At 51.0% G+C, this 60,948-nt stretch overlaps 4 protein-coding genes across 4 annotated transcripts; 2 read left to right on the forward strand and 2 right to left on the reverse strand.

Annotated features, from left to right (window-relative positions):
- Positions 1 to 21,152: 21,152 nt before the first annotated feature.
- Positions 21,153 to 24,813, reverse strand: LOC106865656 (nuclear pore complex protein NUP62-like). The gene is made up of 6 exons (XM_014896237.1): positions 24,721 to 24,813; positions 24,170 to 24,540; positions 23,509 to 23,687; positions 22,754 to 23,256; positions 22,007 to 22,615; positions 21,153 to 21,221 (listed from the first exon to the last, which is right to left on the reverse strand). The coding sequence occupies exons 1-6, from the start codon at positions 24,811 to 24,813 to the stop codon at positions 21,153 to 21,155; spliced, it is 1,824 nt and encodes a 607-aa protein (XP_014751723.1).
- Positions 24,814 to 48,118: 23,305 nt separating this feature from the next.
- LOC104582165 lies at positions 48,119 to 48,832 on the forward strand. The gene has a single exon (XM_010231523.1). It carries the CDS (start codon positions 48,119 to 48,121, stop codon positions 48,830 to 48,832), a length of 714 nt encoding a protein of 237 aa, XP_010229825.1.
- A 3,024-nt stretch (positions 48,833 to 51,856) lies between these two features.
- LOC100843416 (CBL-interacting protein kinase 25) lies at positions 51,857 to 53,706 on the forward strand. The gene has a single exon (XM_010229325.3). It carries the CDS (start codon positions 51,952 to 51,954, stop codon positions 53,401 to 53,403), a length of 1,452 nt encoding a protein of 483 aa, XP_010227627.1. The 5' UTR covers positions 51,857 to 51,951; the 3' UTR covers positions 53,404 to 53,706.
- Positions 53,707 to 58,843: 5,137 nt separating this feature from the next.
- Positions 58,844 to 60,608, reverse strand: LOC100828172 (peroxidase P7). The gene is made up of 2 exons (XM_003563737.3): positions 59,876 to 60,608; positions 58,844 to 59,783 (listed from the first exon to the last, which is right to left on the reverse strand). Exons 1-2 carry the CDS (start codon positions 60,095 to 60,097, stop codon positions 59,037 to 59,039), a joined length of 969 nt encoding a protein of 322 aa, XP_003563785.1. The 5' UTR covers positions 60,098 to 60,608; the 3' UTR covers positions 58,844 to 59,036.
- Between the last annotated feature and the right edge of the window lie 340 nt (positions 60,609 to 60,948).

Raw genomic sequence — 60,948 nt, forward strand, 5'->3', positions numbered from 1 at the left:
TAGCTGTCGCCGTCTTCGGCCGGGGGGTCGACGGGGGGATCAGTCTCTGGCTTCATCTGCATCCACTCGATGACATCGTCGACGAACTCGCGCACTGCTTGGGTGTGCGTGGGCTCGTCCTCGCTGTCGGACCAAGCGTCCAGCAGGGACTCGAAGGGAAATTCCGGGTCCCGGAGATGAATCTACGGGAGGATTGTCCCGGCAACCTCTCGAGCGCAGTTGGCGACTTCGTTGGCGCCATACTTGACGATCCAGACATCGAGCGCCCCGAGCTTCCTCACCAAGTCGGAGAAGAAAGGGATCAGAGTCATGACGTCCGTGATGTCCACCTCCCCCGCCTGCAGCTCGAACTTGGGCAGCAGGTCGCACAGCGACTGGGCGATCTTTGTCAGCTTCTCCGTCTCGAGCTGCCGCTGCCCGATCAGCGTGCCGTGATGGAGTCGGGCATCTTGCGCGGCCTTCTTGGCCTTGCTGATGCGCCCCTCTAGCTTCGCGAGCTCTAAGGCCTGGGTCGCGTTGGCCTCGCCGGCCTTGGCGAGCTCTTCCCGGACGGCGGCCAACTCATCCTCAAGCCCGGCCGCTCTGCCCTTGGCGGAGTTGAGCTCGGCCTCATGCTGAGCCGCCGCTCTCGCCGCATCCTCGGCAGCCTTGACCCGCACCTCCAGCATGACGCGGAGGCCTTGGATTTCGCCGCTGTAGTTGGCGATCAGCTCGCTCTTCTCGTCCAGCCGTGCCTAGGCCGTCGCGAGCACCTCGGCATGCTCCTTCCGGGATGCTTCTAGAGTTGCCGCCATCGTGTCGAGCCTTCCTTGGAGCTCCGTGCGCTGGACCTCCAGTTGCCGACGGAGCTCGGTCTCCGGGACTACCGGCTCCCGAGCAGCCTCCAAGGCTTGCCGGGCCAGCCGCGCCTCCTCTTCGGCGAGGCGCGCCTCCTCGTGCAGCCGGGAGAGTTCGCGCCGCTCTCTCTCCACGGCCTCCCGCACCTCGCCAAGTTGATTCTTGGCGGCGGTGTGGCGCTCCCTCACCTAGTTGTAGGAGGTGACGAAGGCGAACTGCTAGTCCCGGACGGCGTCCAGGAACCGGTGCCCCCGCTCGAAGACGCTCGGATCCCAGGTAAGAGGGTTCCCAGCGACTCCGGCGAGGGTGCCGAGGTCGGTGCCGGGGAGAGCCCCCGAGGATGATGAAGCCCCTGCTGCCGAAGTGGAGCTAGGCGCGGGGTCGCCAACTTGCTCCCGGGGGTCTTGCCATCCTTCCCCGACAACTTCCCCCGCGCCTAGGCTCCGGGACACCGGGGTTGGAGAGGGCTCCCTGCTTCCGGTGGGGGTTGCCCCCTATTGGACGACGGGTGAGCCCGAGCCGGCCACGTCCGCGGCTTAGGGCGCATCGCCAGGTGCCGCCACGGCGGCTGTGGTCTCCACTGTGGCCGCAGTGTCCGTCGCAGCGGGCCCGGACGTGGGAGCCGGTTCCGCCTCCACCTCCGCCCCAGTCAACCACGGCCGCACTTAATCTGGGCGCGGGCGCACTTGTGCCTGCAACCATGAAGAAGCATGAGGGTCGGCGATGGCTGGTGCTATCGAAGGCGAACAAGAGCGATCGGGGCGGTTACCTTGTGCGGCCGTCGGGCTTGCCGGGGCAGCCTCCCCTACCTCGCCTGCGCCAGCGGGAGCGTCCAAGGGTCTTGCTGCAGGCAAGCTGCCGCTCGCTGCAGAAAAAGAAGGTATGTTCGTGAGTTTGGCTAACAGGAATTGCAGTTGCAGAGAATTAACGAAGACATACCCGGTGCCGGTCCTATCTCCGTTGGGGCTGGGTCGCCAAGGGACGCGCCCGCGCCGCTGCGGGCCCCTGCGGCAGCGGGATCGGTGGCGCCGCCGGTGTCAGCGCTCATCCTCTTGCTTGGCGTGCCGGGCAGGGAATCGCTCCGCGCCCTTTTGCTGGCGCCCGCCGGCGAGGAGGACTTCGGAGGGTTGCACCGGAGTGCGAACCCCGGAAGACCCCCCGAGCGGGCGGCGCTGTGGGCGCCCGCGTTGTCGTCGTGACCCGGAGAGCTCCGGGTGTCGATGGCAGTGCCGTCGCGGCGCCGGGCGCCAAGCTCGCGGAGGTCCCCACTACCGGGGCGAAGGCCGTCGCCGGGGCGCCGGTGACCCCCGCGGGTGCGGGCGTTGCCGGGGTACCGGCGGGCACCCCGGGACCGGGTCCCGCCGCGGAGCAGGCGGCCGCCGCTGAGGCACTTGCGGCCCCTATTGCCGCGGCTGCCGTCGAGGTACCGACGGGCGCCCCAGGAGCGGCGGCCGCCGCCAGGTTGGGGGCCGCTGCCGGGGCGGACGTCGCTGTTGAGGAGGTGGCTGCGGCCGCCGCGAACGCCCTCGACCTTCTCACGATCAGGGGCGCGCTGTCGCTGCTTTTCTCGTCGTCGTCCTCCACGGCGACGACTTCCGGGGACGCAGCCACCTGGCCCGCCTCGTCGTCCAGCGACCGGAGGGAGGGCCAGCTGGCTCGGACCCGCCCTCGCTCTCCTCGAGCACCTGCTTCCCGCGGGGTGCTTGCGGGGGAGCGTGCGGGACCCGGGTGGGGGTGTCGTCCATCAGCCCCCACTCGTTGCAGGGCGGGAAGGCGCCGACGATGTCGCTGAGTGCCCTGACGCCGGCATGGAGAGCAGAGACCCCCGGCGGGAACTCCCTCGACTGGAAGATCTCGCCGGAGATCCCCCGCACCCATGTCCTGAGGGACTCCAAGTCCATGCCATCCGCCTGGAGGCGTGTCCTGTCCCCGGAGCCCGTGTACATCCACGCGGGCCGGGAACGTAGCTGCAGCGGGGCTATGCGCTAATGGACGAAGGTGCGCGCCACGTCGACATCGGTGAGCCCCGCTAGCCACAGCGCCTTGATCTTCTCCACGATGGGGAGGAGGTCGGCGTCGCGGTGGTACCTATCCTGCCAGCCGTTCTGGGGTACCGGCAACTCCGTCGGCGGCTGGATGAACTCCTGGGGTCCTCCACCCGGACCCAGCACCAATCGTCCCGCCATTCTTTTTCAATCTTCTTCCCCGACCGGACGATGAACTCCGACTTCATCTGGTCGCGGGCGCGGAAGACCACCCCTGACGACATCGCCTTCGCGTTGTCGATGCGCGGGTAGAAGTAATGGCGGAAGAGCCCCACCGACGGCATCACCCCCATGAACGCCTCGCAGAGGAACTGGAAGGTGGCGAGGAGGAAGAGCAAGGTGGGGTGGAACTGCGCCACCTGCAACTGATAAGATTCCATCAGTGCATGGAGGAAGAGAGAGAAGGGCGGAACCATGCCGCAGAGGAGGAAACGCGCGAACACCCGGAAATCGTTGCCCTGGTGCTCGATGCCCGCCGGGAAGATTTGCGTCTCCCCGTGCTCGTTGAAGCTTCAGGCGACGGCGTGCCGGAGCTTCCCCAGCTCCTCGCCGTTATAGCCGGGGCGGAAGAAGGCGACTGTGGCGCGCATCTCCCGCCTCTTCTGGTCCCTGGCGGCGGCCGCTTTGATTGCCACCTCGGTCTTGCTGGTCGCGGGCCTCTTCGAGGTTTGGACCTCCTTCCCCTTCCTGGTGGTGGGGGGCGCCATGGGAAGCGAGGGCGGGAGCTGGCAGGAGCGCAGGGACACGAAATGCGGAAGAGGATGGAGGCGAAAGGGCAAAGTGTTGTTCTGTTGGCAACAGTGGAGGCTTTATGACGCCCGGTCGTTTGGTAACGGCCGGTTCCGTACCCTACGGGTGCGCGGGGATAACTCCTAATCACTGGGAGTAATGCGCGGGATGGCCTTAACTACCCTATTTGGGGGGGGAGTTAGGGCGGAAATCTCGCGCCCACTGCTCCACTTTTAGCGGCACCGTACATGGGGCAGCGAAGGGACGCTGGCCCGCAACTGATCAGGGCCCACGCGTCGGTTAAGGGTGTAGCCCAGCAACCGACTAGGGGGAGACCCTTCCGGGAAAAGGTGATGCCGGCCCACGCCCGGGGGCTACTGTCGCACCAGTGATACCCGGGGTACCACCGCTGCGCGACGCGTGGGCCCCTCTCCCGGGTTCTCGGGAAGGTCTCATCCCGGGGAGCGTCAATGAGCTCCCCGGCAAGCTACCTGCCCGAAAGGGGCTAGCCGGGCTTCGGGGAATACTCCCGCTTGGGAACCTCCCGGGGAGTGGCTTCCCAGGAGGGGCTTCCCGGGCGCGTTGGGCCCGGGTGCTTCCCGGGGTCAACTTGCTGGGACTGAGGGCTCCCGGGCGCATGCCCCCACCTCAGGTCGTGGGGCCCAATGGACAGCGCCGCGCGGGCGCGGGACGCGCGGTCCCACCAGGGCAAGGAGTAAGGCGTGCGGCTCAGTAAACGAGCCGACCGACGGGTAGTTACCCATCTAATCCAAGGAACAGTGGTTGTCTAATCCTACCCTAGGGTCTTAGGCCCCTAGCAGCGGAGGTGGCACCCATGCATGCCACCAGCTCACCGGGGAGTGTTGCGTGCCCCCCCCCACCACGTTGGACACTTGTAGCCCATGCACCGTGGCACGTGTGGCATCCGCTTGTGTATAAAAGGAGGACCCATGCCAACGGTCAAGGGGGTTAGACGGTTGGCGGGTCAGACAGTTGGTAGGATAGTGAGTTGGTCAGTTGGTTCCAGTAGACAGCCAGGAGAGAGTAGTAAGGAGCACTTAGACATTGAGAGGAAGCCCGGGAACTGGCCCGGGCAAACTTGCAAACGTTTGATCCGCAATCAATATCAGTTCAGACAGGCAGGACGTAGGGTTTTACACCTCCGGGTGGCCCGAACCTGGGTAAAAAACGGGTGTGCATTTGTTCTTGTACTAGCGCGCACTCTTAGCACTTTGTCTCACCAGCCCCGTAGGGCCTCATCGGCCGTGCTGGCGATAACCGGGTCTCTGCCCCAGACGCCCCTACCGAACCTAAAAGGGGGACATGGCTGCACGCCCCCGGTGTCGGAGCACCGACCGACGACATCTGGCGCGCTAGGTAGGGGGCGCGGGAGTGGACAACGCCGGAGATCGCCAGCAGCAGAAGTTCCCATCGGCATCGGCTTCACTCTTCTTCATCGACGAGCCTAGTCACCATGCCCCCCAAGCGGGCTGGTGACTCCCGCATTGACCCGCGTGAGGCCCCAGCGGCGCACACGCGGTCGCACAACGTGCGACCCGAGTCGGGAGCTCAAGAGAATCCCGAGCCCTCGAGGGTGCAGCAAACGCAGCTCCCTCCGCCGCCTCCTCAACCGTCGACCGACAATCGGCTGAGGGGACCGGCTGCCCCCAGTGCCGGGGGCAGTCCGGCGAGCACGCATGGTGTCGCCCGGGCCAGCCAACGGGTTGAGTCGCGGCCCGAGGATGCCCCGCGGCAGCGACACCCGGAGCACGCCGCGTCACGGGCGACCCCTGGAGGTTCGCACCCTGCGCACCCAGAGGTGTCCGGGGCCAGGGCGGGAAGCAGCCGTTCAGGAAACCGGTTGCCCCCGTGCGAAACATTTCTGATCGATTAAAATATTCCAACGATGCTCTCAAATGGTCATGGCATCCAAATTGGAAACTTAGTGTGCTAATAAATCCTTCAAAAAGAAAATAGGATTTATTAAGATGCGAAGAATCATCCGGTGGAAATCATAAGATGCATATGGGTCCAAAATAGAATAACTTTGAACTTACATAAATGTCCCAAACATGTTGTATAATTTGGATAGTCATATTAATCCACTCTTTTGTTGAATATTCAAACATTCTGTGAAAAAATTTAAATAAGTCTTAAAAATTTGAAATCCTTCAGAAATTCACAACCCAAAATATTTCCAAAGCCAATGTTTTATTTAAAATAATTATTTTACTTAACATGCCAAAATGGAAAAATTCTGGGATGTTACAATCTATCCGAGATTTGGCAAGGCTAGAGGAGAAGGTTCACTCGTCTCTCACTTGGGATCCTTATGGCATGTGTCTCTCACATAGGGTAAGGTGTGGGATTCTTCTTTGACAAAGTACCTATAGGTGTAGTGGCTTCCTTGCTTGCAACTTCAGTAGATAAGTCCATTTATGACACTGCATAATCTTCTCTTACGTGTGGCTACGAATCTTTTTGGTACTATCTCCAATCTTAAGTTCTTTAAATTTCTGCTTCAGTCCTTTAGTCGAATCCTACTCTTTTTTTTTCCTTCTTCAAAGGTCTTCCAATCTTGGATAAATTTTTGACGACCATTGGAGGGGTCTATCTTGACACATCGTGTCGTGAGGAAATAATTTTCTTAATCCAAAACTCACACTTGCCGAACTTGGCATAGAGATGGTGTTCCTTGTGGTTTTCCAACACATTCCGAAGATGCGTCTTCTTGCTTCTATTTGATTCATCGTAGGCATTGAGCCGGACAATGATTTCTTCCTTCTCAGGGTTATACAGGATATACTGGGTTCATCATTCTTCAACTTGGTATTGAAGATCGCAACTAGAGAATTGTAATTCCAAGTGCACCTTGGCAGTGCATTGTCTCATCTCTTTGTAGGCTTGATGTATGATCGATACATCATGTTATCTTCCATGTGATTCCACAAGCTTGAGCATGGTCCTCACTTTGCTCGCAAACTTCTGATTTTCAGATAGGGAAGAATGGATCTAAGGGGAAAGAAAATGTCTACTACCCCAAAACCAAAAATTTTGTTATCCAAATAATTTTATTTGCAGCCGTCAATAAATCTGAAAAATGACAGCTCACAAATCGCGTTATCTAACGGGTAACTATACCAAGGGGTTATAATCCTATTAAGGTCATCTTGAGATGTTCCATTTCATCACAACTTTATCGGTCGATCACATCGGAAATCCTTGATGAGGCATCGCTCCACTGGTCTGCTTCATCTTCTAAGGTAAGAATAATTATTATTTTTAAAGGAGACGGATGTTTGAAAACTTCCGAAATGGGGGTAAGTCATGAAAGAGTAGATGAGTAGAGTATATGAGAGGTTTAATAGATATCTAGTTTTCCAAATAAGTTCTTACGTCTTGTTGAAGGTACCTCTAATTCTTTTGAAAAAGAAAGAGATATTGGAACTATTTTAAAATACGGTGAGAGTATGTAAGAATAGATGAGATGAGGGAATACTAGAGTCTTTGTAAATACTTATTTTTTTCAAATAAGTCCTTAAGGTCTATCCAAACTAGGGTCACGAATCTACAGGCAACACAATGCTCTGATACCATCTGAAGCGACCGCCCCCGTACAGGGTTCGATCTCTGTGCTTACTGTGCTAGTCCCTGGATCGACTCGCTAGCACACACAGTTTCAAGATGTAATATCAAGATACAAAGGTCAAAAGTATATTACATCGTATTGATCCCGAATTAAATAGTACCTTACATATTGCATAACCTCATGGGTTAGCTCAAGAGAAAATAAAATCTTGCAGCGGAAGGCAGAAGATACAGGAGTCCCATAACAACTCCACAGTCGAAACATGCTGGAATGTAAACTCGCAATCCTATCAAATCGTACCTCACTCTTCGCCTGGTTCACGTGCAACATTTAAATGTTGCAGCCACTAGGGGGTCAATACATTGAATGTATTGGCAAGTTCACCAAAGGGTTATAGCAGACCTAATAAGTATATGCAGTATTTGGCAAGGTGGGGGTTTGGCCAGTTGCATAAAAGCATCAATGTTTCATCCTAACATTTTTAAACAAATAGTTTTATCACTATTGGACACGGTGTAACATCCCAATTTTTTAAAAATCTTCATATGCATTGCATATCATGAGCATCGTGTCACCCTTGCATTTGATCACTTTCAAAACCATAAAATTTGCCCAGAAAACTCTTTTGCAAAAATGCTTTTAGTTGATTTTGGGCTTTGATCTTGCTCTTGAGTATTTGCATTTTAACCCATGAGGGTATTGCGATAAAAAGGGATCTAGTGCATATATAGAGCTATCTCATATTTTGGCATTTGAAAATATTTAAAAAAAAAATATTTGTTTCGATAGCCTAAGGGCCCTAAAAGCCATTTTATAGGCAAATGTATTTTTAAATATTTTATTTTGAGAAAATTCTTGTTCCAAAAGTTAGATCATATGAAAGTATGATTTTAAAATTTTTGTTGCATTTTATTTGGAGTGATTTCGAGCTTCGAATCAATTTTGAGGTTCAAAATCAGAAATTAAATAAAAGAAAAGGAAAAACCGGAGAAAACCGGTCACACCGGAGAAAACCGGTCAAACCGGAACGAACCGGACCGGCCCAGCCCGAACCGCCCGGTTTCTCTCACTGACCAGTGGGAACTTCCTCAACTGCCTCCGGATTCCATGCCACGCATGACTCCGAGTCACTCACGTTTCCGTTCCGATTTCTTCGCGCACGAACCTCCAAATCCGAAACCCCGCGCATCATATCAAAGCACTTGAACTCCTCTACCACTTCCCCCAAACCGCTCGCCCAATTTCGTTTCGGTTAGAGATTAATTTCTCGCCGGAGTTACTCTCTGCCGCCGCCGTTCCAGTGAGTCTCCACCCGCGCCGACCCCCTAATCTTCCTCCTCTCTTCGTTGCGCACGCAGTGACGCGAGCCGGCCGCGATTTGGAGCTCCGCGCCGCCGTCCGCTGTCTTCCCCGGCGCCGGCCGCCGCCCGCACTCCGCCCGCCGGCCGCGCCCCGTGCGCTGCCGATCCGCTTTCGGCCCCGCCGCCCCCGCGCCGCCCGCCCTTGCTAGCCGCCCCGTGCCGCTCTGCCCCGCGCCGCCGTTGTCCGGTGAGGTAGCGCCGCCCAGAGGAACCCTAGGTTCCGGCCAACCAGGTTCTGCCACGTGGCAGAGATTTTTAAGTTTTTTTTTGTTTTTTTTTATTTCGGCCGAAATTGTTAATGCATTTTTGCAGAAAAGCCCCTGTAACTTCAAAGCCTCATATCTTTCAAACCGTTTGTCCAAAAATTGTGATCCGCACCTTTCTGGAATCGTCACAACGTGAAGAATATTTTGGCATGGTTTAATTTCAGTTTTGAACAACTTAGAAAGAAGCTATTTACAGAATGGTTGAATATGGTTTAAATTTCAAATGAATTATTTTAAAATAGTTTTGAGCATGTTATCTTGCTGTAAAATTATTTAAACTTGTTCTCTGTCCATTAGGACCAGAAAAGAAATTATTTTGTGTATAATAATGGCGTACAAGTTTAAATATTGCTCTATGTTGCAAAAACCATACTAACTTTTGATTTAAACCCTATCCATGTTTCATGCATATTAATTACCACATTGATGTGGTATAATCTGTCCAAATCTTTTGAAAAACTTTTGAAAACAGAAACGAAACTTTGTACGTTAGAAGTAACCCTTGCGTGCATCATCATGGCATATGCATCATGGCATGGCTTTTGTATTGAATGTTGTGTTTATTGTGTGTATGTTTATTTTATTTTAGATCGTGTGGAGTGTAATCATTGTTGTTGCGAAGATTGCGAGAACTACCACAACCTTGGACAAGGCAAATTCACTTTGATCATTCTCCTAAATATTTTTACTATGCACTAGATGTTTTATTAGATGCATCAGGAATATTACTCGTACTTCTATGCTAGCTATAAATCCCAGGTAGTACAGTTTACTCTCGCCATCACCTTGCTACCAAAATTGCCATCGATTGTAGTTGAATGACAGGCTATGGTAGTATCGTGGGGGAAATAACTACATTATGATATTGTTATGCTTTTGGCGATATGAAATGTTTTCTTAGATGTAAGGCAAAACAATTAATTCAATGAACCGTCCTGGGTGGGCTGCTTTGAAGATTTTGAGGATTAGCGGCGTCAGGTCCATTTCTATGGGTCCCTCTGAGTCGAGTTCCTATGGATTCAGGAATGGATCGTCCATGGACGTCTCTCCCGTGGATTCGGGGAGCGCCTACGTTGCAAACGTGGAATGCCACCTGGGGTAACCGAGACTGGACTAGTTTCCTATTTAGAAGCTTCTAGTACAACCACAATGCTATATGGGCTCTGGCGAGACAAGAGTAAGTTGTATGAACCTAGACCCGAGGAATTGTACTGAGGTAGCCGTGTAGGGGGAGTGTGATTCTCTCGTGGTTTAGGAAATTACCTCTGAAAATCTCGTAATCGATGCCGTTGCTACTCTACTCTGAGGACAGCAAGGAATTAACACGTCGGTTTCTTGTGGGGATTGTGTACAAACTCTCGAGAGCGTCAAAACTAAGTACTCAGCCGTGTCTCCGGCAACGGACAATTTGAGTGACTAGATGTGGAGCTGTAAGGAAAGTCTCGCTCATTCTAATTTTCTTAAATAAAATGAATGGTTTGAACCGGGTAGGGGCACTTGATGAATCCACTTCAATGTGCTCTAGATTAATAGGAGCATGGGTGTGTCTACCCCGTGTCCAATAGTTAACATTATTATAACATTCCTTTGTAGTAGGGTAATTTATGTTCTGCTTCCACGCAAATAGCCTTGAACCCCACTTTGCCACATTATGCATATACTTGGTAGGCTCTGATATAACTCCTAGTGAATCTTGCCAATACATTGAATGTATTGACCCTAGTGGCTGCATCGTTTAATGATGCAGAAAGTTCCGACGACGAGTAAGATGTACATTCTGCATGTTTGGGTTACGGGCTTACATTCCAACACGCTCTCACCGTGGTGTTGATGTGCCCTTGTATCTTTCACTTTCCGCTGCTAAACAGTTGTTTTATTTCCAGCTAACCCGTGAGGTTATGCGAGTTGTAAGTACCTTTTAAATTCTGGATGATTCGTTGTACTATTGAGACCTTTGTTCTATGATATTACATCTTGAAACTGTGTGTGCTAGTGAGTCGATCTAGGGACTAGAACTAAAGCACAGAGATCGAACCCGTATACGGGGGCGGTCGCTTCAGATGGTATCAGAGCAATGTGTTGCCTGTAGGAACGTGACCCTAGCTTGGATTAAGATAAGACTAAACCATGAGACCAAAGCTTAGGAGAAATTCTTATCCCTATCTGATCTTTATAAGTATTTTACTCCTTATCTATATTCTTCTAAATCATTGCATTTATATCTTACATATGCATGACATGTTTGTTGATTTATTTTACATATACATCAAATACTATGCTTTATACCACATATGCATGTTTATTTTATTATACCACAGATGCATATTTATTTTATTATACCCACTACCACTATAATCATGTTGTCATGTTATGCACATATCATCATGCATCCAATTTTGTCTATGCAATTCCACTTTTAATTATAATTCTTGTCATTTTATCCACCCTTCTACCTTTATCCTTTTATTCTACTTACACCCGACCATTTGATCATGTCACTAATACTTCCCTACCTTTCCTTCTTTGTTTTCTATAGATGGAAAGCCCACCACCACCCTTTGGCAATGTACCGCCATTTAGCCGTGTATACTACCCCTCCACCGACGGCGAGCAGTTGTTCAGTGCCCCTTTAGCGGCACTGTGTGCGTTCCTCGACCTGCCACCTCCCAGGTTCAGAGGCCGAGTCGAGCCCGCCGTGCCAGAAGGATGGCAGCCACGGTGGGAGATTGAGGCGGAGATCCGCGGGCGTGAGATCGCGCTAGTGACTCCGGATATCACCTTCATTGCCTGCTACCCCACTTTCGAGCAGGGCCTTCAGATCGCCATGCAGTGCGCCTTCGCGCAGGTGTGCCGGGACTATCGGCATGAGTTGCCCGAGGACTCCCCCTTCCGTCTCTTTGGAAGGCGGAACCACACGTGCCAGGCCGTGCCAGCAGCCGACGACCAGGAGGTGTCCGAGGTGGCCGCCCAGTTTGAGAGCATGGAGAAGAACACCGAGAATCTGGAGACCTGCCTCGGTGAGGAAATGATCAGGGCCGACCTAGCCGAGGAGCATGCCGGTAATCTACTGGGGGAGAATGCCCAGCTACAGGAGGACAAGACCGTGTTGGAGAACGCTGTCCTCAACATGGGAGGAGCCATAGAGCAACTGATGTATGAGAGGAACCAAGCCCGTTACTACTGCGAGCAGTTTAAGGCTTTCATCGAAGCCGCCGCTGCCGCTGCCGCACCAGCTGTCGCACCGGCACCTGTTCAGACCCCACCTCCACCGCAGGATCAGGAGGTGGAACCTCAGGAGGGAGTGCCAACTGAGGAGGAGGAGCCCCAGGAGGTCCACAAGATGGACACACCTGCCACCCGCACCCGTTCTAGGGCGAAGAATTCCGGGAACACCAACTTCCTTTCACTTCCTTAGTATCAGCTTAGAGCCCGCCAGACTATTTATTATATTATTCGTTATCGGGTTAGTCATTGACCATGCCGTCATTTTGGTATGGCAATGTAGATTCATGTGTTTACTTGCAACTCTTTACTTGTGTTTTAGGCTGTTATGCCTTGAGAACTATTGTTTTGGATGTTAAAATCCTAGTGAATGCTTTCGCTTGTTTTATAGATGACTTGTTCATGATTGAATTGTCATGCTTGTGTTATAATTGTGTTTGAACTGTTGTTTTGCCTGTGTTGTGGGGTTTAGTTTTCCCTTAGACCCTGTCTATCTATTTCTCATCTATGCTATCCTAAAAAGATGCCTCCAAGACGTGTCCCCAACAACAATAGCCATATCATCAACAACAGTGACAACCATGAGGGAGAGAACGACAATGCAGTGACCATGCAGACTCTGTTGGCAGCTCAGACTCAATTTTTCCAAATGGTAACCTGGCAGATAACCAACAACCAGAACATCAATCAGAATAACCAGTACCAGCATCAGCACCAGCGTCAAAGGATCAACAACAACAAGGGCAGTGGCCAGAACAATGGAGGCAACCCAGGGCACTGGCAGGGATCTGAGCCAAGTGCAATGCTTCAAGTGTCACAAGATGGGGCACTACTCCAATGATTGTCCGGAGAAGTTCAATGAGGCTGGAGCAAAGCCTAACCCATTCCAGAAGGGCAATGTGAACCACGTCAACGTGGAGGAAATCATGGAGGAGCAAGATATCATAATCGGCACCTTTCGCCTAAATTCTTTTGAAGCACTCGTACTGTTTGATACCGGTGCATCGCATTCTTTAATCTCAAGGAGTTTTCTACATAAGAATGGATTAACCACTAGTACCTTAGTGAACCCTATGAAGGTGAAGTCACCTGGGGGAGAGATGATAACGGCTCATGAATGCCGAATGCTGACACTAGGAATTGGAAAACATAGTTTCCCCACAGACCTAATAGTGTTAGGATCCAAAAGCTTGGATGTGATCCTAGGAATGGATTGGCTAGCCAAGTATGAAGGACTTATAGATTGTGTCAAGAGGACTATTACACTCACGACTTCGGAGAGAAGCGAATCCGCTTCAAGTCAACCTATGAGCTTAAGGTACCCAAGGTAAATTCTCTTAAGGGGGTTAGCCTAGAGGATGTACCGATAGTGAAGGAATATCCGGATGTATTTCTAGAGGAATTACCAGGCATGCCACCGGACCGAGATGTGGAATTTCTTATTGAGTTATTGCCCGGAAGTGGACCTATAGCCAAGAGACCGTTTAAGATGGCTGTAGATGAATTGAAGGAGCTGAAGAAGCAACTTGCTGAATAGTTGGCCAAAGGATTTATTCGTCCTAGCTCATCACCATGGGGAGCACCTGATCTATTTGTGGAAAAGAAAGACAAGAGCCAAAGGATGTGCATAGACTATCGCTCACTAAATGAGGTGCCGATAAAGAACAAGTACCCACTACCCATAATCAATGATCTATTCGATCAATTGAAAGGAGCCTGTGTTTTCTCAAAGATCGACCTTCGATCAGGTTATTTCCAGTTAAAGATCCGAGAAGTGGATATACCTAAGACAGCATTTACCAATAGGTATGGCATGTATGAGTACACAGTGATGCCTTTTGGATTAACCAATGCCCCGGCATACTTCATGAATATGATGAACACGGTATTCATGGAATATTTGGATAAGTTTGTCGTAGTATTCATCGACGACATTTTGATCTACTCGAAGAGCAAAGAAGAACATGAAGAACATTTGCGTCTGATCATGGAAAAGCTTAGAGAGCACAAGCTTTATGCAAAATTCAGCAAGTGTGAATTTTGGTTGTCTGAAGTTGGTTTCTTGGGACACATTGTGTCAGGAAATGGAATTGCCGTTGACCCCGCTAAAGTAGCAGCAGTGACTGAATGGGAAGTCCCTAAGAACGTCGGAGATGTTCGCAGCTTCCTACGACTTGGTGGATATTACAGGAGGTTTATAGAGAATTTCTCTAAGATAGCCAAACCTATGACTGAGCTTTTAAAGAAAGAGAAGAAGCTTGAATGGATTGATAAGTGTGAAGAAAGTTTTCAAGATTTGAAGAAGAGGCTAGTATCAACACCCATCCTTGTTTTGCCCGACTTATTGGAAGATTTTCAAGTGTACTGTGACGCTTCGCGTTTAGGATTGGGCTGTGTTTTGATGCAAGGAGGAAGAGTCGTAGCATACGCCTCAAGACAACTTAAGAATCATGAGAGAAATTACCCCACTCATGATTTGGAACTAGCATCAGTAGTGCACGCACTCAAGACTTGAAGACACTATCTCATGGGAAAGCAATGTGAGTTATTCACCGATCATCAAAGCTTGAAGTACATATTCACACAGAAGGATTTGAACTTGAGACAAAGAAGATGATTAGAGTTAATCAAGGATTATAATCTGAATCTTCAATACTATCCAGGCAAGGCTAACGTAGTAGCTGACGCTCTAAGCCGCAAGGGCTATGTTAATGGACTTACAGCTGGAGAGTTACCTGATGAATTGTGTGAGCAATTCAAGGATCTCAGATTGGAGTTAGTCCTGGAAGGTTACTTAGCCAACATGGAAGTACAACCTACTCTGCTGGACAGAATCAGAAAAGCCTAGAAAGAAGACTCAGAAATCAGAACGATAAAGGATAATATGGCTATTGAGAAGGCAGAAGGATTCGTTGAGGACGATCAAGGTACCGTATGGTTTGAGAAGCGTATTTGTGTACCACAAGACCCCGAGATCAGAAAGCTGATATTACAAGAAGCTCATGATTCACCGTACTCAATCCACCCCGGTAATACAAAGATGTACATGGACTTGAAAGAAAAGTTCTGGTGGACAGGATTGAAGCGAGACATTGCTGAGTATATCGCTCTGTGTGATGTTTGTAGCAGAGTCAAGGCTGAACATCAGAAGCCAGGCTGGATTACTACGACCATTGCCAGTGCCAGACTGGAAATGGGATAAGGTAGGCATGGACTTCATCACTGGTTTGCCAAGGACAAGATCGGGATATGATTCAATATGGGTAGTAGTTCACCGTTTGACCAAAGTTGCCCATTTCATACCTGTGAAGACTACTTATACAAGTGCACAGTTGGCCAAACGATACATCTCTAGGATCGTATGCCTACATGGAGTTCGTAAAGAGATCGTTTCAGACAGAGGTACCCAATTTACCTCAAGATTTTGGGGGCAATTGCACGAATCTCTAGGCACGAGACTAGAGTTTAGCACAGCGTTCATCCACAGACAAATGGACAAACAGAAAGAGTGAACCAAATTCTTGAAGATATGTTAAGAGCTTGCGCTCTGGACTTTGGTTCTAGCTGGGATGAGAATCTACCGTATGCAGAGTTCTCATACAACAATGGTTTTCAAGCGAGTATTGGAATGGCACCATTCGAACCTTTGTATGGCAAGAAATGCAGGACACCATTGCTATGGGATGGTGTAGGAGACCGCAATCTATTCGGACCTGACATGATAAAGGACGTTGAAGAGAAGGTCAGGCTGATTCGAAACAGACTTAAGATAGCTCAATCCAGGCAAAAGAGTTATGCAGATTCCAAACGAAGGGATGTCATCAACGAGATTGGTGACAGAGCGTATCTAAGAGTTTCCCCGATACGCGGAGTTAAGAGATTTGGGATTAAAGAAAAATTAGCGCCACGCTATATTGGACCCTACAAGGTTTTAGCACGCCAAGGAGAGGTAGCTTACAAGTTGGAGTTACCTAAAAAGTTGACAAGTGTCCATGACGTTTTCCATGTGTCATAGTTAAAGAAGTGCCACCCGGAAATGGCCGATACGCCACTAAGGGATACAGTTTCACTTGACGAAGTGGAGATTCAAAGCGACCTCACATATGAAGAGAAACCAACCAGGATCTTGGAAACAGCGGAAAGACATACCCGTTCCAAGACAATCAAGTTTTGTAAGGTTCAACGGAATCAGCACACTGAAGAAGAAGCTACGTGGGAACGCGAGGATGATCTTTGAGAAGACCACCCACACCTTTTTGCTAACCAATAGGAATCTCGAGGACGAGATTCATCTTAAAGGGGTTAGTTCTATAACACCCCAATTTTTTAAAACTCTTCATATGCATTGCATATCATGAGCATCGTGTCACCCTTGCATTTGATCACTTTCAAAACAATAAAATTTGCCCAGAAAACTCTTTTGCAAAAATGCTTTTATTTGATTTTGGGCTTTGATCTTGCTCTTGAGTATTTTCATTTTAACCCATGAGGGTATGCGATAAAAAGGGATCTAGCGCATATATAGAGCTATCTCATATTTTGGCTTTTGAAAGTTTTTTTAAAAAAAAATATTTGTTTCGATAGCCTAAGAGCCCTAAAAGCCATTTTATAGGCAAATGTATTTTTAAATATTTTATTTTGAGGAAATTCTTGTTCCAAAAGTTAGATCATATGAAAATATGATTTTACAAATTTTGCTGCATTTTGGAGTGATTTGGAGCTTCGAATCAATTTTGAGGTTCAAAATTAGAAATTAAATAAAAGAAAAGGAAACACCGGAGAAAACCGGTCACACCGGACCGAACCGGTCAAATCAGACTGAACCGGACCGGCCCAGCCCGAACCGCCTGGTTTCTCTCACTGACCGGTGGGACCCGCGCGTCATCTTCTTCCTCAACTGCCTCCGGATTCCATGCCACGCACAACTCCGAGTTGCTCACGTTTCCGTTCCGATTTCTTCGCGCACGAACCTCCAAATCCAAAACCCCGCGCGTCATATCGAAGCCCTCGAACTCCTCTACCACTTCCCCCAAACCGCTCGCCCAATGTCGCTTCGGTTAGAGATTAATTTCTCGCCGGAGCTACTCTCTGCCGCCGCCGTTTTCCGCGTCTCGCCGCCGAACCGATGAGTCTCCGCCCGCGCCGACCCCCTAATCTTCCTCCTCTCTTCCTTGCGCACGCAGTGACGCGAGCCGGCCGCGATTTGGAGCTCCGCGCCGCTGTCCGCCGTCTTCCCCGGCGCCGGCCGCGGCCCGCACTCCGCCGGCCGGCCGCGCGCCCCGCACCGCTCGGCCGCGACCCATGCGCCGCCGATCCGCCTTCGGCCCCGCCGCCCCGCGCCCGCGCCGCCCGCACCCCGAACTGCTCCGCCGCGCCGCCGCCGTCCGGTGAGGTAGCGCCGCCCAGAGGAACCCTAGGTTCCGACCAACCAGGTTCTGCCACGTGGCAGAGATTTTTAAGTTTTTTTTTGTTTTTTTTTATTTCGGCCGAAATGGTTAATGCATTTTTGCAGAAAAGCCCCTGTAACTTCAAAGCCTCATATCTTTCAAACCGTTTGTCCAAAAATTGTGATCCGCACCTTTCTGGAAATCGTCACAACGTGCAGAATATTTTGGGTTGGTTTAATTTCAGTTTTGAACAACTTAGAAAGAAGCTATTTATAGAATGGTTGAATATGGTTTAAATTTCAAATGAATTATTTCAAAATAGTTTTGAGCATGTTATCTTGCTGTAAAATTATTTAAACTTGTTCTCTGTCCATTAGGACCAGAAAAGAAATTATTTTGTGTATAATAATGGCGTACAAGTTTAAATATTGCTCTATGTTGCAAAAACCATACAAACTTTTGATTTAAACCCTATCCATGTTTCATGCATATTAATTACCACATTGATGTGGTATAATCTGTCCAAATCTTTTGAAAAACTTTTGAAAACAGAAACGAAACTTTGTACGTTAGAAGTAACCCTTGCGTGCATCATCATGGCATATGCATCATGGCATGGCTTTTGTATTAAATGTTGTGTTTATTGTGTGTATGTTTATTTTATTTTAGATCGTGTGGAGTGTAATCATTGTTGTTGCGAAGATTGCGAGAACTACCACAACCTTGGACAAGGCAAATTCACTTTGATCATTCTCCTAAATATTTTTACTATGCACTAGATGTTTTATTAGATGCATCAGGAATATTACTCGTACTTCTATTTTAGCTATAAATCCCAGGTAGTACAGTTTACTCTCGCCATCACCTTGCTACCAAAATTGCCATCGATTGTAGTTGAATGCTAGGCTAGTTGAATGCTAGGCTATGGTAGTATCGTGGGGCTATATGGGCTCTGGCGAGACAAGAGTAAGTTGTATGAACCTAGACCCGAGGAATTGTACTGAGGTAGCCGTGTAGGGGGAGCGTGATTCTCTCGTGGTTTAGGGAATTACCTCTGAAAATCTCGTAATCGATGCCGTTGCTACTCTCGTAATCTCGTAATCGCATTGATCAAATAGTAGATTCCACTGCCGGTTGCAATTTGTTGTGCTTTTTGGATGCTTTTTCTGGCTACCATCAGATCAAGAGGGCAGTCGAGGACGAGGAAAAAACAGCGTTCATCACCCCACTTGGCTGTTACTGCTACACACGCATGCCTTTCGGGTTGAAGGACGCGGGCTCAACATTCCAGCGTGCATTGCGCGAGTGTTTGGGACCCCAGCTAGGTCGGAACGTTGAGGCTTACATGGATGATATCGTCATCAAGTCAAAGCGCGGGGACTCGCTTATTGATGACTTGTGGGAGACATTTGATAATCTCCACAGGATCAAGCTCAAGTTGAACACTGAGAAATGCATTTTTGGTGTAGACTCGGGGCAACTTCTGGGCTTCTTGGTTTTGCACAGGGGGATTCAGGCCAACCCAAAGAAGATAGAAGTTATCAAGAAGATGGAGGCTCCCCGCAGGGTGAAGGAGGTCCATGCCGCTGATGTGGCGGCATACATGAGCAGGGAAACTCCTCCTTGGGCGGTGGACATCGCTCGCTAACTCAAGGGTGAAGCCCTCCCGGAAGACGACGTTGCCGCAGAGCGCGTAGCCCGGCAAGCCAAGATGTACACTCTGGTAGACGGGGATCTCTACCAGAGACGTGCAAATGGAGTGAAGCTCCTCTGTGTGCCCCAAGACAAAGGCATGCGCTTCTGGAGGAAATACACAGAGGCACGTGCTCGCACCATGTGGCCTCCCGGGCTCTAGCCGGCAAGGCCTTCCGGCACGGCTTCTACTGGCCTACAACGCTAGCCGATGACGAGCAGCTAGTCAAAACGTGTGAGGTGTGCCAGTTCCACGCGAAGAAGAGTAACCAGCTGGTGCAGGCCCTGCAAGTCATTCCATCCTCCTGGCTGTTTGCGGTCTGGGGGCTGGACATCATCGGCAAGTTGCCGAGAGTGGTTGGTGGCTACGAGTATTTGCTTCTGGCCATCGACAAGTTCTCCAAGTGGGTGGAGGAGGAGCCAGTAAGGAAGGTGACCGCTCAGGCGGCCATCAAATTCTTCAAGAGCAGTGTGTGCCGGTTCGGTGTGCCCAACGACATCATCACCGACAATGCCACGCAATTCACGAGCGAAGTGTTCCAAGCCTACTACGAGGGCATGGGCACCAAGATCCACTTCGCCTCTGTTGCTCACCCGGGGAGCAACGGACAGGCGGAGCGAGCCAACGTTGAGGTGTTGCGAGGGCTCAAGACGAGAACCTTTGACAAGATCAAAGGCCACGGGAAGCATTGGGTCGAAGAACTCCAGCCCGTGCTGTGGTCAATCAGGACCACACCTAGCCGGGCAACGGGCGAAACTCCTTTCGCCCTTGTCTACCGGCAGAAGAGGTGCTGCCCCTCGAGCTCAAGAATGGATCCCCTAGGGTACGCGCGTACGGCAACCATAGCCAACACGAGCAGAGGGTTGACGATCTGAACTTCATCAGAGAACTTCGATGCCGGGCTGCGATACGAGCTGCACGCTATCAGCAGGGGCTCTGCTATTATCATGACAGGCGGGTCCGTCCCCGGGAGCTCGAGGTCGGAGACCTTGTCCTGCGCCGGATACAAGGAACAAAGGCCGGGAACAAGCTCGCTCCGAAATGGGAAGGCCCCTTCCGGGTAGTGCAGGTGACCAGGCCGGGGGCTGTCCGGCTGGAAACCGAAGAAGGCTTGCCGGTGCAAAACAGTTGAAACCTTGAGCACTTGCGCAAGTTCTACCCGTGAAGCGGCGGAGCCTGACCCACGGGTGATGCTCCTGCAGCATGCCTCTCGAACTAGTGTAGCCGGGCAACCCCCGATTGTAATCTGCTAGTTTCTGTGAATAAAGATAAGTGTTTTCCTCTGAAATTCAAGTTGATTTGTTCATTGCGTGTTTTTTCTTCTGTCTCCTGCTCTAGGTGCACAAAGTCTCTATCCATCCTTGGCTACGAGCAGGGGGTTGTCGGAGCCTCGAAAACAAAAATCCCGTTGCCGGATCACTCTGGCACGGGATCGTGCCGTTGCCGGTTCCCCGCAACGCGCACCACGCAGCAGCTGCATCTTGGGAAAAGGAGAGTGCTCAAACCAAAATTTGGTATCGACCCTTCTGTGCCCGGGGGCTGAGAGGCAGGAGGGCTATCTGTGCTGTACCTTTTTTCGTGCATTTTGAAAAAATTTGCTGCATCTCGGGCTTGGTAAGGATCTAACGTGCAGGAAAAAAATGGGGGTCAGACACACTATAATGCTCGTGGAGTGCTCACGGACCATGTCATCTAGCGGGTGGCGACTGGTGCATGGCGACCGCTTCAAGGTTCTTACCGCAGGAGGGTGTCGCCACGTGCGCTGTGGTAGCCTGGCGCGCGCGGCGGCGGCATTCTTCACCACGCCTATAAAAGGGCATGATGACCACGGAGCAACTCAGAGCGGAGCTAAGAAGATGGCTGCAAGGGCGAGGGAGGCCGCAGTGACACGATGGTGGTGCATGCCATTAGCGCTCGGCGCCGATGGGTGCACAGCCACCGTGCCCATGCCGCATCCCTCCAACAGGCGGTTCCAAGGCGAGGGTTGCCGCAGAGACGCTGTGGGGGTGCATGCCATCACTGCTCAGCGCCAATGGGTGCACCGCCACAGCATCCTTGCCGCGCCCCTCCAGCAGGCGTTCCAAGCGCAGAACTGATACGATCAACATGAGAACAGACAGCTAAGTGCATTATCCTAGACGCCTAGCTTTCTAATACTCAACGCTAGCTTGTTGGCATGGGTCTGGTCTTGCGTGTGGCTGGAGTGTTAGAAGGACGCTTGCGGGGGGAGTGCGCTCCTCATGCGGCTTGCGGGTCCGTCCCGTGGGCGCGTGCTTGGGAGTAGCTAACCCGCAAGCGGAGTGGCTCACCGATGCTACTTGGCCCAGGTTGGCACTGCGGGTCCGTCCCGGGTCCCTGGTCCGGTTAAGTGGGTAGCGTGCGAGTCTCCGGCAACACAAAGCGCAACACATGGGGACAAGAAGATCCAGCCCGCAAGTCAGTTTCAGGAACAAGAACCAAGTAGAACCAGAAAACGAAATTCATAAAAGTAGCGAACGATTACATGGGCTAATAAAGTATTAATTGTTCAACGGAGCCAAGCGCAACACTTGCAGGATACAAAAAAGGAAAAAACAAAAGCTTGCAGGGGACTAAGACGGCTGGCTGCCGGGGGCTTCCGCTGAGGGCTCCGGCTCCGGATCTGGCTTCCTCTGCATCCGGTCCACCACTTCGTCGAAAAAACCGGCTTACCGCCCTGGTGTGGGAGGGGCCGTCCTCGTTGTCCGACCACGCGTCCAGCAGCGTCTCGAAGGGGAAGTCGGGGTGGTGGTAGTGCACTCGGGGCAGGATCGTCTCAGCGATCTCCCTGGCGCATGACGCTATCTCCCCGTCGCAGAATTTGGAGATCCACACGTCCAGCGCCCCGAGCTTCCCCACCATGTTGGAGTAGAACGGGATGAGGGTGCTGATATCCGTGCCGTCCACCTTCACGGCCAGCAGCTCGAACCTTGGCAGCAACTCACGCACGGCCTGGGCGATCTCGCGCAGCCTCTCGGTCTCCCTCCGCCGCTGCTCCGCCAGCTTGTCGTGGTTGCCGCATGCCAGCGCCACCGCGTACTTGGCCTTGCGGACGAGCTCCGCGAGCCGCGCGATCTCCTTGGCCTTGGCCACATTGTCCTCGCCCATCTTGATGAGCTCGCCCTGGGCGGTGGACAATTCCGACTCGAGATGGGTGCTCCGTTCCTTGGTGGAATTGAGCTCCTTCTCTCGCCGCGCCGACGCCGCTGCGCCATCCTCCGTAGCCTTGGCCTGCTCCTCCAGCTTCGTGCACAGCGCCTGGAGCTGGGTGGAGTAGCTACTGACCAGCTCGCTCTTCTCGTTGAGGCGAGCTTGGGTAGTAGCAAGCACCTCCTCGTGCTCCTTGTTGGCCTTCTCCCATGCCGTGGCCAGTGAGTCCAGTGCTTGCTGGTGTTCGGCGCGCTGGTCCTCCAGTTGCCGATGGAGCTCTGCCTCGGGGACGACTGGTGTTGCGGCCTCGTCCTTGGCCTGCCAAGCCAGGCGCGTCTCCTCCCATAGCCGGGAGAGGTCCTGCCGCTCCCTCTTGACATCTCGCCGCACCTCGCCGAGTTGGCCCTTCGCGAGCTCATGGCGCTCCCTCACCTTGTTGAATGAGGTGATGAACGCCAGTTGCTGCTCCTTGATGGAGTCGAGGAATTGGTGCCCCTGGTCGTAGATGCTCGGGTCCCATGTGATTGGGTCCAGAGTCGCCCCGGCAAGAATGCTGAGGTCTGGGCTGGAGGTAGCGGCGGACGACGACGAAACTCCTGCCGCAACGGTTTGGCCGGGAGGAGCATCGTCCCGTTGCCGGGGGGCCGCCTGCCACTCCCCTGCCACTTCCTTCTCCACCCCTGCGTCCGAAGGTTGCAGGTCTGGTGGAGGAACCGCGCTCCTGGCAGGAGTCGCCTCCTGTGGAGCAGCCACGGGATCCGTGTCTCCGGCCTGCGAGGCCGGGGACGCGCTGTCGGGCCCCGCTCCAGTAGCGACGGTGGGCGCCGCCACCGTTGTGTCTGGGGCGGCGGGGCTTGGCACGGGAACCACCTCTGGCTTGTCCCTCAACCCTGCGTTCTCGACGTCAGAGGTGAGGTCGATCGCCGCGTCGCCCGCCCTCGTTGTGGGCGCAATTGGTCCTGCGACAAAGAGCGGAATGAGTTCTTCAAGCTAAAATTGAGGTACCCAGCGGCGAACGCAAGGGAGCTCTGGACAGGTACCTTGCGGGGCCGCCGTGTTTACGGGGGGAGCCTGATCCCCCTCTGTCCCGGCTTCTGCTACCGGGCTGTCCGCTGCGGGCTGTATTTCGCCTGCGTGCCAAGGTGAGCGCGTGGTTATGGGTCAATGTGCAGAAAGAGCATGGACATTGGAGTCAGGGGAAGGGTCCGTACCTGCTGCGGGCTCCTCCTCCACTGGAATCAGGTCGGCGGCAGCCGTGGTGGCGGCGCCGCTGGCTTCCGTGCGAGCCTGACTGGCACTGGCAGTAGCCCGGGTGCGCGGCTTCTTGCTTGGCGCGGCGGGTGCAGTGTCCGTCCTCCCCCTCTTGCCGGCTCCAGCCGGGGTGCTGTCCCTACAGAGCGCCAACAAAGGAGTAATGAAACCAGAGCTGGTGCTAAACTTGTAGGAAGAAGGGGGGAGAGACGTCGGCTTACCTCGGGGGGTTGAGCTTGAGCGAGTACCCCAGAAGATTTCCCGCTTGGGCGGAGCCACGGACCCTCGTGGGGTTGCCGCAGCCCCGGTTGTCGTGGAAGCCGCCACGGCGCTTGCGGCCGCTGCGGAGGCCGCCGTTGCCGTGGGCGCCCTTGGTCTCCGCACCAGGGCCGCGTCGTCCTCATCCTCCTCCTCAGCCGCAGGGAGGGCCGTCTGGGCCCTGGCAACGTGGCCAGCCTCGTTGCCGGAGGACTCAATGCCAAGCCAGCTGAGTTCCGATCCCCCCCTCCCACTCTCCGCGGCCACTCGCTTCCCACGGGCTGCGGGTGGTCGAGGTTGCGATGCTCGAGTAGGGGAATCGGACATAAGCCCCCACTCATTGCAGGGCGGGTAGCTGCTAACGATGTTGTGCAGCCCCGCGACGCCGACGTGGAGGGATGGAGCCCCCGGAGCAGATCCGTGAATTGGGCATCCTCGCCGGTGATCCCCTTCACCCACGCCCGGATCGCATCCGGGATCGAGCCCGCGCTCTGGAGGCGCGTGTTCTCCCCTGGCCCTATGTACATCCACGCGGGGCGATACCGCAGCTGCAGCGGCGTGATGCGCCAGCTGATGTAGGTGCGCGCCACGTCAAGATCAGCGAGCCCCGCTAGTTGCAGGGCCTTGACCCTCTCGACGATGGGGAGGAGCTCTGCGTCGCGGCCGTAGCGGTCCCGCCCACTGTCGTCGCTCACCGGTAGCTCGGTGGGCGCGTAGATGAACTCATCGGGTTCCTCCACACGAACCCAGCACCAATCCGCGCGCCACTCCTTCTCGATCTTCTTCTCCGTCCGCACGATGAACTCCGACTTCATCTTGTCGCGGGCACGGAACACCACCCCCGATGACATCGCCTCCGATTGCTCGACGCGTGGGTAAAAGTAGTGGCGGAACAACGCCGCTGACAGTATCACCCCAACGAACCCCTCGCAGAGGAATTGGAAGGCGGCGAGGAGGAAGAGGGAAGTGGGGTGGAGAGGCGCAACCCGGAGCTGGTATGCTGCCATGAGTGCATGGAGGAAGAGGGAGTATGGAGGCACCAGCCCGGCAAGGATGAAGCGGGCGAACACCAAGAAGTCGATGTCCTGATGGTCGGCGCCGGCGGGAAGACGAGAGTCTCACCGTACTCGTTGAACCAGGAGGCGACGGCATGTCGGATCTTGTCAAGCCCCTCGCCGTTGTAGCCGGGCCTGAAAAAGGCCTGCGTGGCCCTCAACTCCTGTTTCTTCCAGTCCTTCTCCGAGAGAGGCTTCTTGGGAGCCTTCTCGCCTTTCTCGGCCACAGAACTCTTGGAGCCTTTCCCTCTCTTGGGGGCTGTGGGCGCCATGGGGAATGTGGGTAGAGACTAGCAGGAATGGGGATGAGAAAGAAGGGCTTGGGGCTAAGTGTTTGCTCCTCAGCACAGCGGTGGGGTTTTATAGCACCCCCGGCGCTAAGCAATGGTCGCATCCGCACCCTACGGGTGCGCTGGGCATAACTACCTTAAAGAGAGGGGATGCGGGACGTGGCCTTAACCACCCGTGATTAAGGGGAGGTTAGGGCGGAAATCTCGCCCCCACCACTCTGCCCGTAACGGCGGAGTCCTTGGAGTAACGCATAAACGGGCACCTGAAGCGGCTCGGAACCCACGTGTCGGTTAAGGGCGTAGCCCGGCAACCGACCAAGGATGAGTTCGCCCGGGAGCAGGCGTTGCCGGCCCACGCCCGGGGGCTACTGTCGCACCAGTGGCACCTGAGGTACCACCGCTGCCTAACGCGTGGGTCATTTCACGTGCTTCCTGGAAGGACAGCACCCTGGGTAGCACCGCTAGAGCTGCCCGTGAAGTCACCGGCCCTAGCCGGGCTGCGGGGGTTACCCCGGAAGGCGGCAAGGGAATCTTGGTCAGAACGCCCCCCGGGAAGGTCACTTGCCGGGAGGGTGTTCCCGGGCGCTGGCGCCTACGACAGGGCCGATGCCCAGCAGGCAGAGCGTCTACGCCACGTGGCCGCCCCGGCAGGCTACCTGTGCGCGGGACTCGTTAGGGCGAGGAGTGGCACAAGCAAGCATTAAATGCTCCGACAGAAGGGTGGTTCCTTGTCAAGTCAGCTCACAGTGAGTGTCTCTCAGTGAATCCAAGGCACATATCGCCCTGGGTACAGTGCTTTGAACCGTGCATGCATGCCAGCGCAGCAAGGGCAAGCTGCCTAAGGTCTAAGCTCGACACTTGTCACCCTTGCATCGAGGCACCTGTGGTATCCCCTTGAGTATAAAAGGAGGACCATCGCCAACGGTCAAGGGGTTCGATTGGGTTCGGTTCGGTTGGGTTCTTACTAGTTTTAGTCAGAAGTAGCAAGTAGCACTTAGCAAAAAGGAGAGAGCGCCCGGGGACCCCCCCCCCTCCCCCGGCAACCTGTAAACCCTAGTTCATCGGCTAATACAAACTCAGAAGCAGGACGTAGGGTTTTACACCTCAGGGTGGCAAGGTTTACCTAGGTTCAAGGCCCTCAGAACGTAAAACCCCTACGTCCTGCTTTTGGTGTATTGTATTGATCGAGATTATAGAGAAGCTATGAAGCTATGATGCGCAGATGGATCTGGCGTGTGTGTAGAGATTCCCCCTTCCCGACTCCCCCTCCTAGCCTTATATACCGGCGGCTAGGTCTCGGGCGTGATTATCGGGAAGGTTACAATCGGATCAGTTTATTCTGGTACAAAAAGATTATGCTCCTTGACTTGAGCCACACTTTGAGGGACTCGACCTGCATATACTTGATGGGCCTTCGAGTGGACCCCCTGTTGGGCTGTATCGGGTATATGAAGGTTGAGAACTCGAAGTGTTATTCTCTCGTCAGTTAGCCCCCGAGTCCCTATTCGAGGTAAAATGAATGGTTTGAACAGGGTAGGGGCACTTGATGCAATCCACTCAATGTGCTCTAGGTTAATAGGAGCATGGGTGTTTCTACCCCGTGTCCATTAGTTAACAATATTGTAACAATCACTTGTAGTAAGATAAACTATGTTTTGCTACCACGCCACAAAGCCTGAACCCCACTCTACCTCAATGGCATATACTTGGTAGGATCTGTTATAACTTCCAGGTGAACTTGCTATACATTCAAATGTATTGATCACGTAGTGGCTGCAATTAATAATGCAGGTGAATCTGACGAAGAGTGAGGTTCGTCGATGTTCTTTGGGTCATGTGCTTACATTCCAACACGCTCTCTCCTCTGGGAGTAGATGAGGCCCATTTGCTCTACCTTTCCGCTGCAGTTTTATGATACAATGTTATCATGGTTTTGAAACAGTATTTGTTTATGCTGGCCTAAGTGGTCATGCAAGTTTGTAAGTACAATTTAAGTTCTGGATGATACGATGTAATAAAGTACCTTTCACCTTTGTATCTTGGTATTACATCTTGAACTGTGTGTGCTAGTAAGTTGATCCAGGGACTAGCACAGATAAGCACAGAGATCGAACCCTAGTAAGGGGGCGGTCACTTCATGCACCGGGGCAAAAACTCTGTTAGCATACATCGGCACTCGAGTCCCCAGGCTCGAGCCTGGATAACTGGCGGTATTCAAGTCAAACTTGCTGGGGGTTTTATAGACTCGAAATCCAGTACTGTAAGGCGATCAACCAATGCATCCGTTGGGATCTTTTCTTCATGCAAGCGCATGGATAATCTGGAATCGCATGATGATGCTGATTTCCAGGCCCAATGAAAAACCATCGGGTCTTACCTTCACATTATGAACGTGGCTTCGGATTTATTTTGCAGTCTATGCGACCCGGATATTGCTGTCGAGTGCCCTTGAGTGAGATACATTTTGAGTTCCTGTACCGTCGGGTGGCAACCCCGAGTCTCCTAGAGCTTGACATGACGTCTCAGCCGATGCTTTGATTAAAGAAATGGTATGGGTAGTCGATGGGACGTACCTTATGCTTTATGCACGGACTGAATTGAGTACTGTGGATGTGGTCAATTTGATTTGACCATACGACGTGCGCTAGATTTTAGGCACAATAATAGCTGTCATGGGTTCCTGAACCGATGGGAGAAATGCTGGGGCCACGCGCCATACATGGATGCGATACACGTGGCACCGTCCTAAATCGTGCGATTCCGCTCCTTCCCGTTATCAATCGTCTTCTTCCTTCCTCATTTCACCCCATTGTATCCCAGATTTCACTGCATATTCCTTCTGCGCTCTGCTCCCTCACCCAAACCTAGCCTCCTGTTCGTCGCTCCTGCTTCCCACTTCCTCCACCACTGCCATCGCGCGATTCCCACCATGGGCAAGAAGAAGATCTCTACCGCCGCCGGTGCTAGTGCCGTTGCTGACGGCAAGAGGGCATCTCGCGATGCTCCCCCTGCCTTGGACAAGAAATCCAAGAAGGTTGTTGACGCCGCGCCCGGCGGTGACAAGAAGACCGAGGAGTGGAAGCGCTCTGGGATCATGGCGCGTCATTTCTCGGTGATGCGGAAGCACGGCTCATTCCTGGCGAGGATTCCGGCAAGGTCCGCGTCCCGGGCAATGAGGTAACTCCCCGTCCCAGGCCTGAGGAGCGAGTTGTTTTCTATGATTTCGTTGTCCGCGGCCTTTCTCTCCCCGTCCATTTTTCTTCCATGCGCTACTACTAGCGTACAGGCTTCAGATGCACGATCTGACGCCCAATAGCTGCATGCACATCACGTGTTTAATCACTCTCTGTGAATGCTACTTGGGCGTGAAACCGCACTGGGGTTTGTGGAAGAAGCTGTTCATCATCAAGCGGCAGGGCAAGGGCGACTGGATCTACAAGACCAGCGGCGCCAACATCCAAGTCCGCGGAGATGTCCAATACTTCTCCCTTCATCAAATCGAGTCGGTGCAGCAGTGGAGGAGTCGATGGTTTTACCTCCCAGACGAGCCAGTCGATGGCAAGGACTTCAGCCTGCCCAAGTTCTCTGCCTTTGCTCAAGTTAGAAAACTGAAGTCTTGGAATCATGAGCTAACAACTGAGGAGGATGTAGAGGCTACTGTTCTGTTCAGAGAAAGAAGTGAGTGGTCTGTAGCTCATCGCCCTTTTCATGAAGAGGCGGATTCAGCCGATCCAGGCCCGAGTCCACTCCATGTGGGAGTACTCAGGGCTGTCAGACTCCACACGAGTCTGTGCGCAGGATCTGTCGGACGAGGACCTTCTGACTCGAGTAAGGGTGGTCACTCGAAAAGAGATCACCTTGGAAGATCTAGAGTCGCCTCTGCCGCCTTACGGACCCGACCGATCGCGTGAAGAGGTGACTTTTCCTTACTCACTCACCATTTACTACTCTGCAACTTCCAAGTTAGTTTTTATTGAAAAGTGTTGTTGCAGGGCCACCAGCAGCTTATGAGCCAACCTCCATTGGACGAAGGGGTGCCAGTCGACGACGACGAACCGGTCGACTGCTCCAACTCCGACGCCCTTTACGAGGACGACGTGGATGAGGAGGAAGATGACCATCAGTCACGCAAGCGTGGTTGGTCAAGTGAAGCGGAGCAATCGACTGGAGACTCTCATCAGCACGAGGTGCCTGAGGAGACAATTCCGTCGAGTGCCATAGCCGCATCCGATGAACCGAGGCCCCAGTCACCGTCCCCGTCGGCTCCCCTAACCAAGAAAGCCAAGGTCACTGTCAAGCCGAAGCGACATCTTTGCATATTCGATGTGTCATTGAGTGGCTCTCCAGGTATGTTTAATTTAAAAACAGTTCCTTTGTCGGTTGAGAATTCTTCTTTCCGAGTTAACGAGTAGCCGAAATCCACGGTGATGGTGACGCCGTGGCCAAGAATTCTCGCGCCGTTTCTCCGGCCCGGAGTCCTTCAAAACCGAGTGTCTCATTGGCTCGGTTCGAGGTGCGAGATTCTTCACCGGCGAGGAACTCACCCACCAGGCTTCCCGAGATGGCACCGACTCCGACTATTGCGCAACCATCGACTTTGGCATCCCAGCTTCGTATTGGGGCTTTGGCCCTGGAAAACCATGTGAGTGTTCTCCCGATGGGAGTGTCGAGTGAAACAATTTGTCGTGCTAATAGCTTTCACTCGTGCTTCTATCAATTGCAGCCTTTCGTTGAAAGGTTGGTGGATCTTGGCAACCGCTACTTAATACTGGAGGAGGAAAAGCAGCAGCTGTGCCTGGAACTGACCCAAGCGAAAGAGGCCGCTGCTCACGCCCATGGTATGAGCTTTAACTGTACTTAATCCCTGTCCATACTGTCTGCACGGACTTGGTGCCTGTTAACCTTGCCTGTTTTTGCAGGGTTGACTGAACAGGCCAACCGACTACGCGACGTGGCGGTTGGTAATAGTCAAGAGTGGTGGTCGAAGTACAAGCAGTTGGTTGCTGATTCTGCCAAGGAATTGGCGGCTGCGTGCGCCGAGGTGGACGCGGCTGTCAAGCAGGCCAAGCTGGAAGCGCAGGAGAGCTTGGCACTCGAGAGGAAGGAGATTGCCTCTCGAGATGATGAGTTGAAGACGTGACTGTCGGCTGCTGTCGACGCGCTCTCCGGTGAGTTTAATCGTAACTGATTTTGTTTCCTTTCCCCTTTGATTTCTTCGATTGATATGATTTTGGTGCAGATTCCCTCGGCTCATTGTCCTCTCTCCGTGGCAAACACCAAGTCACTGAATTGAGTGGTGTGGTGGGCTCCGTTGGGGAGTTGTGCAATCATGCGGGTGACATGCTCACGAAGGTGACTTCCTCGCTGAGGTCATTATTTACGAATATGTATCCAGACGTCGAGGCGCCGAGCTCACTTGACGGCTTGCTGAGCTTCTTCGACGGAGAAGATCCACTCGAGGACTTCACTCGGGCGCAGACCCAGGCAGGTGCTGAGGCTGCCTTCATCCTCTCACTCGCGCATGGACTCGACCAAGTGCTGCTACAGAAGGTTGCTGATGGCGCTCCCACAACTCCTGACGGGCAAGTTGTCGAGTTGAAGCGCTTTGTTAAGCGGGGACGCAAGCTGGCGAAGAAGTTTACCACCGTCATCAAGCAACTGAATGCGGCGACTGTCCGGACCGCGCAGGAGGCTACAGATGAGGTGGGAGCTGGTCCTTTGTCGTGAAGTTCGTTCTTGCTTTACTGTAATAGTTTGTAGTATTGACTCCGCCATGATTTTGTTTAAGATGAATTCGTACTATGGTGCCTGAAATATCTTCTTTTGATGCAATATGAATGTCTCTTGGCCGTCTTTTGGAGATGTATTTTCTATTCTGTCTTGGTTGGCGCTGTAGAGCGATGACGACGAAATGCGCGAAACACCAGTTGTCCAAGCCATTCCCGTGCAGTCGCAGCCAGTGCCTGCTACCATGGCGACTCCGGCACCTTCCCCCGCCTCTCTTCTGGACCCGACGATATTGAGGGACCAACTGAAGGGTCTCGAGCAAAAGCTTCGGGTGGTTACAAAGGAGGTGGCCATGCAACGGACCAAAGCCAAAGCCGCCACTGACTGCGAGGAATTTCTTATGAAGGAGTTGTCGACGATGTGCGAGAAATTGGTGGGTAACCGAATTTCTTTCCTTTGATTGACTATCGCCTTTGCATCTGTGGTTGTTATTGATTCTGATGCTCCAGGTCTTCAACTTGACCCCCAATCGGAGACCGAGCGAGTGAACTCCCGACTGACCAGGCTGAACACGTCGAACAGATCATCCTTTTGGTATGACAGAGATAGGGTCCGAGCTTTGGCATTGATGCAAGACCGTGTTGACCAGATAGGGGGTTTCGCTGACTCCTGTCGATCGACGTTGGAGCATGTATACCAAGCCTTGTTTCCTCTGCGTCGACCGCCTACCAGACTTGAAGCTTTGATGCAAAAATTTCGTGGCGGCACGGGAATACAAGATTTTGCTCGGAGTTTGATGATCAGGGGCGCTCAACATGCTTTGGCGTTTGCCTTGGTGAAGCATCCCAGTTTGGATCTTGATCATGTCCATGAGCTGTCTGTGATGCCTGGGGAGACGATTGATATTCGACCCCAAATGGATCGAACTCTGCAACCGGCTCGATGGATCATCTTCCTTCGTGAAGAAGCGGAGCAAACGCGGCTTGAGGCGAACCGGGTCGCAAGTCAAGTTGCACCGTACGTAGGCACCTAGAGGAAAAGATATTGGGTGCGCAATCAGCGCTCCCGATGGGAGTAGCCCCCAAGTGTGTGTCCAACTGCTTGTAGTTGGGGACGGACTCGAAAGAAAAATTCAACTTGTATGTGGCCACCGTAATGGATCTGTTATATAAATCGATGTTCAAATGTTGTGCATTTCGTCCATATTCGCTGCGTGGGTTACCATCGAGTACACGGATAGCACCCCTGATGGCGATAGCCCCCGAGTGCACAGCCAACTGCATAGAGTTAGGAAAGAACTCGAACGGATCATGAGTTAGGAATTTTTCATCAGGTGTGCGGACAGCTCTCCCGATGGGAGTAGCCCCTGAGTGCGTGGCTAACTGCGTGGAGTTAGGCACGGACTCGAACAGATCTTGAGTTGGTAAAATTTCGTCGGGTGCGCGATCAGCGCTCCCAATGGGAGTAGCCCCCGAGTGCGTGGCTAACTGCGTGGAGTTAGGCACGGACTCGAACAGATCTTGAGTTGGTAAAGTTTCGTCGGATGCGCGATCAGCGCTCCCGATGGGAGTAGCCCCCGAGTCCATGGTCGACTATTTATAGTCGGGTTTGGACTCATTGATTGGCATATCCCGTGAGATCAGCGGCTTCATTGGTTTCGCCGAGATGAGTCGCTCTGATGAGATTGTGTATCTTCGCGATCGCGTGAGGGACGCTGAATGTCAGCTCTTGGCTCTTCGCGGGGAGGTTGCTGTGTGGAAGTCGAAGGCTCGCGCCGCTGCCACCCGAGAAGAATTTCTCCTAGGGGAGCTTGTTTCGATAAGCTCTGATCTGTGCGGTAAGCATTGTCCGTGGTGACTACACGTTCTGTATTGCTTTCCATCTTGAACAAGATGTTTTGTGTTTGCAGAAATTATCCCCGAGACCCATGAGGAGGTTGGACGTGTTCGTCATCATCTGAACACGCTTCAACGGGCAAGGCCGACCGTTCCTTCCTTCTGGTTTGATTCCGATAGGGGGTATGTATTGGCGCTTCTGCAGGATCGAGCTGCTCGAGCCAAAGCTTGTTTGAGCTCGTGCCGCCAGATTATGACTGACATTCATCGAGCTCTATTCCTGAATACGCCGGTTCTTGACGGTCTTCGGGGTTTGGTCCGTTTGTTCACAGATTCAGCTGTCATCAAGAGTTATATACATGAGCAGCTTGTAACTGGCGCCAGCATGGGCCTGGCTTTTGTTAGGTTTCGATATCCAGGCCTCGATCTGGGGGGACTGCATGTGGTGCCGTTTTTTGAAGATGGCGAGATTAACATGGAGTATTACTATGACGCCGTCGAGTGGCATGCTCGAGAACTGGTCAACCTTGTCGAGATGATATAGACTTCTGCTGCGTTGCTGATAGGTGTCGAACAGCTTGTGTTTCTTCTTCTTTTATCGTGTCCTGCAACCAAAACTTTGTTGGTTAAATATTTTGAATATGTACCTTTATCCACTGATCTCGTTTGCCGATGTTAAATATCTCGTGTCGTGACGAAGTGTGATAGACTTGCGCCTGAGTGCCGTCCGTTGATGAAGGTGTCGAGCCGTTGGTTTGGAGTTCTCTCCTGGACGGGTGTAATTATGATTTGTACGATGCTTGTTTTCGCGAGTGTTTTGCGCAGCCCCCGAGTTCGGATTGACTGTCGGGTGAGTGCCACCCGCGGAGTTTTACCTGCGATGCTGGAGTTGCCGTACTCGAGCGATATTATATAGATACATCCCTCAGTTCTTTGAATAGATGGAGGTGTTTAATGTAGTAATTCAGCTCATGTGCGAGGGAAAAACTAATCTTTATTCAATGGCGTACTGACAAAAAAAATATGACTGAATAAAAACTGAAGACGATAAAAAGATAAACCGATTCTGTTTGTAGAAAAAACTAAGCGTAGAAACGCCGTAGCTGTGCGGCATTCCACGGCGTGCCAAAATCGACGCTGGTGGCTGGATCCTTCAGGATGTAGGCACCGCCGGAGATCACTTTGGATATGATGTAGGTCCTTCCCAAGGTGATGCCAATTTGTGATGACCCTTCTGTTTCAGCCAAGGACTAGGTCGCCTTCAACGAATGAACGACGGCGTAGTCGACGGTCGTGATAATTGCAGAGACTCTATTGGTAGACTGCTGACCGAGCAAGGGCGATGTCGCGTGCCTCATCTGCTGCGTCGAGTGCATCTTCCATACCTTCTGTGCAATCTGGTCCAGCGTATGCTGCGACCCGAGGTGCGTTATACCTTACTTCGGATGGCAGCACTGCTTTTGCTCCGTACACCATGAAGAAAGGGGTGAACTGTGTCGAAGAATTGGGTGTAGTCCTCAAGCTCCAGAGTACCGAAGGGAGTTCTTCGACCCAAGGGTGTAATCAACCTTTTCCGCATGCCTTCGGTGAGCAGACCGTTGGCCTTTTCGACTTGGCCATTTGTCTGCGGGTGCGTGACTACAGCGTAGTTGATTCAGATCCCCATCTGCACGCAGAAGTCTTGAAAGTCGGCTGCTTTGAAGTTGCTTCCATGGTCTGTGATGATACTGTGAGAAACGCCAAAACGTAAAATGATATACCTGAAGAATTAAATAGCCGATGCAGATGTGGCACTTGCGATTGGCATGGCTTCGATCCACTTCGAAAATTTGTCAACCGCGACTAGTAGAAAGCGGTGTCCTCCATGACGCGACTTCCTCAACGGCCTAACATATCGAGTCCCCATTGCTCAAAAGGCCAGGCGACGGGAATTGTCTTGAGTTCGGATGCTGGGGCATGCGGCTTCATAGCGAACATCTGACATGCCTCGCATTTGCTGACGATAGCCTGGGCGTCGAGTAGCGCCGTGGGCCAGTAGAATCCAGCTCTGAAGGCTTTGGCGGCGATTGTCTTGCTTCCGGCGTGGTGCCCGCACGTACCCTGATGGATATCTAGAAGGATATCATGTCCTTCTTCTGGTGAGATACATCTCTGAAAAATACCGGAGACGCTGCGTTTGCACAATTCGCCGTTGATTACTGTGAAAGCTTTCGATCGCCGCATAACCCTTCTAGCTTCGGTTGTATCCTCTGGCAACTCCTGCCGGAGCATGTATGCGAGTAAAGGCTTCATCCATGTTGGTTCAATTGCCAGGACTTCGACTGCATCGGCTGCTGCTTGCTCATTTGCGGGGTTGTCAGGTGAAACTGCTGAATCGGCTGTGGGATCTGAATTGGGCGACTTTTTGACTGAAATTGCCGTGCTTCTTTGATGCTTCGCTGATGGATGATCTCCAAAAAAACGCTGGGCGGAACTGCTGCCCGTGTGGATCCCAGGTTGGCCAAATGATCAGCCTCTTCATTACTGGCTCGGCTGACATGCGCGAGCTCACAACCGTCAAAATTACCCTCCAGTGTGTTGTACATATCACGGTAGACGATCATGGTGTCTGATACTGGGTCACAGGTCTTCATTGTTTGCTGCACAACCAAGTTAGAGTCACCATAGATCATTAGGCGAGTGGCACCGCACGCTTTTGCCATCCGCATGCCCTGCAACAGAGCTTCGTACTCGGCTTCATTGTTGGAAGCATTGCGGAAGTGCATCTGAAAAACATAGCGCATCCTGTCTCCTTTTGGTGAGATCAATATTACTCCTGCCCCGACATCTTCTGCCTGTTTGGACCCATCAAAATACATGCTCCAGGCACTCGACAAATCGGGGGGGGGGGGGGGGCTTGGAGTATGCATCTCAGTCCACTCGGCGATGAAATCTGGCAGCACATGCGACTTGATTGCTTTTCGGCACTTGTATGTGATATTCCTGGGCGAAAGCTCGATTCCCCATTGGGCGACCCGTCCTGTTGCCTCTGGGTTATTGAGAATGTTGGCGAGTGGAGCTTCACTTACTACGACGATCGGGTGTTGCTGAAAATAATGTTCCAGCTTCCGAGCCATCACGAATACTCCGTATGCCAGTTTCTGATAATGTGGATAACGCTGCTTTGCGAGAGACAGTACCTCACTAACATAGTATATTGGCCTTTGGAATGGCTGCGCTTTCTCTTCTTCTGCTCTTTCTACTACCAAGGCCGTGCTGACCACTTGATTTGTGGCGGCGAGGTATAGCAAGAGAGGCTCATTCTCGAGTGGGGCTACAAGGACCGATGGAGTTGATAGCATGCATTTTAGATCGGCGAATGCGTTGCTGGCTTCGGGTGTCCACGTGAATCTGTCCCCCTTCTTGAGTAGCTGGTAGAATGGTAGGGCTTTTTCTCCCAATGTACTAATGAAACGGCTGAGGGCTGCCACTCGTCCTGTAAGCTGCTGTACTGCATGGATGTTTGTTGGTTCCTCCATTGTTACTATTGCTCTGATCTTGTCTGGATTGGCTTCGATTCCCTTTGCAGAAAGAAAGTAGCCCAGAAGCTGCCCTGCAGGTACTCCGTAGACTCATTTCGTCGGGTTAAGCTTGTCCGATACTTATCAAGATTCTGGAATGTCTCCTGAATATCCTCTAATAAAGTATCTTCAGTATTTGTCTTGATGACGATATCGCGATGTAGAATTGAACATTTCTGCCAAGCTGCGCCCCAAGACACTCTGCATGCAGCGTTGATACGTAGCGCCTGCGTTTTTCAGTCCGAAAGGCATAGTTGTGTAGCAGAAAACTCCATAAGGCGTTATGAATGTTGTCTTGTCTTCGTCCTCCTTGAATCGAATCTGATTGTATCCAGAATATGCATCAAGGAATGACAACCTGGCACATCCCGCAGTCGAATCGACAATCTGGTTAATTCGAGGCAGGGGAAAATGATCTTTCGGGCAGTGCTTGTTCAATGAGGTGAAGTCCACGCACATGCGCAAAACTTTCGTATTCTTCTTCGGGACAAGCACGGGGTTCGCCACCTGGGTAGCTTGTTTTATTTCTCGGATAAACTTTGCATCGAGCAAACGATTGATCTCCTCACCAATGGCCTTTCGCTTTTGTTCTGAAAAACACCGCATCGATTGCCTGATGGGTTTGGCATGCTCGTCCACATGCAAAGAGTGCTCGGCGAGTTCCCTGGGAATACCCGGCATATCGGATGCTACCCAGGCAAAAAAATTCCAATTCTCACGCAGGAACTCGATGAGCGCGCTTTCCAATGAGGGAGGAAGACTCGAGGACACCAGCACTGTTTTACTGGGATCCGTCGGGTGTACCTGATGCTCCGTCGTGTCGCTCTTCGTGCTGAACTCCATCTGTTGTGGCACTTTCTTCGTCATGGGAAGTACGTCGTTGTCCGTCGTTGTAACATCCCAAAATCTCAAACTTTTACATGTGCATTGGATCCATGAGCATCATGCCACAACTGCATATTTAAATTCAAAATTTGAATCTCAAAAGGCCTTAAAAGACTTTTTTTACACCCATTTAAGCTTTGGATTTTCAAACCAATAGGGTTTATGTAAAAAAAGGGGTTTATTGCATAAATAACCTATCCCATAATTTTTGGATAATTATTTGGAGTTGAAAAAGTATTTTATTTAAATAGATATATAGCCCTAAAGGCATTTATAGGGCAAATGTATTTTTATATATTTTATTTTGAGGGGAAACTACTCAAAAAAGTTGTATCATGGTAAAACATGATTTTAGAAATTTTCTGGAATTTATTTGGACCAATTTGGAGTTCAAAATCAAAAGATATCAAAGAAATGAGAAAAACAGAAAAAGAAAAGGCTAAAGAAAAAAAATAGAACGGACCGACCCACTGGGCCGGCCCGCTAAGGCACGAACCGACCGAACCGGCCGTCCGACCGCGCCCGACCGCACCCGAACCGGACCGGTCCGAACGCGCGCGCCCGCTACCGCTGACGCGTGGGACCCACGCGTCAGGGTCTTCTTCCCCGAAGGATAGCCCGCGCCGCCGCCGCAATCCCCGCGCCGCCTTCCTTCTTCGCCGCCGCGCTGTCTCCGCCACGGATTCCAACCTTCCCGACCGAGCTGCATGCGTCCCTATAAAGCTCTCGCCCTCCTCTTCTTTTTCCCTCTTCTCGCCCTCGCTCGCATGCGCCCACGCCGCCGGGATTTCTCGCCGTAACTCCGCCGCCCACGCCGCTGTCCCGAGCTCCCCGCCGACGAACCGGTACGGCATCAATGCCATCTTCCCCCCTATTCGCTTCCTCTCTCCCTCGCGGTCAAGATGACGCGCTCCTTTTTCTATTGCGTGCACTGCAGCTTCCCCGACGACCCGAGCCGAAGCTCTGCCGCCCGTCGTCGACCGCCGGCGTGCTCGCTTCGTCCTAGGCGAGGCGTCCGACCGCCCCGTGCCGCGCCGACCGCGCCGCGCTCACCCGTCGCGTCCCCGCGCCGCCCGCCTCGCCGGAACGCCCCCGCGCCGCCCCACCCATGCCGCGCCGCCGCCGGAGCCGTCGCCGGAACCCTAGACCTCGCCGGTGAGCTCCCATATTCAATCTCGTCCGTCCATTTCTTCTCAATGGTGTAGATTAGATCGGATTAATCCACTTAAACCGAACCGGAACGCGCCACGTTTCACAGCTTAAATAAAATGAAAATCTAATTTTAATCCTCCGGAATAATTAAATGGCCTTTTTGCAGAAAAGCCCATGTTATTTCAAATGATCATAACTTTAAATCTGTTTGGCCAAATTTGATGATCCACACCTTTCTGGAATCCTTAGGCAGTGTAGAATCTTTTGGCACTGTCCAATTTCAAATTTGAATATTTGAATCACATTCAAATTACAGAATAGGGTTTTATGCTATTTAAATCATAACTAATTATTTAGAAGTCCTTTTTGAATGAAACCAGTGCCGAATTTTATTTTTTATTGTCCTCTATCCAATGGGACAGAGAAATAAATATTTTGAATTAATTTATTTGGCTGATGCCAATAAAACCTTATTTTAGGGTTTAAACCCTAGCCATTGCAATTTGTTTAAACCCTAATTACATGTGCTTAATTATCAATGCCTTGGACCAGTAGATCACCCGAATAAAACCAACCCACTCATGTCACATGTTTTTCATTGCATCATAGCATACATTCTCTTGTCATGTTTGAATTGTGTGTTTATGTGTGTGTATATGTTTGTTGATTGTACAGTATTCTCGGAGAGCAAACCTTGCGATTGTGACGAGTGTTTGAACTCCAACTACTATCACGGCAAGTTCACTTTGATCATATCCTATTATTGTTTATTTTCAAATACTTATGCATTAGAGTTGTTTGTAGAAATGCATTGATAGGACTATTACTCGTATTGCTAGCTATGATTGGCCTACTAGTTATAGGGTTACCTTTGCCATGAATACTCCACCAATAGCCATCGTGATTAGTTTTGCTTAGCCATGCTATGTTAGTAAACGTGGGAGGGAATCTCAATCACTGTGAAATGATGTTGTGGAGTATTTTGGAAACTTGGCAAAAACAACCCTAATGAACCGTCCTGGGTGGGCTGCTTTGAGTATTTGGATGTCGTGACATTAGCTCCATTTCTATGGGTCCCTCTGAGTCGAGTTCCTGTGGATTCAGGAATGGATCGTCCATGGACGTCTCTCCCGTGGATTCGGGGAGCGCCTGCGTCACAATGTGGGATGCCACCCGGGATAACCAGAGACTGGACTAGTTTCCTGTTTAGTAGCTTCCAGTACAACCACATGGTATTATGGACTCTGCCAGGATGGATGTAAGACATATGATCCTGGATCCGAGGGATTGTGCAGATGTAGCCGTGTAGGTGGGAACGTAGGTCCCTCAGGTGGTCTGGGTGATTATGGTCTGAAAATTCCTGTAATCGATGCCGTTGCTACTCTACCCTGAGGACAGAAAGGGATTAACACGTCGATTTTTGTGGGGAAAATGTACAACCTCTCGAGAGTGTCAAACTAAGTACTTAGCCGTGTCCCCGGTTACGGACAATTATAAGCAACTAGATATTGGGGCTGTAAGGAAAGTCTCATTCATTCCAATTTCTTAAATAAAATGAATGGTTTGAACAGGGTAGGGGCACTTGATGCGATCCACTCAATGTGCTCTAGGTTAATAGGAGCATGGGTGTTTCTACCCCGTGTCCATTAGTTAAGAATATCGTAACATTCACTTGTAGTAAGATAAACTATGTTTTGCTACCACATCATAAAGCCTGAACCCCACTATACCTCAATTGCATATACTTGGTAGGATCTGTTATAACTTCCAGGTGAACTTGCCAATACATTCATATGTATTGACCACGTAGTGGCTGCAATTAATAATGCAGGTGAAACTGACGAACAGTGAGGTTCGTCGATATTCTTTGGGTCATGTGCTTACATTCCAACATGCTCTCTCCTCTGGGAGTAGATGAGGCCCATTTTCTCTACCTTTCTGCTGCAGTTTTATGATACAATGTTATCATGGTTTTGAACAATATTTGTTTTATGCTGGCCTAAGGGGTCATGCAAGTTTGTAAGTACAGTTATGTTCTAGATGATACGATGTAATAAAGTACTTTTGACCTTTGTATCTTGGTATTACATGTTGAAACTGTGTGTGCTAGTGAGTCGATCCAGGGACTAGCACAAATAAGCACAGAGATCTAACCCTTGTGAAGGGGGGGATTGCTTCATCGTTCCCTTCAAAGATGCGAGTTCTGTCTACATGTCGAATGTCTCAGCAAGTTTATGGAATTCTCTGTCACAATCCGATCTTGTAATGCTTCCTCGGACGGTGATGATGCCGTAGGGTCCAGGCATTTTCATCATGAGATATGCATAGTGGGGGATGGCCATAAACCTGGCGAGTGCCGGCCGGCCCAGAAGCACATGGTATTGTGATTTCCAGTCGAGTACTTCAAAATCGATCCGTTCCTTGCAAAAATTAGCGGGGTTGCCAAAGACGACGTCGACGCTGACCCGGCCCAACGGTACTACCGGTTTTCCCGGAACAATTCTGTGGAAAGATGTGTCTGTAGCTTGAAAATTTGTTAAAGATCTGTTCATCGCCCTTGTGTATCCACAAATATGATGTTAATGCCACTACCTCCATCTATGAAGACTTTGCTCATCTCATAGCCTCCCACCTGAGCTTCTAGGACTAGTGCTGACTGTCCTGGCCTCGGGATCTGAGGTGGGTGATCTGCCCGCGAGAATGAAATGGCGCCCTCAGACCAGTCGAGGTATTCTGGGGTGGCGGGTGGTGCGGCTACAGCCAGATGAACTTGTCGAGTGATAACTTTTTGATGTCGGTTGGACGACCTTCCTTTCTGTATCATGCAGATATTTCCCAGAGGCGCAGGATACGCGTTAGCTGCAGCTGGTGTTTCTGATGGCCGTGGCGCAGGCTGCGTGTGTTGCACGGATACAGCAAAATTTGGTGGCAATGGAGGGGGAGGTGGTGCATTGTGCGCGACCATCCCAGCTCGAGTGCCGTGTGGCAGAGCCAAAGGATTGGGATTATTCCTCGTTGATTGCTGACCTGGCCACCGAGGGTAATCCCTGCTTGCCGTTGAATTTTGAAACTGGCTGCATGTGTCCTACAACTCGTGAAAACGGCGACACTCGAATAGTGTGTGATCGCACCTTATATTTCCATCGACATCCCTGGTACCATGGAAGGGGCAGGGAGATGACAACTGCTGCGCCAACGATAAAGCAGGTTGCCCATCTCGCCGCAACCTCCGAGGCTGCCACTGCTAATTCTTGCTACTATCCCGGTAGTTGCCACGGTAGTTTCTATCCCGCTGCCCTTCATGATTTCCTTCACCTCGTCCACTGTCGTTACAGTCAAACTCCGCCACTACGAACTTGGGAGCGTTTGGTTCCCACTCCTTTCGCTTCTTTCGTCGTTCGGTGTTACGGCCGTGTTCTCTCTCGGCTTCTTCATCATCGGGTAGTGCATTGTGCTCATTTCGAATTGAATCTTCTCCATCCACCCATTTATTTGCTATCTCCATCAGATCTGCAACTGTTTTTGGCCTGCCCATCCCAGTTCTTCCTTAAAAGTGACGTGTTTCAACCCATGTTTGAAGGCATCGACTGCACTTTCGTCTGATATTTCTTCTGCTACATTTTTGAGGGATGTCCATCGTTGTATGTATGAGCGAATGGACTCATTCGGCCTCTGGGTGCACGCTCAGAGTTCCTCCAACGAAACTGGCCTTTTATATGTTGCCCAAAATGTGCGGGTGAAGACATGATAGAGCTCGTCCCATGAGCCGATTTCGCCCTCCGGCAGACTAGCCAGCCATGTGCGAACGTGCCCCTTGAGCTGCAACTGCAAGCATTGCATGGCCGTGTTCTTCGTTCCTCCCTGCAGTCGCACCATTGTGAGGTAATCTTCTAACCAAGCTCGCGGCATCAAACTTGATTGCACTTGACGAAACTGAAAAATTGTGGGGCATCTTCGAATTGCGAACGTGACAGCTAAAGCAGGCCGCGCCGCAAGGTTCATCCTCTTCTTCGGTGATGCGGTCAGCACGGGCTGACCGCTCGCAATCGATTCTCTGCTGAGTAATAATATCATGAGCATCTCCTAGCACGAGGGTGTTGCGGCGGCGATTAGGTTGTTCTTCCAGTCCCCATCGTGGAGGAGTCGTGCGATTGTTTTGCCGTTGGGAACCGTCATCCCTATGCCGCTGGGGCTCCATCTGGTTCGAGTTGGGGCCCATGAGGGCATTCCCGATGAGGCCTAAGCTGGCCAGGACCTGCTTGTGAATTGCCGACTTCGGGTCGTCATCCGGTGGCATAGTGGATAGGAGGTACGTGTTTGCAGCAACCACGGCTCCTTGTGGCGTCCGGGGAGCACCTCCCCCTGGATATTGACTGTCATCAATTCATCATCCAGACTGCGTGTCATGCCGATGCGATCTCGCTCGGCAATATTGTTCAACCGAGATTGATAGCGCGGCGCTCTATAACTGGGGGTGCTTCGGGAGCAAGCACTGTGACTCTGCGCTGAGAGCTGTCTGCGAGCACTCGAGGCGTCGGCGATCTCTCGCCGTCGCTGTAGCTCTGCCTGCTCATCTCGCAGTCGAGCATGTGTAGTATTTAGTGCATGATGATATGCCATCATCTCGTTGCGCGTGGCGTCTGCTGGTAAAGGGGTAGTGCCGTTAAGAGCGGCCTCAACCTGAACTTCCTCTTCCGGCGTGAGAATGATTGTTGGGCGATCATTGGTCGCGTCTCCTGTGCACGCCTCGGCGAAGATGGTTCTATCGGCGCTGTGTCCGTCTCCACTGCTCTCGCCTACTTCCGCCGCGAAGACTTGTGCTAAGGTCATGTGAGGGATCGCGATTGCGTCATTGGGATTGATTGCTGCACTCGAACAGGTATTGACGCTGTAAGGAGTGGAATCTTCAGCGAACACCGAGTGATGTGAATCGCACTCGGTGCAAAAACATCTGGCCAAAATTGGCCCTGTTTCACCCAGCGAACGCATCGGGGGTGAGGGATCAGTCGGCGACGCCTTCGAAGAATCGCAGATCTGCCTTGTTGGTGATAGATCTGTGAAGCTGACAATTCCCTCGCGGCTGACTCGGAGGTTAAAGCCTCCGAACGACAGGTCCAAAAGACCGTTGAGGTCGCGGAAAGTGGAGCGCAATTCCGGCGGGTGAGCTGAGAAACTCAAGGACCCGAAGCGGATTGACTCCTCCGTGGTTTATGCATTCTGGATTGAGAACAACATGGTCAAGAACCCGAAGCAGATTGATTTATAGCAAAACCTTGGATGAACATGTTGAACACATTTGGTGTGTGCTTGCTGTCCAACGAGAGGAGAAGTTATATGCTAACATGGGAAGCGCACCTTTTGCACCGACAAAGTTGTGTTTCTTGGCTTTGTTGTTTCAGCTCAAGGTGTGGAGGTAGATGAGGAGAAGATCACAGCCATTCGTGAGTGGCTACCCCCACAAAATAGAAGCCAAGTGCGAAGCTTTCTTGGCCTTGCTGGTTTCTACCGTCGTTTTGTGAAGTACTTCAGCACCATTGCTGCCCCCATGAACGAACTAACAAAGAAAGAAGTTCCTTTCAAGCGGGGAAATACACAAGAGAAGGCCTTCCAAGAGTTGAAAGATAAGTTGACATCCGCACCATTGCTTGCACTACCCAACTTTGGCAAGACTTTTGAAATTGAATGTGATGCAAGTGGTGTAGGTATTGGAGAAGTACTAATGCAAGAAGGTAGGCCTATTGCATATTTTAGTGAGAAACTAAGTGGTCCAAGTTTGAATTATTCAGTTTATGACAAAGAATTGTATGCACTTGTGAGATCTTTGGAAACATGGCAACACTATTTGTGGCCTAAAGAATTTGTGATACATTCAGAACCTCATGGACTTTATACTCCTTTATCTATTCCTAGTGCACCTTGGGAAGATATTTCTATGGACTTCATTCTAGGATTACCACGCACTAAGAGGGGTAGTAGTGATTCAGTTTTTGTGGTCGTTGATATGTTTAGCAAGATGGCACATTTTATTCCATGTCATAAGACCGATGATGCTTCACACATCGCTGATTTGTTTTTCAGGGAAGTCGTGCGGCTACATGGAGTGCCACACACCATCGTTTCAGATCGTGACACCAAGTTCTTGACCTAATTTTGGAAGACATTGTGGGCAAAGCTTGGAACGAAGCTTCTCTTTTCAACAACATGTCACCCGCAAACGGATGGACAAACTGAAGTCGTGAACCGTACATTGTCCATGATGCTCAGAGCTGTTCTAAAGAAGAGTTTGAAGATGTGGGAAGAGTGTCTACCTCACGTGGAATTTGCATACAACAGGGCGGTACATTCGACCACTAAATTTTGTCCTTTTGAGATTGTATACGGTTTCAAACCTGCTGCTCCCATAGATCTTTTGCCTTTGCCTTTACAGGAAAGAACCAATCTTGATGCTAGTAAGCGTGCTGAATTTGTGAAGAAAATTCACGAGAAGGCTAAGGAACAAAGGAAGAGCAAACAAAGGAAGAAAGAAGATCTTGTTTGAAAAGGGTGATTTGGTGTGGGTACACCTGCGGAAGGACCGTTTTCCAGATTAGCGCAAATGCAAATTGCAACCCCGTGGAGACGGCCCATTCCAAGTTCTTGAGAAGATTAGTGACAATGCCTACAAGATTGATCTTCCGATGGAGTATGGTGTTAGTCCAAGTTTCAATGTCACCGACTTCTCTTCTTACTTTGGATCATCAAAGTCGAGGACGACTCCTTTTCAAGAGGGGGAGGATGATGAGGTCATCCCAGCCATCTGACGTGGTTATGACTAACCACATACTCGATTTGAGTATACCCGGTACAGCCCAGCTGGGGGCCCACAAGGAAGCCTACTACGACTCCAGGAGTTTACATGCCAAATCTTGCGACTCAAGATTAGGAAGATTAATTAGAGTGTATCACCTCATTGTAACCGACTTGGACTCTACCTTAGACCTGAGTTCCTGCATATATAAAGAACCAGGAGGGGGAGCCAAGCGGACACCCCAACTTAGATAGAAGTCGCTTAGAAGCACTCATCAACTTTGTGCATCTAGACTCTGCGGCACCCCATTGTAGTCGACGTAGCAATACAGATCCGACAAGCAGGACGTAGGGGTATTACCTCATCGAGGACCCTGAACCTGGGTAAATCTTGTCCCCTGTGTCCTTGTTAGCCAACGAGTTCGCCAACACACACTCAAAATCTTTCCTAGATACAAGTCCGTCAATATGGACATTGTCGAAGTCACATCCTCGTCATTGGCGCCGTCTGTGGGAAAGACGTGTGTTGGAAACACGAGCTCGGCGGTTTCAGATCCAGTAGAACCATCATCGACTCAGGCGGAGTCGACGATCCTCGAGTCCTCTACCGCTCGCCTCCAGTCCAACCCCATAGTCCTTGACAAGCTTGATGCCCGCCTGGATCTCATATTCGACGAGTTCCACGTCCGATTCGGTATCCTTCGACTGCCGTGTCCGACTGTCTCGACTCTAGAAGAGTTGCTTCTCCTTTCTCCCTCAGATAAAGACCCGCCAACAGGCTCGATAGAGCCACTCAAGGGAGTAGAGCAAGTCTCCTCTTGGACCTGCTCTGATTCTAAAGACGGTCCATCCCCACGTGCGGACAGCCTCACCTTGCCGGGTTCGCCTGACGAAACAGAACAGGTTTCCCTTGGAACCTAGTCCGATTCTGAGAGTAATCTACCCCAATCTGCAGAAAGCCCCGTCCCAGGCGACGCCGGCAACTGCTCAGAACGGGAAGGCTGCCATAGCAGCAGCGATCTTGCGCCCAAGTGCGCCATCGCTCAAGTCTTCATGACAAATCCCGTCGCCCCGAAGCCGACTGCTCCGACAGTGAGTGCATCCGCAAATCTACCGGCTGGATATTCAGCGACAGAGAAGGCTCGAGTCCAGGCAGCTCTTGAGTCGGGAGTCCTCATGAAGGACCCCACCACCGCTGAATTGCAATTATATGCCAACTCTCATGCCAGGGCCCAACGCGACCTGAATAAAGAGAAAGAGGATTTCGTCACGAAGCAAAAGCTTTAAGCTGAGAGGTTGAAGAAACTGGATGAAGATATCCAGGCTCACAAAAGAACTCGCTCGGGTTCCCTCAGCAATTCTGATGGAGCCACCCCTCCTCGAGCTCTCCCCAGACGAAACGTCTCGTGTCGTGACCACGCGACCCAAAACTTGGCTCCAAGCTTCATGTCGGTTGACGACCACGGCGATATGATACCAGAAACCCCGGAGGCTGTCTTGCTTGCAGCCAATACCTGCCTACAAACAATCCAGCCACCCGACAATGACCTGCGCTCGTGGCTTCACAAACAGATTCTGGAAGAATTGAATAGGGCTGGGACTTCTTGTATCAGCCAAGATTTCAACAACCGAAGGCCGTCGCGGGACAGGACTCCATGCCGCCGCGAAGGAGAAATCCAGCACGACCTCGACCCGCCTCCACGAGGCCGCAGGGAGCGCAACTCGCACCCGAGGGAAACACTGGGTTTCCCCGGGTCGCAAACCGCGATCGGCGAGACAGGTATCGCGACCGCTCGCCGATCTCCGATCACAAGGCTGAGACATGCGGAGCGCCTTACTTCAGCCGTCGCATCCACTAAGCTAGGATGCCCAGAAATTTCAAACCGCCGACCGATCTAGCCAAGTATGACGGCACTCAAGAGCCCAAAACTTGGTTAGAAGACTACCTCACCGGGATTCGCTGCCAAGGCGGTTCTCGTACTACCGCCATGCAGTGCCTGCAGTTGCAACTCAGAGGCCCTGCACGCACGTGGCTAACCGGCTTACCACGAGACGACATTGACTCGTGGATGAGCTCGTCCAAGCTTTCACCCGCAACTTCAGGTCCACGCACAAATGGCCCGTCTCCCTCGAGCAACTCCGAGCTTGCATTCAAAAAGAGGGAGAATCAATCTGTTCGTACATCCAGCGCTGGACCAACACCAAACATGCTTCTGAGGAAGTCTCCGATGAAAGCGCCATCGACGCCTTCAAACGAGGACTCCGATGAGTTGAACTCAAGGAGGAATTGGGTCGTGTCCAGCCCGCAACCGTCAGCTACCTGATGGAAATCGCCAATCGATGGGCTGACGATGAAGACTCAGTTCGCAATGAACGCCACCGATCTCCCGAAGAAGAGGGCGATCGCGGTCACAATCGAAGGAGGAAGCACAAAAACCGAGCCTTCAAAGAGTCACACCCACCTGACTTCATCGCAGCTGCCTCTCCGTCAGATTTTGGCTCTCGGGAGAACGGGAATCGCGGTGGAGGTTTTCGAGGTGGTGACAAGCGCAAGCAACAATGGCAGAGAAAAGGGAACCAACCCACCCTCTCTCAACAGCTAGCTTCGCCTTGCCAGTTTCACGTCTACAGGGATGAGCAAGGCAACATCAAGCCAAGTCACCCTCTAGCCGAGTGCCGGCGTTTCAAGGAACTACAGGCTGAGTTTGCCAGGACACAGCAGTTGACAACCAGCGCTGGCTTCTCACAATTACCTGGGTCGCTTCCATACCCTAACGAAGGAGTCAATGCACCTTTGCCGCCTCCCATACGAGGAGCTCTAGCCATTGGTGCTCCTCCTCCTCCTCCTCCTCCGCGCCTAGCCAGTTTCGCCGGCACAGTGCACCCAGTGGCACTTACACCGCCACCAAAAGCGCTGATAACGGTCGCCAATTCATATCCGACTCCGGTCGGACACATCTGCATGATTCAAAAAGGGAAACCCACAAATCGGGTCCAGAAGTCCATAACTCGGCAGGTCTATATGGCCGTGAGGTCACCTCCCTCTTCAACGGAGTACCTCGACTGGTTTGAAGTGGAGATCACATTCTCCAGAGAAGATCACCCACCCTGCATCCCACAACCGGGAAACGCAGCACTGGTGCTCGACACACAGATCGGGGGCTACATGTTAAACAAAGTGTTCATCAACGACGGAAGTGGGCTAAACATTATCTACGCCGACACCCTACGAAAGATGAACTGCTCAACAACAAAGCTGGCTGCCACAAAGACAACCTTCCATGGGATCATCCTAGGAAAAGCAGCCAAAGTTAACCTTGACGTGGTGTTCGGCACACCCGACAACTTCAGACGCGAACGACTCGACTTCGAAGTGGTCGACTGGCCATCCCAGTACCACGTGGTCCTGAGTCGCGTCGCGCTACCACGCTTTATGGTAGTCCTGCATTACGCTTACCTTAAGCTCAAAATGCCTGGACCCAACGGCGTGATAACTATCTCTGGAAGATTCCTGTGGTCCGACCACTGCGATCATGAATTCCATAAAATTTCCGAGTCACTTGCCGCGCATGACCAGGCTGGCCAGGCCTACTTCTTAACAGACGACGACCAAAATTCCGTCCTTAAGAAAAGAACCATTGAGACCACAGGCAGTGTAGACTTGAAGACAGAGGAAGCACAAGCCTCTTCATCAAAGGAGACCAATGTTGGCTCAGCCAGCAGCCCTATCAACTAAGGGCTACTGGCTCGCTGGGCTCCCCCAATCGCAACAACGGGTGCCCCTCTAGCAGGCGCACTAAAACAACGAGCACACCAAGCCGGCTGACGAGAGAATAACCCTTCGAGTTCTCAACCTTCATATACCCGATACATCCCAACAGGGGGTCCACTCGAAGGCCCATCAAGTATATGCAGGTCGAGTCCCTCAAAGTGTGGCTCAAGTCAAGGAGCATAATCTTTTTGTACCAGAATAAACTGATCCGATTGTAACCTTCCCGGTAATCACGCCCGAGACCTAGCCGCCGGTATATAAGGCTAGGAGGGGGAGTCGGGAAGGGAACCTCTACACACACGCCAGATCCATCTGCGCATCATAGCTTCATAGCTTCTCTATAATCTCGATCAATACAATACACCAAAAGCAGAACGTAGGGGTTTTACCTTCCGAGGGCCCTGAACCTGGGTAAACCTTGCGACTCCCCTAGTCTTTGTTAGTCGACAAGATCGCTGGTGCACCCCGTGCTCTCCTTCAGTGAAAAACCCTTGAGTCAGTGTATTGCCGAGGTAGCCCCTCATCATTGGCACCGACCGTGGGGAAGAAGTGCATTGGATCTACGATTACCGCTAGCTTCACCGTGTGGATCAATAGGGTTATGTCGTTGTCGAACCCCATCACCACATGCAGGGAAACGCTCATTAAGCATCCTCTGCATGGCTTGAACCATGTTTTGTAGTTGTTGCATCTCAGCTCGTGTGACCGGAGCATCTTCTTCTCCATGGTTTTCTCCACGAACACTTGAACCCGATCCTGCCATGTCACTGGAGATAAAAGTGGAGTAGGAAAATTTTATGGAATCACACAAACTCACCTCTTACTTATCAAAGTTCTTATGGATTCAAATAGATTGCGATCCTGGATGTGTTAAAGTGATTGAAAGACACGAACCGAAAGATCTAGCCTCGGTTTTCGTTGGTGGAGCTCGGTGAGGTAAACAAAAAGGGGCTTGTGCTGAAATCAAGTTGATGCAAACAAAGCAATATCTGAAAAAAAATACTAGTTCTTGCACCAAGATTGAAAAGCAACGGCACACACACTTCTAAAATTTTGTACCAAGCTGAAACCTTTGGGATCTTGACCAACACTTTCTTTCCTCGAATCTCGCTTTTTTTTTGTCACTTCTTTTCTTTCTTTTCTCTTTTTTTCTTTTCTTTCTTTCTAAACAACACAATCAGATCTGAACACAACTACAGAGATGAACTTGATGCAAAAGTAAAAGATGAAACACATGCAAGGAAAACAACAACAAGATCTCAGCACCAACGAGGCTTGGATTTATTTTTGGTGGGGCTTTTGGACTCTAGGACAGGGAATAAAACACTAGAATTTCAGATCTAAAGGGATTGAAACAAGATAACTATGATAACAGATCTTACCGTGTAAACGAAAGCTCTGATACCAAGATGATAGGCACAAACCCGTTTGAAGGAGTTGATGTTCGAGGGTGGCCCTACTTCACGTCGTAGGATCGAATGGGGAGGGGATAACTTGCTGCAAGCAGCTGGGGTAACTAGCTTTAACCTGCCAAGGTTGGATGCGACCCGTACGTTGGGGAAGGCGATCCGAAGCTGCAAAAACTCCGACCCGCTGTCCGAACAATCGCAGAACCACAAACCGGGACTAACCCACACAAAACAGCCGGAACCGTAGAGCATGAATTAGGGGGAACCAGAGGCTCCTTCTCGCGAATCCGGATGGACTCACAAGAGCAAAGGTAGTAAGGGTCTCTCAGCAATCTTGCTGCATAAGCTTGTAGCTAAATGGTTTGACAAAAAGCCCCTGTAAGGATGGGGGAGATGAGGTATTATACTAAGGGACAACCCCCTTGCTTAGGTGTGAACATGACTCAAAATATGGCTGGCTTTCTTGGGAAGACGAAGTCAACTTGGAGAGTTATTGAGGAGTTTCTCGAAATCTCCCGCAGCATTTGACAGTTGGACACCACTCACCAAACTGGGCATAACTCTTGACACACAACTCCAAATGATGTGAGGTTTGTTGGGTTGGAAAGAAAAATTGATTTAGCTTCTGTTGGTATACCCCTCTTGTCATGTCTCTTCTGCAGGTGTGTGGTAGCACAGCCGAAAGGCAGAGGAAAAATGTTGAGTGCATTGGAAACACCTCTAACTTGTTTTCTTCACTTGATTTCTTCAAGAGCTCATAGATTGATGGATTTCCTCAGTAGTGTACCTGAGTTCAACCAACAACAATGGAGATGAAAGAATAGCCATATCACTAAAGCTGTGAGATAAACTTAAGTTAGCGTTCACCTGATCGCTTATCAGTTTGGCACGACTTCGTGTGATAGATCCATTGATTGTTGGTGTAGTATCGATGGCTGGGATGTCCTCGTCAATATGGAACTCCTACAAATTTAATTGATGATCAAGTGGTGATTGGGAAATTACCACCATCAAGAGTTGCGGCGCTTTGCAAAAACGGTGATTCAGATCTTTTTGCCAGAGTACCTTCGAGCACCAACTGAGCAAGACAAAACAAGAATCTTGGAAGTGAATAAATCAAGGGGATTCTCGAGGATGCAGCATGACACACAATTTCGTAGTGAATAAATCAAGTGAATTATTTTTATCCATCGTATGTGTTGTATCTGTGATAAACAGAAATTTGTGGAATCTACTCGAAGAGAGCACTTTTTTTCTTAGAATTTCTTTCTCTTCTATTTTTAAAACTGTTTGTTTTTTCGTTTAGAAAACCCGCTTGAGATGCACTATCTAACCTATGCGAGGGTGGCGGTCGAAGCTGAAATATGGCAAGGACGGACGATATTGATCCTGGTGAGGAGGGAGCTGAATTATTTACTGCTTTGAGATTAGCGCCCGAAGCTGCCGCGGTTGGGATTAGAAATCCGGTAATTAGAGATTTAAAACGTCAGGTATGATATTTCTTTTTCCCTTTTTCGTTTCCGTGGCGTCTTAGGAGCCCACCGGCTGAGTAGCCCTAGCCACCTTCCGTATATAACTCCTTTTGATTCCAGATTCCAACTCGCCTCCCCCCAAATAAGCACTCAACCGAAAAGGAGAACCAACAGATCGTCCGCCCAAGCAGCGGCGGCGGCCATGGGGGATCGGCCAAAGTTCCCCGGGCGGTACGAGCAGGTGAAGCTGCTCGGCGAGGGCAACTTCGCCAAGGTGTACCTGGCGCGGCACGCGGACACGGGGGAAGAGGTGGCCATCAAGGTCATGGACAAGGAGAAGCTCATCAAACTCGGCGCCGTGCAACAGATCAAGCGCGAGATCGCCGTGATGCGCCGCCTCAGGCACCCCAACATCGTGCGGCTCCACAAGGTGATGGCGTGCCGGTCGCGGATCTTCGTCGTCATGGAGTACGTCCGCGGCGGCCCACTGTACCGCCACATCGCGCCCAACAGCGGCATCCGGGAGGGCGACGCGCGCCGCTTCTTCCAGCAGCTGGTGTCCGCGCTCGCCTTCTGCCACGCGCAGGGCGTGTACCATAGGGACATCAAGCCCGACAACCTCCTGGTCGACGAGCACGGGAACCTCAAGGTCGCCGATTTCGGGCTCTCGGGCGTCGCCGACACGGCGCGGAGGGAGGCGCTCCTCCACACCGTCTGCGGCACGCCGCTGTACGTGGCCCCGGAGGTGTTCACGCGCCGGGGCTACGACGGCGGCAAGGCGGACGCCTGGTCCTGCGGCGTCGTCCTCTACGTGCTCGCCGCCGGCCGCAAGCCCTTCCGGGACGACCAATTCGCCAGCCTCTACCGCGACATCTGCCGCAGCGACTACCGCTGCCCTCGCTCCTTCAGCCCCGACCTCGTGCGCATCGTGCGCCGCCTCCTCCAGCCCAACCCGGCGCACCGGATCACCCTGCCTCAGGTCATGGAGACGAGCTGGTTCAAGAAGGACCTCAAGGAGATCAGCTTCTACATCGACAGCAAGGACTGCCTGCGCAGCCTTGATGGCCCCGAAGAGCCCGACCTGTACGACTCCGACTCTGACGACGAGACCACCGCGTCTTCGTCCTCCGGCTCTTCTTCCTCCTCCCCGGCGCATGGCATGCACGTCTCGGTGTCAGCGCCGTCGCTGGTCGATCTCGACAAGACGGGCAGCAATGGCGCCCAGGGCCAGCAGCAGCGCATGCGGCGGATCAAGAGCCTGAACGCGTTCGACATCATTGCCTCCTCGCCGAGCTTCGATCTGTCCGGGCTGTTCGAGGAGCGGGGCGAGCGGATGCGTTTCGTGTCCGGCGAGCCGGTGCCCAAGATCATCTCCAAGCTGGAGGAGATCGCCGGGCAGGTCAGCTTCACGGTGCGCACCAAGGACTGCCAGGTCAGCTTCGAGGCCACGAGGAACGGCCACAAGGGCGCGCTCGCAATCTCCGCCAAGATATTCCAGCTCACGCCGGAGCTCGTCATGGTCCAGGTATGCAAGAAGGCCGGAGACACTGCCGAGTACAGCCAGTTCTGCCACAGCGAACTCAAGCCCGGCTTGAGCGGCCTCGTCCACGGCCTGCCGGAGGAGGGCCTGCCTCCGGCGCTGAATGTCGCGTGAGATTCTATTCTATAGGATATTATTGGGGGAGAAAAGCAGCAGCATGCAAGGGGGTGATTCAAGTATCTTCAGTTAAATTGTTTTTTCCCCTTGCTTACTAGTTTAGTTTAGGATTTGACAGTGTTAGTGGTAGATCATAGATGTATCATGGCACTGTAATTATCGTTTTGCTAAGTTCTAGATATTGTGTATACTTATATGTGTGCTCCTTGCATTAGCCATTAGGAGGTAAAGATTGCCTTAATTTGCATGGATTATTTTCTCAAGTTGATGTTAATTATGAGATTGATTAGGTGTTGGCACTGTCTCCTTGATTCTCCAAGTTCCTGCTTGTCATGATATAAGTGCATAGTATACTTCCGTGCACAGATGCCCCTGACCTGGCTTGCCCGAGTGAAGAGAAGATAACTAAAAGAAGCATTGTTTCTTCTAATTCATTGAACGATGTTTTCGAAGCAAAGAGGCATCTTTGGTTGCTCCCCTGACAGGCAATGATTGTCTTATCACATCATCTGGCCACGGGACTTGTTTATTCCTGTTGCCATCAGAGTTGGAAATTGGGACCTTTCTTGACACTCTCGGCGCTAGTTTGATCAGAAAAATCGTCCTGAACTGAAAGGACAGGACAGTCTCGAAAGGTCGCCCTTCCTAAAATTGGTTGCAAGTTTTTTTTTTCAATGACAATGACAAATTGGGGCAAGTTGAACAAACCTTCTTCACTTTGTTCTTCTTCACCTCCCTCCTTTTCGACAACACATTTTTCAGACAAAAAGGAGAAAGGGATATGTGGCCTCTTGCCTCTTGAGAAGGGAATCACAAGCAGTATTCCATAGCACGGAGGAATCTGTGCCACAGATATCGGTATTTGGACATTAGCTAGCCTGCAGCTATCCATATCCTGCCCTTTTTGTTCTCTTCAATGAAACCTCAAGATACAAGCTTTTCTTCATATTTTCTACTGATGGCCGCGCTGTCCGTTGGTGTTGTTCTCTGCGGAAGACTATACTTGTGGCCATCCAGGCTGAACCACTCTTTAATCTCTATATACAATTTGCTGCAACATAGCTAGTCCTTTTGCTTTGCATACGCAGTGAGTCAAAACAGCACTAGCGCCTTAGTTCAGACAAAACAACAGTCGCTGCTTCTGAGTTCTGAATTTACCGACCTGCTGTTACTTGTGTACAGCATGGTTGCTAAACTAAAACCAAACTACTCATTCTCTTGTTGCAGATTAGCCACTTTTTTTAGTGAATTATAACGGCAGAAGCAGAAATATCATCACAGGTGCATAGCTGGGACAAAGAGTCAGAAATTATTCGGAGGGTTCACCAACCAGGTTCTTTGCCGAAGACGAGTCACATGTCCAGACCATATGCTTAAGCTATACAGAGTTATCAGCATCCTGTGAGGTTTTTTGTCTCTGGAAAAAAGAAGCAGCAGAGCTTGTATCATATTATTTTCTCCACATCGACCGTTCTGTGAATGATGATTGTTTTCAATCAGCTAACGTATCTCTGCTTGACTTGCACCAGAAGTCGGCATCATGGTGCGTGCTACATTGATTATTTGCACCTGACTTTAATATTTTCAGCTGAATTAAACTTTATGCCAACTTTGTGTGTGTTTCTGTATTGAAACTTGAAAGGCATGGGTGGATCCATTTGAACCGTGCCGTGCTCTGTTTCAAGATAAAGAGAAGAAAAAGCTCACGTGATCAGCGGCGACGGCCACCCATGGGCGATGTAAAAGCGCCAGAAGTATGTGGTCTACATGAAAGATGACACCAGCAACGGCCACCGAGAGAACGAGAGAGACACTTTGTGAAAACAAATATGTTTACTCTCTTATTAGATTTCCAGTACCTCTGCTCTTTGTTGATGGTTACATCTAAAAAATAAAACATGTTCAAGATAGATTACAGGATCTAGTCCGACAAAAAATACTTCCTCTCTGCGAATATTTGAAGTAAGGGAAGGAAAGGTACTGCAACTATCGGTCTGTTTCTGAAATAAATGGTGCAACTATGAACTATTCTATCTGTCCAGTTGTTCAACATCCATTACGTTGGGACTTTCAGTTGGTAAAATCAAAAGGCTATTTTACCTACCTCGTCAGAGTTAAGACAAAAAAAGCTGTCAAAAAACAAAACAAAACAAAACAAAACGTCAACCTAATAATCTTAGTCTTCATCAGAGGTAAAATTGTACAAATGAGAATACTACTTAAGTCAAGTTCTGTGATTAGATAAAATAGGAACGTTTTAAATGGAATTATTTAATTACTCCTTTCCAGTTTGATTTTACACCGAGTAGCAACTTTCCTTTTTTTGTTCCATCAGTTATTTATTAAACAAGAGATATTCAGATATCTCATACAGCGTTTGAAGTAACAAAATATGAAAATATCCATGCGCTTCAAATTAGCATATACTGACAACAAAATATGAGATATTGTTTTTCAAACAGCGGCTTCCCACTCGTTTCCATTAAACAAACCACCGCCAACATCCATACGACTACAACTTGCGCATCATCGGGCTCACACAACACTGAAACCAAAATTAGCCCACACCGATACAACGTAAACTGATTCCAGCCTGCAATCAAATTCACTAGTCGCCTCCCCACCGGCGCTCAAGCCCCCACCATGTCTTCAAGAGAATGATTTAGCAATCATCATCCCGAGTTTCTTTGATGTCTTTTTTGGAAAATTCCCTAAGCAGAAATATTAATTACGCAGTTGGCAGATAAGCATAAAACGGCAACAAACATAAAATTCAGTCACTACTATAATTCCTCCAAACTGCATGCTTCAACACGGCATGAAATAACTAAAGCCACCTCTAACTGTACGTGAAAAAAAAAATATTTCTCCGTCCAACAAAAGATGTTTCAACTTTGACTAAATTTGAATGCATCTATTAACTAAGTTATGTCTAGATACATTCAAATTTTGACAAATTTGAGATATTTTTTGTTGGACGGAAGAAGTACATATTGTTTTTCATGACAATATATCATATAGACTGTTAATTAACGTTCCCAATAAGATAGCATTAGGAATTTACTATCAATCAATAGTTTCAGTACGCTTACGTTCTTAAAAACAAAATTGCTTCAGTACGCTGACGTGTCATCTTTTGTTCGTACATCTAGTATTGGCAGCATTGCTCAACTAATTGTCCATATACCCTGTTCTAGTGACCTACATCTAGTATTGGAGTATGATGCAACAGTAAACAACTATCGATCAATCATAAGAGCCCTTGTCATTCTTCCCCTGTATCATTTGGCAGTTGAAGGCAACTAGCAGTTCGATGCCACTGCACAGTTCCATCATTATCATGCTAGTTGTGTTCTACGGCAATCAGTTGCTCGCGCTACGTTCATGACAACTCACTGAATTCAGTTCCATTAAGTACCTGTCATGTGTACATATCTGCAGGCTGCAGCTCAATCACTTGCATTACAGGAGTAATGCATGAGTGCAGGTTATGAGTAGGAGGAGGAAAAGAAACTGGAAATGCAATAATTTCTGCATTTGGCTGGCAGAACAAGTGTCAATGCTGAAGCACAGGCGATTGGTTGCCTTCGTCGGACGCATTCCAGCAAACGACGGATCACAGGTGGTTGAGTGTCCTACATTAGACCTCATCCGGTTAATAGTGATATGCATCCGCGGCCCATGCATGAGCCGGGAACGCGGTCTGAAGGTTCTCCAACTTACAAACTACCCTTTTGGATTTTTTAAGTTGCATTATAAGTCTGCATATATAAGGTTCTTACAGCATTTCTAGCAGATCCCGTAAAACGTTGATCCATCCGGAAAAAAATTGTGGTTTTGGGCAAAAAAAAACACATTGTACAGATACCGTAAATCGGGTCAACCTGGAAAAAAGAGTTCGGGGTACCAAATACGGATTCATCCCTGCTACTGCCGCCGCAAAAAAAAAACCGTCTCCTCCCCTCCACCGCCAAATCCACTCATCTCCGGCGAGCAACCCCCACCTCCCCCCTTAGGTTAATAGCAGCGTCGGGTCCGGTTCTCGCCGTGGAGATCGGACGGCTTCTCCACACGGCCGGGAAAGCCCATCTGACGGCGGCCAGGGAAGCTCGCTGGAGAGAGAGGAGGCGCAGAAGCACGGCGCGCACGTCTCCAACTGGAGCGCGTCACTAGGAGGTGGCCTCCGCTATCCGCGGGCCAGGGAGCTCCCGCTCCGGCTCCCACCACCCTGCCGCAGCGCATCACCGAGGACGAGGAGTCCATCGTGAACAAGGTCCTCAATAACTCACTTACTGCATCATCACTACGGCCAAAGAGAACCACCACCGCGACAAGCACGCCGCCGCCAAGGTCGCCACTGCCATCTACTGCTACATGGAGGACTTGGAGAAGAAGCCAAAGTGGAAGAAAGAGTCTGACATGCAGGTATACTGACGCACATTTAATCTGGGTGCGCGGCCAAGATGGCGCCAATTTGCCGGCCTGACGCACCACCTGTCCCCGGGTAATGTGAATGCATTCACCCCTGTTAGCGCCTATTTTCTCTCAAATTTGTGCTTATATGATCAGACCCACTTCCTGAAAAATTGATTTACATGTAGTCGATATTAAGTTGGATTTAGGGTTCCGAGTAAAATTGAGTTTTGGCTACCGCATATAGTGAGTAGAAATTTGGTTTCTTTGTACTGCGAATGGCATGCGCATATGGTCAAATTAGGTGTACATTTGTCGTCCTAATTGTGTTACCTGATATGTGGGACCGAATTGTCATAATACAGGAGCGATACCATATAAAAACCGTATGTTGGTGTATATTGCATCTTAAGGATCCAAAGAGGAGAACTAATTCAGACCACGCCCCCCACTTCAAGGGCTGGAGATGACTTGCACGCTTCGTTTAACTCCATCCTATCCGGGCATCCGATCCAGGCTCACACAGCCCAATCCGGCAATTCCCTGTGAATCAGCCGCCCAGAGATTAATCCAGGCCCTTCAAAACTTTTGTGTTCGGTTATATCAGACCGGGCTGAATATCTGACCCAATCCATCCCGATCCGTCGAATCCACCAGGAAATATAAATCTTCCCGGCACCCGTGGAATCATTCCCAAAGTGAATAAATTATAAAAATAACAAATAAATTATGAACGAACGAGTATTTATTTTACAAACCTGTTTCTTAACAAATTGAATAGTAATGAATGGAGCCCAGCATTTTAATTGGGTTGCATTTGACAAAAAAATAATCATTAATCATCAAGTGTTGACCATATGCAACTGAGCCTGAATTCCACCGGGATCGCGTTGGGCGGGCGAATACAGCTCGATTGTAATTCATTATCTCCAAGTTAATGAGAAAAGGTCCCTGATTCTAAAAACAAATGTGATGTTGGAAAGTTGATATGATGAGAACTGAGAGAAGAGTCATCTCAAATATATAATGGAAAGTTTATTTTATTTATGAATACAGAACTTAATTTGCACTGCACTAGAAGTGAGTAAATACAAATTTGAGAAATCAATGAACGAATGAGAATTACAATTTATTGTACAAACTTGTCTGTCGACAAATTAAACAGTAATGAACGGAGGCCAGCGTGTTGATTGGTTCGGAAAAAGAGTCATGAACCATCAATTGTTGACCACGTTGCAACTGAGCCTGACCTCCACCGGCGTCCCCTTGGGCGGGCGTATGTTCCCCATCCTCACCATGGCCTTGGCGAAGTCCCTCGCGAAGGTCTCCCCATCCCTGCTATACATCTCCACCAGACCGTCCTGCTTCCCACCGGAGCCGTAGAGCGCCTGGTCGGAGCTAAGGAGCCCACGCCGCGCGATCAGGTCCTTGTAGTAGGCATTGTCGAACCTCATGGGCGTCTGCTCGTCGAATGGCGCCATGCCACCGTCATTGCCGGACGGCGGGCAGTTCCGCCGCCTGGTCTCGGCGAAGGAGGGGTCGATGTCGCCGTCGCCGTGCACACGCTCCCTGTAGTTCTCGCAGCTGGCCATGCCGACAGTGTGCGCGCCGGAGAGCGCGGTCATGTCGCGGGCGTCCAGGCCGCGCTCCCTGAACGCGGAGACGAGCGCCGTGAGGTTGTCCTGCGGGCTGGGGAGACCGGCCTCGGCGGCATCCTTGTGGGCCGCGCGCGAGTCCTTGCGGCCCAGGGGCACGTTCCAGGCCGGGCCACCGAGCATGGCCACGGCGTCGCGGGAGGCGAGGGCGAGTATGTCGGCGCAGGACACGGTGGCCGGGCAGTCGTGCTCCAGCAGGGACTTGATCTGCTCCACCACCTCGAAGCCCCGGAGCGACGCGTTGGGCACCGCGTCCTTCTCGCTGTCCCAGAAGGGCGTGCTATCCAGGAGAACGGAGCCATCGCATCCCTGCACATTTGCACATTGTAATTAAGCAATTAGGAATTTAGGATCAAGGGTTTGTTTGTTGATGAACAAGGCTAGATGATGAGTGTACGTACGTTGACGAAACAGTCATGGAAGAAGAGGCGGAGGACGGCGGGGGCGATCCCCGGCTGGCCGGCGACGTTGCGCGCCATCACGGACCGCACAACGCGCTGCACGTTCGGGCACGTCTTGTCGTAGTACCTGGCCGAGAGCTTGGCGCCATTTGCGGTGAAAGCCAGCGCAACGAAGAGGAGCAAGGCAAGTGCAACGACGCAAGAGCTCTTGGAGTATGCCATGGCAAAATTGCGATGATGCCAAGGCGCGCGCGCCGATCGGTACGTACTTTGTGACTTGTCTTGTGACACAAGCGCTGTATACCGAAACTATGAGATACTCTGGAGATGATTCAGAACGAGATCAGCCGCTGTAGTGTAGAAGCACTGCTAGGTTGCTTTTCTAGATTTCACGTTGAAGTGGATGGGTTGAAGCATGAAACGGAAGCATGCTTATATAGCATCGGTGCTTTGTGACTTGTTCCATGCAGCTAGCGCGTACGTGACTACGTGCTGCTTCATGACGCGTGCGTGCGAACGCTCTAGCTGGAAAGAATTGCTAGCTGCGTCTGCGCCTGTATAACTCGACTCGATTGATTCATTTGATTGGTTCGGTCTCCGTTCTGCATGCCGGCCGCCTCGTGCTTGCTCGAGGGAACTCTGACGAGGTCGATCCGGACCTGCAGCCGGAAGAACAGACTAGTAACAAAAATGAGAAGGGAATTGACAAGACTAACAATAATACACACACACTCCTCTACGCCTACCTAATACTCGTAGCTAGGAGGTTCGTTAATTTGAATCTTGTGGCAGCACGTCACATCGTACACTTGCAGCTTGAAGGATTAATCGGCACGAGGTTTTTGCTCCCTAAATACGGATGGTCTGATCAACCGTTTCAGACTGGACCTAAATCATTCGCTGACTTCTGATATAGTGCACGTATTTTCACTGCGTTTTCTTTTTGTTCGGTTGTTCCCTTTGATCAAATTTTAAGACCTCGTGGGCTTTTTTTCTGTCTCTCAGCATTTCTCTTCCAGTGCATTTGTCCTTGTGGGCTTGTGGCGGCCTTTTTTCCTATTTGGGCTTCCACG

This window comes from Brachypodium distachyon, chromosome 1 (genome assembly GCF_000005505.3).
Source record: "Brachypodium distachyon strain Bd21 chromosome 1, Brachypodium_distachyon_v3.0, whole genome shotgun sequence".
NCBI classification, from domain to species: Eukaryota; Viridiplantae; Streptophyta; class Magnoliopsida; order Poales; family Poaceae; genus Brachypodium; species Brachypodium distachyon.

What these genes read in the sequence shown, in the direction of transcription:
- LOC100843416 (XM_010229325.3), top strand. Translation starts at nt 51,952, where the DNA reads ATGGGGGATCGGCCAAAGTTCCCCGGGCGGTACGAGCAGGTGAAGCTG.
- LOC100828172 (XM_003563737.3), bottom strand. Translation starts at nt 60,097, where the DNA reads ATGGCATACTCCAAGAGCTCTTGCGTCGTTGCACTTGCCTTGCTCCTC. An exon ending in TCCATGACTGTTTCGTCAAC is followed by an intron (nt 59,784 to 59,875) that starts GTACGTACACTC and finishes GCAAATGTGCAG; the next exon opens with GGATGCGATGGCTCCGTTCT.
- LOC104582165 (XM_010231523.1), top strand. Translation starts at nt 48,119, where the DNA reads ATGGCCGTGAGGTCACCTCCCTCTTCAACGGAGTACCTCGACTGGTTT.
- LOC106865656 (XM_014896237.1), bottom strand. Translation starts at nt 24,813, where the DNA reads ATGGCAGCATACCAGCTCCGGGTTGCGCCTCTCCACCCCACTTCCCTC. An exon ending in TCTGCGAGGGGTTCGTTGGG is followed by an intron (nt 24,541 to 24,720) that starts GTGATACTGTCA and finishes GTTCGTGTGGAG; the next exon opens with GAACCCGATGAGTTCATCTA. An exon ending in TCCCGTTCTACTCCAACATG is followed by an intron (nt 21,222 to 22,006) that starts GTGGGGAAGCTC and finishes TGATCGTATCAG; the next exon opens with TTCTGCGCTTGGAACGCCTG.